General features: G+C 41.3%; 1 long non-coding RNA gene and 1 other non-coding gene across 2 annotated transcripts; one reads left to right on the top strand and one right to left on the bottom strand.

Moving 5' to 3' along the window:
* Nucleotides 1-44,728: 44,728 nt before the first annotated feature.
* Nucleotides 44,729-57,230, bottom strand: LOC138987900 (uncharacterized). Its single transcript, XR_011464165.1, has 3 exons — nt 56,969-57,230; nt 53,521-53,904; nt 44,729-46,004 (listed from the first exon to the last, which is right to left on the bottom strand). It is a non-coding gene; the product is annotated as an uncharacterized lncRNA (long non-coding RNA).
* Nucleotides 57,231-71,634: 14,404 nt separating this feature from the next.
* On the top strand, nt 71,635-71,706 carry TRNAD-GUC (transfer RNA aspartic acid (anticodon GUC)). Its single transcript has one exon. It is a non-coding gene; the product is annotated as a tRNA-Asp (tRNA).
* Nucleotides 71,707-72,089: the final 383 nt, after the last annotated feature.

The raw sequence follows: 72,089 nt of genomic DNA, 5'->3' as shown, positions 1-72,089 counted from the left end.
AAGCTGTCTCCAGAGTTGCCTCTGCCACAATCAGCACCAGCAAACTAGATGCCCCACGACAGCCCTGACTGCTGCTCTCCCACGTGTGCGTACATGCTCAGTTGCTCAGTCGTGTCTGACTCTTTGTGACCCCGTGGACTATAGCCACAAGGGTCCTCTGCCCATGGAATTCTCCAGGAGAGAATACTGGAGTGGGTGGCCATGCTCTCCTCCCGGGATCTTCCCAAACCAGGGATCGAACCATGTCTCTTGCATCTCTTGAAAGGCAGGCAGTCTTTACCACTGTACCCTCAGGGAAGCAATAATACAGCAGGCAATTCTAGGAAGAGTGAGACTTGGCTCTGCATGCTATAGAGGGCCGGAATGCATTTTGAGAGAGCCAATTTGCATAACTAGCACTGCGCCCATGAAGATCACTCTTGTTTTTTCATAGTGAACACAAATCCTTGTTGGATTGAATTGCTTTGTGTCTACTATGTGCTTTCCCATTATTCTTTTCTTTGGTCTAGGAAAACCTCTCAGGTTTCCTCTCAATCTTACCACTTCCATTTTCTACAGTATTAGTTTGGCTCCTTAATTAGGATTTTCAATTTCCTACTAATTTTGGCTTCCCTTGTGGCTCAGACGGTAAAGAATCTGCTGTCCATGCAGTAGACCCAAGTTCGATCCCTGGGTTAGGAAGATCCTCTGGAGAAGGGAATGGCTACCCACTCCAGTATTCTTGCCTGGAGAATTCCATGGACAGAGGAACCTGGCAGGCTACAGTCCATGGGGTCACAGAGTCAGACACAACTGAGCAACAAACACACTAGTAAATATTAGTTTCCTCAGAATTCTGTGATGAAGAGTACAAAACTGGAAGTTACAGAAATGTATAGCTAGGGCCCCCAACCAAGTCCAAGGATGCTGTTCTTTTTTCTTTATCAGCAGCAGTTTTTCCCCCTAGACCCCATGTCATGTTTCATTTTATTGCCTGCTTATCTTTGAAAGAAGAGGGATTAACCCTTAATTGGTATTTGCCAAGTACCTATTATCCCATTCTCTGTCCATTGTCCTCAAACCAAAGGCCAGTCAGTATCACACTGAACAAGTCTGATGTATTACCAATTGAGTTAGAGAGCATTATGCCATGGGGAACTACGAGGCAGTTCAGTGAGAGGATGTAGAAAGAACTTATTTTAGGATCTGGGCTTTGATTGGGTGATTTGGCAGATTAGGCACTGTCATAAAGCAAGGGCAATTTTATAATTGGGTGTCTCGGTAAGTTTTATTCACAGGAGGGCAGAATGGAGCAAGGCAGAAGTTATAATGGCAAGGAAGCAGCTGTCACTCATTTTAGCTGGCAGAGGCTGCTTGGTATTTTGTGACTTGAACAATGTTCTTGTATTGTCTGTGTTCAGACATGATTACTGAGTGGTCTCGTGTTGGTTTTGAAGCATCCTGGTCATGGAATGGCCTTGTCTAATGTTGAAGTCCTGTGAAACTTCCTACGTCCAACCAGAGCACATCAAGATGTAACTGTAAGCACACACCAGCTTATAATGACACCCCGGACTCATTCCTGAATGTTAGGGACTGCTTCTCTCCTTGGCATCACTGGCCGCTAGTATAATTCCACTCTATAATCCATGTTGGGGGAAAAACTGTTGACAGTTCCTTGGCCCAGTTCCCAGGATCAAGCAGAAATTTATCTAGTGCCACTGCATCTCTGTTGTTGGTTCTTTCATTTTCTGAACAGATGCAAAGTGATCTAGCTTTTTTAAAAAATATTTATTTATCCATTTATTTGGCTGCTCCAGGTCTTAGTTGAGGCACATAGGACCCTCCATCTATATTGAGGCATGTGGGATTTTTAGTTGCAGTGTGCAGGGTTTCATTTCCTGACCAAGAAAGGATTGATTCAGGTCGTCTGCACTGGCAGCTCGGAGTTTTAACCACAGGACCACCAGGGAAGCTCCTGTCTAGCTTCTAGGGCTCACCCCAAGGTGAAACGCACCAACCCCCATCCCTTCGTGCTTCCTGCCATTCATCTCTGGAAACTGCAGACAGTGAGAGTTTGAGGAAAGAAAGATACCCATTGGAACAGTGAGGAGAAGCATGCTCCAGGCCCCTCCTCTAGTCACACCCTGCATTTTGAACCCAGGTAGAGATAGTAGAAGACTGATAAAAAGTGCTTTGAGAATTTTTTTTAATTTTTTAAACTGAAATATAGTTGATGTACAGTATTATATAATTACAAGTATACAGTATAGTGATCCACAATTTTAAAGGTTATATTCCATTTATAATTATAAAATATTGTCTATACGCCTCATGTTATACAATATATTATTGTAGCTTATTCTATACATCATAGTTTGTACCTCTTATTATTTTTAGACAAAAATACTTCCTCTATCTCAGGCCACACGTGTTTCTCAATCCATTTCCACTGGCTGTTTAGTAAATGAAAGTTCTCCTAGATCTGCCAATACACTAAACATGTGTGTTCTAGTTTTTGAAAGGTATTGTCTGTCTGTTCTTTTTTGGAGAACAAGTACTGGGAATTTCTAGCCCAGTACCATGATTTTCAGTTGGAAACTTGCTAATCCACATTTGCATTGAAAATGTTATTACCTTGACCAGTTTTCCTTGCCCAAAGTTCCCGAGAATTGTCTGTTATCCACCTATCCCTTGTTTACTTAGTTTATCAAATGGGCTAACCTCACTGATATTCCCCAGATAATATTAATAATTTTATTTTTCTCTAATCACTTCTTCTCAACATGCTGTGACAAATTACCCTTTCTCATCTCTAGGAAATATCTCAAGCCTGCCCTGACAGATTTGTAAAGCTACTTTGAAGAATTCAAACTCATCAGGGAATTCCCAGTGTCTAGGACTCTGTGCTTGCACTGCAGGAGGCATGGGTTCGATCCCAGGTCTGCGAACTAAGATCCCACAGGCTGCTTACTACAGCCAAATAAACCCCACAACTCATTTTAAAAGTCCTATTTAAAACTTCAATCACATACACAAATCGGAGTCCCCTGTCACCATACCTGGAGCCCCACCCCAACCAGAGACACAGTGACTACAACCTTCTTGTTATTGTTGTTCAGTCACTAAATTGTGTCCAACTCTTTGTGACCCCATGGACTGTAGGCCACTAGGCTCTTCTGTCTGTGGGATTTTCCAGGCAAAAATACTGGAGTGGACTTCCATTTCCTCCTCCAGGGGACCTTCCTGACCCAGGAGTTGAACCCGGGTCTCCCGCATCTCCTGGATTGGCAGGCCTAGAACGTGGGAAGGAAGTACTACCTGTCCTTCCTGCATCTCCTTCACTCTCTTTCCCCTCCCGCTGCTTCTGGCTTCTCCAGGGTCAAAGCATAGGGCACAGGGATCAGAGGAAAAGGAGAGAGTTTCTTTCATGGTTGGTACTATTGCAACACAGTAGACCCTGGTCTTGAGGTAGGAGCCCACTTGTTGGCTCTCTCCAGTGGGGTCATTTGTGGGGCTTTCAAAGGCTCCCGGTGGGAACAGCCTGGCTAGAAAGCCCCATTTAACCCTGATGCATTCTCCCACTTCTCCCAGGAGCTTCTTGCAAACAGCTCAACTCCTGCTCAGAAATACACCATAGGGCAGCTTATTGCTGGGTCCCTTCACACCATCAGCAGAGCTCCTGGTTCAAGGTCAGTTATCTTCCTTTGTAATTCCTAGAACACGCAAGTCCTCACCACTGGAAATTCCGGCAGTGCAGACAGGCTCACTACAGCCTTCTTCACTCATTTAGAGATCGGTCATAGTTCTGACCAGCCTCCCACATTCCAGACTCATAAGGCAGGAGGTAAGCCCTAGGTTCTATTTATTCATATGCCTAAGTTTCACAGGACACATATCCATTTCTCCATGAATTCTCTCATCTTGCTCTATTCCAATCCCAGGGTACCACTGGAGCCCCCAGTTCTCTCAAAGGTCTCCCCATAAGAAGAGAAAGGGAAATGCCACAATAGTGTCCACTACCTCCAGAGAGTCTTTAATCAAACCCCTTCTCCTGCATCAGCTGGAGGTGTGTGATGGAAAGTTGATACACAGTCAACTTTTTGCTGTCTTTTTAATTTCTGCATGGATACGTCTAGTACTAACTAGCACCCCATTCAGAAACCTAGGGATACTTATCATTTTTGTTCTCAACTTTGAAGCTTCAGATGAAATATCAAGACACAATGAAAAGTTCCATTTGATATCCTGTCACACTTAAAACACACCGTGACGCCTTCCATATAAGCCCTTAGCCCTCACCAGGGCTATCTGCAGACTACACAATGGTAAACAGAGAAGCTGTGACTATTGGCACAGTCCTGCGTCTGGGCTGCTGAGATAAGACTTTTGGAAAGATTCAAACCACAGCCTTTTGCAAGAGTTACACAATCACTTCCGGCCCACCCTCCTACTGAATTCATTTCAGAAAACTGAACATTCCTTAGGAGGCTATCATACAATTAAAGTAGAAAGGGTTATAACCGATGTGCAGGAATATCCTTTGGGGGATTGAAAATATTCACATGAAAAGATTTAATTAATTAGCACAAAGTAGCTTCATATAGTTAAAGGCCAGTCTGCAGAGAAGGGATTTAAATCCTTCTGAATCATCCCAAGGAAGATGTTACGGAAGCCAGTTTGGGGCCTGATGATATTTGTTCATTCACTCATTCATTTGCTGAGTTCCTGCTTTGTTCCAGGCTCTGAGCTGGCCTGGTGCTGCCATGATAATAAGATTTGGCCCTTGCCTTCAAGGAGCTAAAAAAAAAATCTCCATAATGGAATAAACTGACACAGGAAGTAGGACAACACCCCTGGATCCCACACTTGTATATCCTGGATGACAGTGAGGACTACTTAGTCGCTCAGTTGTGTCCAACTCTTTGTGACCCCATGGACTGTAGCTCACCAGGCTCCTCTGTCCATGGGATTTTCCAAGCAAGAATACTGCAGTGGCTTGCCATTCCCTTCTCCAAGAGATCTTCCCAACCCAGGGACCAAATCCACATCTCTTGTATCTCCTGCCTTGGCAGATGGATTCTTTACCAGTGCTCTACCTAGGAAGCCCCTTGACAGTGAGAAGAGATGATTGAAAATTCAGGAGTGGTAGGAAAGAAGCAAATCAAAGATCTCATCTTTAGATTCCCTTCAACTCATCCAAACCTGAAGTTCCATTTATGTTCTGGAAGCCACAGACCTAAGACATGATATGTCTCTACCAATTTACATAAAATAGAATGAGAGCATGAAGGAGCTGACTTGGTTGCATAAATTTATTTCAGACCAGAAACATAAGCAAAAATGTACAGGCCCCAACACAAGGAATGTGTTTATCAAAATGCATGAGGACACTCAGTAACAGAGTCTCTATTAAGGAGACCAAGTCCAGCAAAGGAATTCAGGCAGCTAGTGAGTAATGGAAATACTTAGAGATGGTTTATATGCACCTGTACTGAAACACAGAACAAGGGACAAAGATTTACAAAACTTGTCCAGAAATGTTAAATGGGACTTTTCCTGCCTCTGCACTGTGACTGAGGGAGTAAGGGTGCTAAAATAATGTACTGGGCACACCAAGACACATTTGCAGAGTCAATATCCAAATATTGATGATTTATCAAACAGGGTACTTTTGTTGGTTCTTCGGGGACACCCTATTGGAGACCTCTGACACTGAAACATCCACCAGGACAATGCACTGGGATCCACCTGGATGATCTACCAGATTACCCTCTCCATCTCAAAGTCCCTAACCTCAATTACATCTGCAAAGTCCAGTTTGTCATGTGAGGTAACATACTAACAGGTTTCTGGGCTTAAGGCATGTACAACAGTGGGGGGCAATTTTCTGCCTACCCCAGAGAATTTGATCCGTGTTCCCTGGAGTCTGGGGAACACAGAGACTTGTGCCTGATTCTCACCTCATAAAGTCCAAGAAGGAGAGCACGGCTGGAGTTATCTGTAATGGAAACCAAAGACAGAATACTGTAATTTTAGGATCCAGAGGGGTAACATGCCAGGTAACCTGTGGGCTAAATGGATGTTGCAGAGGAGAGCCAGGCTAGAGCCTCCTTAAGGAGACCCCATCCAAGAACTCTGCCCACCAGGGTCTAGATGGCCTCAACAGAAAAATTTCAGTTCAGTTCAGTTCAGTTCAGTTCAGTAACTGAGTCATGTCCGATTCTTTGCGACCCCATGGACTGCAGCATGCCAGGCCTCCCTGTCCATCACCAACTCCCGGAGTTTACTCAAGCTCATGTCCATTGAGTCCGTGATGCCATACAACCATCTGGTCCTCTGTTGTCCCCTTCTCCTCCTGCCTTCAATCTTTCCCAGCATCAGGGTCTTTTCAAATGAGTCAGCTCTTCGTGTCAGGTGGCCAAAGTATTGGAGTTTCAGCTTCAGCATCAGTCCTTCCAATGAACACCCAGGACTGATCTCCTTTAGGATGGACTGCTTGGATCTCCTTGCAGTCAAAGGGACTTTCAAGAGTCTTCTCCAACACCACATTTCAAAAGCATCAATTCTTCTGTGTTCAGCTTTCTTCACAGTCCAACTCTCACATCCATACATGACCACTGGAAAAACCATAGCCTTGACTAGACGGACCTTTGTTGGCAAAGTAATATCTCTGCTTTTTAATATGCTGTCTAGGTTGGTCATAACTTTCCTTCCAAGGAGTAAGCGTCTTTTAAGTTCATGGCTGCAGTCACCATCTGCAGTGATTTTGGAGCCCAAAAAAATAAAGTCAGCCACTGTTTCTACTCTTTCCCCATCTATTTGCCATGAAGTGACGGGACCCGATGCCATGATCTTAGTTTTCTGAATGTTCAGCTTTAAGCCAACTTTTTCACTCTTCTCTTTCACTTTCATCACGAGGCTCTTTAGTTCTTCACTTTCTGCCATGAGAGTGGTGTCATCTGCATATCTGAGTGCCGGGAGCCGGCATATTGCATACTGAGTGCATATTGCATATTGCATTTTGAGTGCAGCATCTTCACAGCATGATCTTTCAGGGTCTGGAATAGCTCAACTGGAAGTCTATCACTGCCAGGAGCCAGCGTGAGGAACTCCTCCCATGGCAAAGGTAATGAGGAAGGAGGCTCGGCATATGCAAAGGCGGGATCGAGCCTCAGGAGTCCCCCTGGAAATTCTCAAGCATCTACCCCCAAACCAGAGTCTGCCTACTTTCTGCTTTGTGCTTTCACCTAAACCTCTGACTTTAGTGGGGGCTCCCCCCCTCCTCTCTGAAAAAGAGTTAGCTTACAGTTCCAGTTAATAATTCCTGGGTGTGACAGTGTTTAACCTACAAACTCCTTTGGAAATCCTCTAGCCTGCCTGAATAGGTTTTTCCGCCACATGTGATTGTTCAGAGCCTCCCAACTGTGAGAGGCAGGAGATGTTCTAAACTGTCTAAACACAGATTCTTTTGAGTAGTTAACAACTCTATCCAATGCTTTTTGGAGGCTGGTGCCTGACTTTAGAATAATCACCTTTAGAGAAAAATAAGTTTCTTAAAATGTTAACAGGTCTCCGGGCCAGAAGATGATGCAAATCACCTAAACTTTTGCATATGATAAGTTTGCAGGAAGAAAGCCTGGCTTACTGCATGACTCTACCCCTTCCCCCATTATCCTCTATGCACAACTTAAGGTATAAAAACTACTTTGGAAAATAAAGTGCGGGCCTTGTTCACCGAAACTTGGTCTCCCCATGTCGCTCTCTCTCTCAAATTCTGGCTGAGTCTCCATCTGGAGCGCGGAACCTGCCATGCTTGCTAATTATGCCTGGGCTTCTAAGATCCGACTGGGGAGGCCTCAGTGTCTCCTCTCCTTTGGGAGAACATAAGGATGCCTGTGGCCTACGTAAGTGGTGCAAACTTCTTGTCTTGAAGTTTTATTGCTTTCCCGCGTAAACCAAGCTACTCAGCCTCTTTTCTCCACTGAATTTCCTCACTGAGCTATCCTCATTCTATTACTCTTTATATCCTTAATTAACGTTTAATTAAGCAGTTGTTTCCTGATCCTCACCTACGCCGTCTCTCCTTCGAAAACCCTGGATCAGCCGGGGCTGGACCCCAGCATCTGAGGTGATTGATATTTCTCTCAGCAATCTTGATTCCAGCTTGTGCTTCTTCCAGCCCAGCATTTCTCATGGTGTACTCTGCATATAAGTTAAATAAGCAGGGTGACAATACACAGCCTTGATGTACTCCTTTTCCTATTTGGAACCAGTCTGTTGTTCCATGTCCAGTTCTAAGTGTTGCTTCATGACCTGCATACAGGTTTCTCAAGAGGCAGGTCAGGTGATCTGGTATTCCCATCTCTGTCAGAATTTTCCACAGTTTATTGTGATCTACACAGTCAAAGGCTTTGGCATAGTGAACAAAGCAGAAGTAGATGTTTTTTGGGAACTCTCTTGCCTTTTCAGTGATCCAGCAGATGTTGGCAATTTGATTGCTGGTTCCTCTGCCTTTTCTAAAACCAGATTGAACATCTGGAAGTTCATGGTTCACATACTGTTGAAGACTGGCTTGGAGGATTTTGAGCATTACTTTGCTAGCGTGTGAGATGAGTGCAATTGTGCGGTAATTTGAGCATTCTTTGGCATTGCCCTTCTTTGGGATTGGAATGAAAACTGATCTTTTCCAGTCCTGTGGCCACTGCTGAGTTTTCCAAATTTCCTGGCATACTGAAGTGTAGCACTTTCACAGCATCATCTTTTAGGATTTGAAATAGCTCAATTGGAATTCCATCATCTCCACTAGCTTTGTTCGTAGTGATGCTTCCTAAGGCCCACTTGACTTCACATTCCAGGATGTCTGGCTGTAGGTGAGTGATCACACCATCGTGATTATTGGGGTCGTGAAGCTCTTTTCTGTACAGTTCTTCTGTGTATTCTTGCCACCTCTTCTTAATGTCTTCTGCTTCTGTTAGGTACATACCATTTCTGTCCTTTATCGAGCCCATCTTTGCATGAAATGTCCGCTTGGTATCTCTAATTTTCTTGAAGAGATCTCTAGTCTTTCACATTCTGTTGTTTTCCTCTATTTCTTTGCACTGATCACTGAAGAAGGCTTTCTTATCTCTCCTTGCTATTCTTTGGAACTCTGCATTCAGATGTTTATATCTTTCCTTTTCTCCATTGCTTTTCGCTTCTCTTCTTTTCACAGCTATTTGTAAATCCTGCTCAGACAGCCATTTTGCTTTTTTGCACTTCTTTTTCTTGGGGATGGTCTTGATCCCTGTCTCCTGTGCAATGTCACGAACCTCTGACCATAGTTCATCAGGCACTCTATCAGATCTAGTCCCTTAAATCTATTTCTCAATTCCACTGTGTAATCATTAGGGATTTGATTTAGGTCACACCTGAATGGTCTAATGGTTTTCCCTACTTTCTTCAATTTAAGTCTGAATTTGGCAATAAGAAGTTCAAGATCTGAGCCACAGTCAGCTCCTGGTCCTGTTTTTGCTGACTATATAGAGCATCTCCATCTTTAACTGCAAGGAATATAAGCAATCTGATTTTGGTATTGACCATCTAGTGATGTCCATGTGTAGAGTCTTCTCTTGTGTTGTTGGAAGATGGTGTTTGCTATGACCAATGCATTCTCTTGGCAAAACTCTATTAGCCTTTGCCCTGCTTCATTCCGTATTCCAAGGCCAAATTTGCCTGTTACTCCAGGTGTTTCTTGATTTCCTACTTTTGCATTCCAGTCCCCTGTAATGAAAAGGACATCTTTTTTTGGATGTTAATTCTAGAAGGTCTTGTAGGGCTTCATAGAACCGTTCAACTTCAGCTTCTTCAGCATTACTGGTTGGGGCATAGACTTGGATTACTGTGATATTGAATGGTTTGCCTTGGAAGCAAACAGAGATCATTCTGTCGTTATTGAGACTGCATCCAACTACTGCATTTCAGACTCTTTTGTTGACTATGATAGCTACTCCATTTCTTCTAAGGGATTCTTGCCCACAGTAGTGGATATAATGGTCATCTGAGTTGAATTCACCCATTCCAGTCCATTTTAGTTGCTGATTCTTAAAATGTCGACATTCAGTCTTGCCATCTCCTGTTTGACCACTTCCAGTTTGCCTTGATTCATGGACCTAACATTCCAGCTTCCTATGCAATATTGCTCTTTACAGCATTGGACCTTGCTTCCATCACCAGTCACATCCACAACTTGGTATTGTTTTTGCTTTGGTTCCTTCTCTTCATTCTTTCTAGAGTTATTTCTCCAGTGATCTCAAGTAGCATATTGGGCACCTACCAACCTGGGGAGTTCATCTTTCAGTGTCCTATCTTTTTGCCTTTTCATACTGTTCATGGGGTACTCAAGGCAGAAATACTGAAGTGGTTTGCCATTCCCTTCTCCAGTGGACCACACTCCATCAAAAAGAGGTCACCCAGTATGAACTGCTGGAGGAGGACTGAGGACATGTCACAAGAGAGCAGCAAGAGAGTACCTCTCAGAAATGTTGCAGAGTCAGAGGGGTCCAACAGGGTGTCCCCAAAGAACCAACACAAGCACCTTATTTTAAAAATGGTCAGTATTTGCATATTGACTATGCAGAGGGTTATTTGCAGACTAGACTAATTAAGTTTTTTAAAAATGTCCCTCAACTTCTGGCCCCTCCTCACCCCTAACTGTGCATCTAGCAGGCAGGTTCAGAAGGTGGAAAGAGGAAGAAAGCAAAGGCAGACTTTGCCTCCCCCTTTCCCACATCAAGTCTCTGGGAACACATGGAAGGAGAATCTTTTCATTAGACATGTGATTAAAATCTTGATTTAGATTGGGCTGGAATTTTTAATAACTGAAATTGCTCTAATCCCCCACATCCAGAGAAACAAAAACCTGAGACACCATCAGGAGTTTGGAGTTTAGGTAAAGGTTTGATTTGAAGGCAGCGGTAAGAAGAAATAAAGTGGTTTCCTACTGGCATAACACCCAAAGTCAATTGTTTTTATTGTTGTTCAGTCACTCGGTGGTGTCTGAAATGCTACCCTATGGACTGCAGAATGCCAGGCTTCCCTGTCCTTCACTCTCTTCCAGAGTTTGCTCAAACCCATGTAGATTGAATCCATTGATGCCATCCAACCATCTCATCCTCTGTCATCCCCTTCTCCTCCTGCTTTCAACCTCTCCCAGCATTAGGGTCTTTTCAAATGAGTTGGCTCTTCCCATCATGTGGCCAAAGTATTGGAGCTTCAGCTTCAACAACAGCCCTTCCAATGAATATTCAGGGTTGATTTCTTTTGGGATGGACTGGCTTGATCTCCATGCAATCCAAGGGACTCTCAGAGTCTTCTCTAGCACCACAGTTCAAAGGCATCAATTCTTGGTGCTCTATGGCCCAACTCTACATAACTACCCAAAGCCAGTACATCCAATATACTGATCACATTTGCAAGCAGTATTGGGGGTGGGGGAGGGGTACCTCTCCAGTATCCTTTAAGAACCTGAATACTGCCCAAGAGATGTGCTGCCACTGCTGCTGCTAAGTCTCTTCAGTCGTGTCCAACTCTCTGCGACCCCATAGACGGCAGCCCACCAGGCTCCCCCGTCCCTGGGATTCTCCTGGCAAGAACACTGGAGTGGGTTGCCATTTCCTTCTCCAATGCATGAAAGTGAAAAGTGAAAGTGAAGTCGTCCAGTCGTATCCGACCCTTAGCGACCCCATGGACTGCAGCCTATCAGGCTCCTCCATCCATAGGATTTTCCAGGCAAGAGTACTGGAGTGGGGTGCCATTGCCTTCTCCCCAAGAGATGTGCACTTGTCAAAAAAGACCAGTAGACACATAAAGAGAACATCAATCCATCTCTAAGAGGCTAGAGCAGTGTTTAATGAATCGATTCTGTCCAGAGATTTATCTGTGCAATGGCATCTAAACTTCTCAAGGAGCATGAGTTCTATACTGTCCTTTGCTTTGTTTAATGTCAGACTTGAGTTAGGGCTTGACGAGTGAGTTTCGTTTTAAGTGAGGAAAGGAGGGAAAGTATTCCAGGAGGAAAGCATTAGGCAAAGAAAGCGCTATAGACTAAATGTTTGTGTTCCCCACAAAATTAATATGTTGAAACCTAATCCCATGTATACCTGTGGCGGATTCATTTTGATGTATGGCAAAACCAATACAATATTTTAAAGTTAAAAATAAAATAAAATAAAAATTAAAAAAAAAAAAAAACCTAATCCCAGTGTGAAGTGTGGAGGTGGGGCCCTTGGGAGCCAATTAGGCCATGAGGGTGGAGCTCTCAAGAATGGGATTAGTACCCTTATAAAGTGACCCCAGAAATACTCCTCGTCCTTCCACCACGTGAAGACATGTATGAATCAGGAAGCAAGCTCTCCCCAGATGCCAAATCTGCCTTGACCTTGGACTCACCAGCCTCCAGAATGGTGGCAAATAAATTTTTGTTGTTTATAAGCCACCCAGTCTATTATATTCTATTTTAGCTGCTGGAACAGATTGACAAAAGGAAAACAACAGCATAACAGGTGGAAATGAACAGGTCAACTGCAAGGAAAAGAGATCAGAGGTACTTGACTAGAGCGAAAGAGTGTCCAGGAAACAGGAATAATAAGGTTACCTAAGTGGGGCAGAGTCTTTAAAGATGGGAAAAAGAAGTTTGGGCTTATTGCAATGTATAATAAAGAACCATTAGACTTTCTGAGACTGAGAATTGAACATAAAAGTGTGTTGTTCAGTCCATGAAAATAAGTAAAATGGGTTAGAAGAGAGGAGTTGAGGTGAGAACAGCTCAGAATTTGTTGCCAAATTCCTATGTTGACTCTGCTGTTTTGAACAGAAGCTGGGACCTGTGATCTGGCAAGTAGGCTGCACTGTAGATTAACAAAACAGAGTACCTGAATTGAGGATATCCCAGAAAATCTTTGCTTATTGTAAGTACAGGCATGTGGCAATGAGGAAGTGTAATTTCTTGACCCCTCCATCTTTGGTATAACATGGTGTAAGATGAGATTTCCCTGATCCTTCTGAAACTGGCCGCTCTAGGGACAAGCAGGAAATTATTTAGCAACAGTTGCATCATTGTGAGATTTCATTCTTTCCTGAAGCTATGCTGTTAGTTAGACTTCTATTTACAGCCATTCATCTCAAGCAACCAAAACAAAAAAACAAAATTATCCTGAATGTGGATAAACTAGTTGGCTACCTTCTTGAGGCTAAATTTCTCAGAAAGTGATATGCTCCCTTCTTCATTCTTATTGCACAGTTGGGCATCATAGGTATCAGTCATGCTGATAGTATTAATACTTCTCAGTAGGGACAATACAATTTCTCTATGGGAAAATGTTTCATATGCACACTCTAACAATTGTATAACTTTAGCTCTATCTGTCTTGATTTCCTTACTCAGCTCCCACTACCATTAAATTCCCCCTATGCACTAGGACCTCATGAAATTTGATCTTGAGTTTAACATAATTTTCTAAGTTTTGAAGCAACAGAAGAAACTACAAAAGATAGGACCAATTATTTTATCATTCAAAATTTAAAACATGATAAACCAAAAAAACTGGAAAGCAATACAATGGACAAAATAATATTCATAGTAATTAAGCAAAGGGTTAATACCTACATTAAAATGCACTTGTGAAAATCTGGTAAGAACACTATTAAGGCTCCCAGGACACAAATAAATATATAATATAATCAAAGAGTTTGCATCCCAAAATAGAAATTATAATTAGTAGATACAAATATGGGGAAATGTTCAATCCATCTAATATTGATAGAAATAAGCATTGAAATAACAATAAAGCACCATTTTATGGGCTTTCCAGGTGGCACTAGTGGTAAAGAACCTGCCTGCCAAGGCAGGAGACTTAAGAGACACAGGTTCCTTCTCTGGGTCGGGAAGATCCCCTGGAGGAGGGCATGGCAACTCCAGTATTTTTGCCTGGAGAACCCCATGGACAGAAGAGACTGGTGGACTACAGTCCAGAATCACAAAGAGTTGAACACAACTGAAGCGACTTAGCACACAGCACCATTTTATACCAACTTGATTTCAAATTAAAATATCCAGATGAGGCAGTGTACTTGCATAAAATAAAATGATATGATAATTTTTAGAGTTAACATAATAAAGAACTATTAAAATGGTAATGTCCTTTGATTCAGAAATCTTATTTCTGTGGATTTATTCTAGGAAAACAATGCAAAAGTTTTTCCTAAATTTGCACAAAGATTAGCATTATTACAATACTAAAGCAAAACAAAACATCCCTGGGCTGTCTGCCTTATAGTTTGGAAATGGCCAACAAACAATGTTCCACCTAATTAACAGAACAAAAGAATCCTTAAAAAAAAAAAAGGAGAACAGATTGATTTGGAAGTAGCAGAAATGTAAGTGATTTTTTTTCTTTTATTTAAAGTTCCATTGATGTTACTGTAATCATGTTTGCATAGTTAATTTCTTTCTTAATCAGTGTGCTACTCTGATACCTGTAATAAAGAACTTTCCTTTCTTCTTTCTTCTCTATTTGCTCTTTTCTGTACCACTGGCAATTCAAATAAACCGTTAAGCAATCCTCAGTTTACATTATAAATGCCCCATAGAAAGACATTTCAAAACATGCTATTTATTATTTTGTCCTTGGATTTCAACTTCCCAAATCAGCCAATTCGGAGTTTCCTATTCCAAATAAGAATCATTTTTTTATTATCTGTCAAATTATTTCATCTTGCTCCAGGATATTATCACCCTGAAGTAGCCTGTCTGTGTTTTACTTCTAAATATGAAGAGAAAGTCTTCTTGAAAAGGAAAGATATTTTCCTGAATCATTAACATTTTACTTGGACAATTAATAACCACTTTTTAAGAGTGTAATTGACATTCTGACCTAAGAACTAAGCCCAAAGAACAGGACACAGAGTAAGAAGCTTTTAAATGGGTCTGGTAATATATGTGGCTGCTTTAAAAGGTGTTGGTTTTAAACACCTTTTAAACACCTGGATCAAAAGTACTAAACAACAGTTTGTTTTGTAAATCATGGTCCAAAATTCGCTTAGAATTCCTCCAGGAAACTGCATCATTTAAAACTAAATCATCTTTATCCCAGTGCAATGTATTCAACCAGTCAGGAGAGGTAATGTCCTTGGGAGACTCAGCAGCGTTAAACAAAAATATCATTACAAGTCTCTTTAAATATTTAATACCAAAAAGGAGTACTAAAACTGAGGCTTTTATATGAGAACACAAAACGTTTTGAATTAGATTTTGAAGTAGTCTGTGCATGGGTGCTAAGTCTATTCTGCTAAATACTGTCCAACCCTTTGCGATCCTATTGACCACAGCTTGCCAGGTTCCTCTGTCCATGGGATTCTCCAGGCAAGAATGCTCTCCTCTAGGGATCTTCCCCACCCAGGGATCAAACTCTAATAGAGTATGTTAGGGAAAGAGATGTCTGGTGGGGGGAAGCGGGAGTAAAGAAATACGAAAAGAAAAAGTAAAAAGACACTCAGATCCTTCAGAATCAGCCCTGTTTATGAAGAGAAGGAATGGGATAAATTAAGAAGTTAAGTTTTCAGTGGGGACACTAGATGAGGCCTGAGGAACTGTAAAGGTATTAGACTTGCTTGCCTGCTGGGAGACAAAAGGTGGACAGGAAATCTGTTCTGTTTGCTGGAAGAGGACTTTATTTTAGGATATTGCAACATAAGACTCTTTAGGGAAAAAAGAGTGGCGCTTGCCATTTTCCAGAGGAAGAACTCAAGTCCTATTGTGGAAAAGCAAACTCTTCCTCCTGCTGTGAGCTTCCTGCCGTGTCACAGGACCTCTGGTGAGGATGGAGGTTTGCACATCCGCAGATTACTCCCAGTGCTTGTCTGGCGCCCCTGTGCCAAATATCTACTTATCTTTGGTTTATAATAGAATCAGAACCCTGGATCAGGACAATTCACACAGTTTTGCTGAACCACATATAAAATCAGAAAGGAAGGGCCAGCCAGATCAAAGGTCTGAGTTTTCACTCTTCAGGTCATTTACCCTTCAACTCTAACCCCCAAATTGCCAAGCTTCCCCAAACCAGCATGAATCAGGATATAAAACTCTTCTGTGAAATTTAAATTGAAAGAAAAAAAAAGTTAGGTTTCTGTTGTGTTTTGTTTTCTAAACTTAGCTGAGCCTTCCTGGAAAGGTTATGTGAACCATGGAGGAATATGGACCAGTAGGTCATATTCCATTATTTCAGGCAAAGCTGTAGTGAAGGCAGTGCTTATTCCTCTGAAGTTTCAGAAGTTAGTCAAAATCAGGAAAAAAAAAAAAAGAAAGGCAAAGTCCAAGACAGAACCCACTATAAAAGTGTTGATTTTCACCAGGCTCCTAGGAACACATCAGAGACAGTAACAACAGTTTCAAGTCAGGGATCAGAGCAAAATTTATATGCTTAGGCTATGCTATGCTATACTAAGTCACTTCAGTTGTGCACGACTCTGTGTGACCCCATGGCAGCCCACCAGGCCCTGCTGTCCCTGAGATTCTCCAGGCAAGAACACTGGAGTGGTTTGCCATTTCCTTCTCCAATGCATGAAAGTGAAAAGTGAAAGGGAAGTCGCTCAATCATGTCCGACTCTTAGTGACCCCATGGATTGCAGCCTAACAGGCTCCTCAGTCCATGGGATTTTCCAAGCAAGAGTACTGGAGTGGGGTGCCATTGCCTTCTCCGTTACTTAGGCTAGAAGTCAGCAAACCTTTCCTGTAAAGAGCCAGCTTTAATAAGTATGTTAGCCTTTGTAGGCTATACAATCTGTTGCCACTCTCCAACTAGGTCTCAGGATGTGGAAGAAGCCACACCCCATGCAGGAATGAATGGGCATAGCTGTATTGCAATAAAACTTGACATATGGACATCAAGCTTGGTTTCATATTATTTTTATGTCACGAACTACTATCCTTTTGATTTTTCAACCATTTAAAATGCAAAAATCATTATATTTTTCAATAAATGTGATAAGTTAGTGATATGTTTTATATAAATGTAAATGTAAGTCTGGGCTTCCCTGGTGGCTCAGTGGTAAAGAATTCACCTGACAATGCAGGAGACATGAGTTCAATCCCTGGAGAAGGAAATGGCAACCCACTCTAGTAGTCTTGCCTGGGAAATCCCAAGGACAGAGGAGTCCTGGTAGGCTACAGTCCATATTTATACACATGTATACATAGAGGATTGAATTCTGCCCCCAGGCTGTAAACAGCCTACCCCCTAGTTTCAGTTCAGTTCAGTTGCTCAGTCGTGTCCGACTCTTTGCAACCTCATGAATCGCAGCACGTCAGGCCTCCCTGTCCATCACCAACTCCTGGAGTTCACTCAGACTCACGTCCATCAAGTCAGTGATGCCATCCAGCCATCTCATCCTCTGTCGTCCCCTTCTCCTCCTGCCCCCAATCCCTCCCAGCATCAGAGTCTTTTCCAGTGAGTCAACTCTTCGCATGAGGTGGCCAATGGACAATCACAAAACAGACCATGGTAACAGCCAGTGTAGTAAAGGACTAGAAATGCCTCTCGTGGGAACAAATCAGAAGCAATACCTTACAGGGCTCACATTTAGTTTTACGCTGGTGTGTGTGGCAGAGAAGCAGGCTTCAAAAGGCAGTTGGGAGTAAGGAAGCTTTGAATATGCTGAAGAGGAAAGAAGGGCATCTCAAATAATTGTCAGGGCATGGCACTTCGGCAAATTTCTAAATTTTACAAAAGCTGTTCTCTGGGACAGGAAGCACTATGCGTTGAGGAATTTCCCCCAAGATACAGTAAACACAGGGCCTGATGCCATAGTTATTCCATAATTGATATCTGAAGGAAGATTCTCCTGAGTTTCTGTTTGGTCATCATGGTCTCCAAGCAATTGGCACAGACTGACTGATACCTGGTAAGGCTGAGATTCACAGGACTTTCTCTTTGCATCATGTGTTTCCACTGTTTCTCTCCTTCCTTCAAATACCCCTGAAAGTCTGGTCAGGAACACACCAAGGTAAGGGTTCTAGGAAGGTCACCTTGCTTGTAATAATTACTCAAGAGGCAAAGGATATGACTATTTTTTAAATTTTTTGCTTGATAACTGTATTTATATAGGACCTATTCAGGTTTTAGACTTCTTAAAAAGTGGGGCTTTTGAATGACTGTAGTTTGGATTAATTCAATCTCCGTATTCCTGAGAAGGTGTATCAATCAGGATGATACTGTATAAGACAAGATTCTCCATCTATACTACATGTCTATTGCTAGGGACTTCTACTAATCACAGTAAATCAGGGATCCCATCCACTGGATGTTCCATCTCAAGCCAAAATTTCCACAGGTGCTGGGGCAGAAGGACTAAGCAAAGTGCTCATAAATTTTCCACCAGGAAGTAACACATTGTTTCAACTCACATTCCATTGGTCAATGTGAGTCAAATATTAGGGCTAATTTCAAAGATAGCAAAAAAGTGAAATCCAGCTTGTGTGATGAAAGTGCAAAGCAGAAAATCTTGAGTTCACCATGCTGATGATTCTCACAGAAAACAGTATTATTCCAACAGAAGAAGCCAGAGCTGCCAATGGCAAAGTTTCTACAAAGCAGAAAATCTTGAGTTCACCATGCTGATGATTCTCACAGAAAACAGTATTATTCCAACAGAAGAAGCCAGAGCTGCCAATGGCAGTTTCTATCCAGAGTTTGAGAGTAACCCTTCTGAGATTAAGCAGAGTAAGTCGGTAAGAGCTATAATTTCTTTGCACTTAAATTTATATACAGGAAAAGAATTTAGTTCTTGGACTTTCAATGTGGGGCGGGGGGGTTTACATTTGTGATACTATATTACTTGAAGGATTTTATGTTGTCATTTGGGCTCACTGCCTGATTTCTGATTTACTCTATCAACTAGCAGCTGAGCATAAACTGAAGTGAGAAATAGAATAGGGACTTATTTTCAGCCAAGAATGCAGACCAACCTTGCTGATAGTTTAATTCATGCTCCTCTTCTGTACCATTCTAGAGCTTTCTGGTAACAAAAGATACAGCTCCCACCTGCAGTCACAGGAGGATACTCAGAGGAGTTGGGGTTGGTATGAAGAGTGTGGTTTCAAGAAATAAGAAAGAGGAGAAATTGACCATCTTCTCTGCCAAGGGAAATCATCACACTGGGCATGGAAACTTTAAGAATTAATAAAGAAGAAAAAGCCAGGGATTCTCAGGGAAGGTCATTATCCCCTTGGATGAGCAGTCCTAAGTCAAGGCTTAGAGAAACAATATTAGGATACCTAGTTGTTGCCATGGAACCAGACTGCAATCCCCAGTTGAGTGTTACTCATAATAAAGCTGATTTTTTTAATTTATTCATTTATTTTAATCGGAGGCTAAATACTTTACAATATTATGGGGGTTTTGCCATACATCGACATGAATCAGCCACAGGTGCACATGTGTCCCCCCATCCTGAACCCCTCTCCCACCTCCCTCCACACCCTACCCCTCTGGGTTGTTCCAGAGCACCAGCTTTCCCTGCCCTGCTTCATGCATCAAACTTGTACTGGACATCTATTTTACATATAGTAATATACATGTTTCAATACTACTCTCTCAAATCATCCCACCCTCGCCTTGACCCATTTAGTCCAAAAGTCTGTTCTTTACATCTGTGTCTCTTTTGCTGTCTTGCATATAGGGTTGTCATTTTAAAACTCTCCATCTAACTACTGCATCTACTTCTCAAATAGTTTGAAAGCTGGAAAAGGAAAAGGTGTGACTAAAACCAGAACAGACACACTTAGAAAAGCTTCAAGCAGAACACATCTTTCAAATATAATCTTAGAGCCTGAAAATATAAGACGAATAAAATTGGAATCATTTTAATGAAAGAAGAAAAAGGGAAGTTAGGAAGTCCATCTACTCAGCGTGCCCCTCACCTCCTATGGAGCCTCTGAGTGCTCTTAAGAGCACAGCTTGAAAATCACTGCCTTAAACAATTAGAATCACCAGTCATTTGATGCATATGGTGAACTAGCCAGAAACGGCAACCCACTCCAGTATTCTTGCCTGGGAAATCCCATGGACAGAGGAGCCTGGCAGGCTACAGGCCATTAGGTCACAAGAGTCAGACATGACAACAAAATGACAATAGATTGACCAAGGACCTATGAGCTGTCCTGGCTCAAAACCCTGAGCACAGCTGATCAGATGATTTGTTCAGGGAATCCAAGAAGACCACACACAAAAAAATAAAGCTGTTAATGTAGGTGACCCTGAAGGGTACGAAGAAGGGTCATGAACTTGAAAAGTACCATAAAGCATAAGGAAAATGAAGAGGCAAAAGCTGTTAAGAGGGAAAACCTAATCCAGCAGTTAAGTCAAAAGGAAGCAAAACAAGCAGAATGTGAGTCCCATTAGGGACTCCCCTGGGGTTCAGTGGTTAAGACTTCACGCTTCCACTGCAGGAGGCTTGGATTCCATCTCTGGTTGGAGAACTAAGATCCCACATGCCTCTGGGCACAGTCAAAAGAAAGTGAGCCCCATTAATAGTGAAGCTGCTGCTGCTGCTGCTAAGTCACTTCAGTCGTGTCCGACTCTGTGCGACCCCATAGACGGCAGCCCACCAGGCCCTGTCCCTGGGATTCTCCAGGCAAGAGCACTGGAGTGGGTAGCCATTTCCTTCTCCAATGCGTGAAAGTGAAGTCGCTCAGTCGTGTCCGACTCTTAGTGACACCATGGACTGCAACCTACCAGGCTCCCCTGCCCATGGGATTTTCCAGGCAAGAGTACTGGAGTGGTTTGCCATTGCCTTCTCTGTAATAGTGAAGCACTTAAGTAGAAATCTACCAACGGTTGTAGCTGAGGTCCCTTCACAGGGCATTTGGGATTCCTTCCTCACCTGCACACAGTCAGCACTTAAGAAATAGATACTTTAAGAATTGAAAACAAAGACTGTTGTGTCTTGTCCCATACTCCAGTCCCTAATCTTCTTGAAATCTTGATGCTTCCTTTCCCCAGGTTCCCACATCCTCCTCAGACATACTCCTCATTGCTTGGCAGCTTGAGTGAGAATTTGTTCACACCGAAGCGAAAGAGTGTGCCTGAAGCTGGGACATACCACAGTTAAGAGTACTTTCAGAAAATTGAGATATAGAGGACAGAACCTCTGGCAATATACTGAGAGAACTGGAGCTCAGGAGAGAGTCCAAGGCAAAAGTTGATCTGAAGGTCATGCCCAGAAAAGCTCTACAAAGCAGATCACACAGAGAAAAGGAATAAGCATGTCCTGAGGAAACCCTTCACTTAGGGAAGGAGAAGAGACAGAGGAGGTAAAGGAGACAGAAGTCATATTTTTGGCAGGCCCAACCTGTTTTGCATTAGGGTCCTCTATACTCCTTTGCACTGACCATTCAAACAGGGCTGCTTTTATCTTAAACAAAACACTGTGGTAGGAGACCTCTTTCCCTGGCTTCATATTTTCATGGAGAGGGACTATTGCAGGAGAAACTATCCTGGTTTCTCATCTACCCCCTTATTCACACCTCCCCAAGAGAGGAGAAATGACTTAACTAATTGGTAAACAGGAAATAGAAATAGGCTTAGTGGCAGACTCTGAGTAAATGCAACTGGGAATGACATACGGGTGAACCCATTAGGCTCTCAGCTGTGTTCTCTAGTCTCAGCTCTGCAATAATCAGTCTAAGAGAATCTTTTGAACCCACGTGCCAATCTCTCAGGAGAAGGCAATGGCACCCCACTCCAGTACTCTTGCCTGGAAAATCCCATGGACAGAGGAGCGTGGTAAGCTGCAGGCCATGGGTTCACGAACAGTCGGACACGACTGAGCAACTTCACTTTCACTTTTTACTTTCATGCACCGGAGAAGGAAATGGCAACCCACTCCAGTGTTCTTGCCTGGAGAATCCCAGGGATGGGGGAGCCAGCTATGGGGTCGCACAGAGTTGGACACGACTGAAGCGACTTAGCAGCAGCCAATCTCTCAACTGGTTGTAAAATTCAGGCAGGACAAAGAAAGGTGTTTTAAGTTTCTATTGTAGACTCGTTACTCAGAAGCAGACTCTGCGACAGAGGTCAGCATGCAGGAAGGTGGCTGGGGAATGAGGAAGAGAAGTGGGAAAATAGGAGATGAAGTTAGGCTGTGATGTCTCTTGGGGCTGCCAGGTTTAGCAAATGAACGTGCAGGGTGCACAGTTAAACTCAAATTTCAGAGAAATAGCAAAAAGAATTTTAGCAGCAATATGTTCCATGCAATATGTGGGACACACTGATTTTTAAAAATTATTTATTGTTTATCTAAAATTCAGATTTACCTAGACATGCTGTATTTATTTTATCTGGCAACCCTATAGCCTCAACCAGCTGACAGGGAGCCCTGGAGCTGGGAGAGCCCTTGCAGTCTGTCCTGAGTAGGACAAGGGTGCTGGGATGTTACAGTTGCACTCAGGCTAGTCAGCTGACACAGAGGCTCCTGAGGAGAGGGTGGAAGCTTGAACAAAGTGGTTCTCTTCAGTCACAAGTAATTCCTGGAAAACGACTGGCAGCTGGAGAGCGTCAGCCAACTATGATCCCAACAGCTCGGGGTGGTGGGAGGATGTCCTTCAGTCCTGGAGAGGGTAGTCTAGGTGATGCAATACAGCTTCCACATCCCATGTTTCTTCCCCACAAAAACCTTATAACTATGAAACATTTATTTAGTCCCTTCTGTGTTTTCAGCAATGTGCTAAGTACCATAGACACTTATCTCATTGAAAACTGTCACTTGATGAAAAGAGAGAAGCCAATTTAAGTGTTTGATGAATGAGTTCTCAATTTTTTTATATTGAGATTCTCCTGCTTTTTTCCTTGGTCTTTCCAAATGGGTGGACCCTGTCACAGTTTTCCTTTCAAAAAATTTTTTGAAGACACATTTAATTCTATTCCCATCTTAGATGGTAAAGAATCTGCTTGCGATGCAGAAGACCCAGGTTCTATCACTGGATTGGGAAGATCCCCTGGAGAAGGGAATGGCTACCCACTCCAGTATTCTTGCCTGGTGAATTTCATGGTCGGAGGAGCCTGGTGGGCTACAGTCCATGGGGTCTCAAAGAGTCGGACACGACTGAGAGACTAACATATTCAAATAAAAATTTACAATAAGATAAGGAAAAAAGATACTTGCTTAATTTGGAAAGTAGTTTCTACAAAAAACCTAAAACATCTTGTTCTCCTTTATTTATTTAACTCTTTTAACTCTTTATTATAAAAGTTTTCAAGCATATACAAATATAGGGAAAACAGATTAATGAGCTCCATGTATCTATCACTCATCTTTAACAATTACTAACATTTTGCTAATTTTCAAATGTCATTCTGAAAAAAAATTAAACCACATCTTCATAAAAGTCAGGAACAATATATAATGATACCTACGGTCAATAATTTTGTCCTGGAGTTACTAGTCAACACAAAAAAAGCAGAAAAAAATAAATATGAATATTGGCATGGTAGACAGATACCAGGAAAATTCAAGGCAATCACATAATATCTATATGGACTAATTAAATATTTCTAGAGACACAGAAACAAGATTAACATATAAAAATCTATAGCTTTTCTACAATACAAATTTGAAAACATAATAGAGAAGAAAGCCAAATTCAGTTTCAATGAATTTCTGAATTTATTAGGAAAAACTTAAAATTATGAAACTTATTGAAGATAACCATATAATTTTAATGAAAGCCATAAAAGATATTCCTAATTAAAAGGTTTAATATTATCCAGATATTAATGCTCCCCAATTTAAATTAAAAATGTGATGCAATTTGGGGGTATTTTATAGAACTGGGCTTCCCAGGTGGCTCAGAGGTAAAGAATCTGCCTGTTAATGCCAGAGCCACAGGAGACGCAGGTTCGATCCCTGGGTCAGAAAGATCCCCTGGAGGAGGAAATGGTAACCCACTCCAGTATTCTTGCTGTGATAATCCATGGACAGAGGAGCCTGGGGTTGCAAAGAGTCAGACATGATTGAGCACACATTTTATAGAATTGGCATGCTAGTTTTCAAGTTTATGAGTTGAGCCAAAAAAGCCAAGGGTTTTTTTAAAACAAGAAACAGGACGAACTTCAGCAGGTATTAAAATGTATATTATAAAGTCACAGTAATTGAAATAATGTGGTACTGTGAAAAACAGTCAATGATCTTAGTATGTGATAAATGAGGCATTTAAAAATCAGAAAGGTACTGGCATATTATTAAAAAACTGGTGTTAGGACACAAAGCCTTTCTCACACCATACATAAAAAACATAAATTCCACATGTATTTAAGATGTAAATTTTTTTAAGGATAAAATAAAATATGGAAAAATATATTTATACCTTGGGGAGAGAAAGCAATCTTTTTTTGGCCACAAGGCTTGTGGGACCTTAGTTCCCTGACCAGCAATTGAACCCTGGCCAGAGTCTGAACTACTGGATTACCAGGGAATTGCCCAAGAGAAAGCTATCTTGACAAAACATAAAACTCAACATACATTATGTGTATGACAGAAGACATATAAACAAAGTCGAAAAGCAAGTGAATTATGACAAAATATATTTGCAATTGATATAATAAAATTTTATACTTTATTTTACTTTAAATATATATGTATCACAGTTTATCTGAGTTATCCAAATACAAATATTTTAAATACATATATATTCATACAAAGAATCTATTGATCAGTAAAAAAACAACCCAAGAGTTGATATGTATCCCTATGGGGTTTTTCCTATAGGGAAATGCTCACATTGTTGGAAATGCCTCATGGAGTTAACTGTGTGGTTTTGCTCCATTCACAGAACTACTTGCTAGATCTCTGGAAAGAATTATAAGAACCGTTAAAAGTATTAGAGACCTAGTATTTCATTTTTATACCTTCCCACAGTCTGTAATATTCTTGGGTGTAATAGCTTTGAAGTGTATATGATTTGAACTCATTAGGTTTAGAGGGTGTCTGAAATTGAAAACCCAGGCAAATCCATCTACACTGACCCTACAAGTCACCCTAAAGTAAATTACTTGAAGAATTAGGTCCCAAAGATCCAAGGTGGGGAAATGTTTGATATTATCAGTGTGTGCAAATTCAAGTGGAGATAAAAGAAGTCCAACTAAAAGAATTATGGGCTGACTGACAGGACAACTGTGGATTAAGCATAGATTATTTTTAAAAGAGATATCTTCTTAAGAGATATCTTCTTAAAGTTGCTTCCCAAGTTTCTTTTTAAATTATCATCCCTTTTGAAGACACTAAGACTAAAAGTTAAAAATGATCAATTACAGATTATTTGTTGGAGAATGATTACATGGTGTTCAACATCCAAAGACCTTGGTCCTACATACAAATATTTGTGAGCTATTACACTTATCTGTTTTAAGTTAAACTAATGAAAGTATGTATGTGCATTATTTATTTATGATTCTTTGAGGCTCACAGACAATTTTCCATTAATTACATCTTCATAGAAGGTAAAGGTCTTTTCCAAGTTCACACCATTCATGAATATGGAAATGACACTAAAACTTCATGCTACTCTTGGAACTCTGTACTCAATCCTAGGGTCAGTGCGTGGCATCATTTAGAGATTGAAATAAAGCAAAACTTTGGGGGTGGGAAAAGGGCTGTCTTGAAGATAAACCTTGACTCAAGCTTTCGAGGAACTAAAGTGACTTTGATGGACAGTAGAAGCAATCACATGTAAAATTCTTTAAATAATGTACTGACTTTAAATAATTTTGCCTAATGTTACAAATAAATTTTTAAAACCCTTACATTGTTAAAAAAAATCAACCATCTAATTAAAAATAACTTAATATTAATTAAGAATATAAGCATACAACTTGCAGATGACAAGATACAAATATTCAAAACCATATATGAACTATTGTTCATACGATTAAATTTAGTTAATAAAATAATGAGATATAAAGTTAATGAAAATAAGTTAATAAATCAAGTTAACAATGAGAAATCAATTTTTTAAACGTTTATTTAGCTGAGCCAGGTCTTAGTTGTGGCATATGGTATTTTTAGTTGCTGCATTCAACTCTTAGTTGCAGTATGTGGGACTTAGTTCTCTGACCAGGTCCCCTGGATTGGGAGCACAGAGTCTTAACCACTGGGCCACCAGGAAAGTCCATGAGCTATCAATGTTTTTTTTAATTTATGACATAACAATTTTTGACCATCATTCTAAGCCAGAAACTGTAAAAGGCCTGTGATTTTACCCTACTTGCAAGCTGACAAGTTAGCTTACCACAGTGTTATATACATTCTGACAAAAGAATATAAGCCACCCCCCAACACACACACACACACACACTCACACAAGATGCTCTGATCAGCAAATATATGTATAAAATCTGTTTGGTGCTTATGTTCCTAATTTTAAGTAACTAGCATTCAGGTATATGTATTGGCTGTTAGAAGTTTGGTTCAGTTCAGTTCAGTTGCTCAGTCATGTCCAACTCTTTGTGACCCCATGAATCGCAGCACGCCAGGCCTCCCTGTCCATCACCAACTCCCGGAGTTCACTCAGACTCACGTCCATCAAGTCAGTGATGCCATCCAGCCATCTCATCCTCTGTCATCCCCTTCTCCTCCTGCCCCCAATCCCTCCCAGCATCAGTCTTTTCCAATGAGTCAACTCTTCACATGAGGTGGCCTGGAGTTTCAGCTTTAGCATCATTCCTTCCAAAGAAATCCCAGGGCTGATGTCCTTTAGAATGGACTGGTTGGATCTCTTTGCAGTCCAAGGGACTCTCAAGAGTCTTCTCCAACACCACAGTTCAAAAAGCATCAATTCTTTGGCGCTCAGCTTTCTTCACAGTCCAATTCTCACATCCATACATGACTACTGGAAAAACCATAGCCTTGACTAGACGGACCTTTGTTGGCAAAGTAATGTCTCTGCTTTTCAATATGCTATCTAGATTGGTCATAACTTTCCTTCCAAGGAGTAAGCGTCTTTTAATTTCATGGCTGCAATCACCATCTGCAGTGATTTTGGAGCCCACAAAAATAAAATCTGACACTGTTTCCACTGTTTCTCCATCTATTTGCCATGAAGTGATGGGACCAGATGACATGATCTTAGTTTTCTGAATATTGAGTTTTAAGCCAACTTTTTCATTCTCCTCTTTCACTTTCATCAAGAGGCTCTTTAGTTCTTCTTCACTTTCTGCCATAAGGGTGGTGTCATCTACATATCTGAGGTTATTGGTATTTCTCCCAGCAATCTTGATTCCAGCTTGTGCTTCTTCCAGCTCAGCGTTTCTCATGATGTACTCTGCATATAAGTTAAATAAGCAGGGTGACAATATACAGCCTTGATGCTTCAGTCATGTCCAGTTCTTTGCGACCCAATGGACTGTGATCCGTCAGGCTCCTCTGTCCATGGGATTCTCCAGGCAAGAATGCTGGAATGGGTTGTCATTTCCTCCTCCGAGTCCAGTTTCTTAGTACCTGTTAAAAAAATATATCATCCAAAAAAAAAATCATCCAAACTTCAACACAGCACTCCAGATACAATCTGAACAGCACAGATAACATCTGTACTGGACCCTATTTTTGTCTGAACGTGCCCTAAATACGAACAGGCTTTTTCACTGGTTGCTACACCTGTAGAATCTTCTCAAGCTTGTATTTAATCCCAACTCCCAAGTCCATGGGAAAGGAAGATAGTGAAAGTATTAGATGAGAGCTTGTGCTGTGGAGTCAGACTTCCTAGGTTTAAATTCCAGCTCTGCCATGTGCCAACTAGGTAACACTCGGAAAGTTATTTCATGCCTTTAAATCTTAATTTTCTCATCTGTAAAGTAGGAGTGATAAGAACATCCACTTCAAAGAGTTGTTTGTAAAGATTAAGCAAGTTACCTCAGGAGAAATATTTGGTACAATGCAGGCTATTTTCCATGCATCTCACATTGCACTGAATACATCTTGTTTAAGCCTCATAAGAATGCTATGATGGATATATTATTGCATCCATTTTACATACGGAAAATCTGAGTTGCATCAAGCTCAAGTAGCTTGCCTGAGGTCAAATAACTGCTAAATGGCAGAGCCAGGGTTGCAATAAGATCTTTCTGACTTCAAAGACCAAGTTATTTCTCTTGCACCATTTAAAGGCATTCTCCCCTTTCCTGTATTACTACATTTTTTAAGACTTTCGAGAGCATAACAAAGGGGTTAGGAGGGCAAGCTCTCTCAGAGCAGACTGCCTTGCTTGATGATCTGGGACAAGTTATTTAACTTCTTCATGCCTCAGTTTCCTCACGTGTAAAATAAGAGTTTTAGTATTTTATTACCTACCCCAGAGATTTCAGGGCTGACTAAATAAGATAGCATTAAACACAGTGCCTACCGACTATGTAGGATATAAGAGATGTAAAGTGTGCTATTCACACTTCAGGTCACCTTGCTGATATCAACCAAGTCTGCTTAGGAAACCATTTTTAAGTATTTCCAGGGATCCACTTCAAATTTGTAAAATTTCTCTGAACTTTCTAAAATATGCACTTTACTATATCTAAGATATATCAGACTATGTCTAGAATTCTTTTGCTCACTTTTATGAACTCAAGATGACAGGGTTGAAAAGAGAGAGAAATAAAGGCTATCATAACTCAAAAAAATGCATGAGGCCCAGAAATAATAGATAGTTGGCTTCAGCTATGACTCATCAAGGGTTATTTGCATCAGTTCCTACTGCATTACCACAACTCACTTCTCTTATTACTCAGCCCTGTATATTTATCACCTGCAACTCACATTTGAGGGTACTGATTACAAAACGTTCTTTTGTACATAGCCCAGCTGCCAGGAGATCCCACCCCACACTCAGCAAAAGTGGGTTCAGATAACTAAGCTTTCAGTGTTTCAAGACTGAAGGAAAAGGAACTTATAAATCCCACATAAGTTCTGTGAGATATTTATTACTGGCCCTGTTTTACTGCTGAGGAAGATAGGCTTGTCATGGCCATTATTTGTATTTTATCCAACTCACAGCATTGATTAGGGGTGGAGATAAGAGCTGACTCAAATCTTCCATAATGCCACTCCAGGTGGAAGGAGGAGCCTATGAGTTACAAAGAGCAATGCTTCCCGAACTGGTTCTCCATTCATGTGGCACCCGCATCACTTTTGCAACATCTTCCTACCTCCTATGGGATTATTTACTTAATCTTTTTAAATCAATGCACTTTTTTGCTACCTAAATTAATTAGGGAATTTCTGTCTAAATAATAATTACTGTGAAATAACACATGTATACCTGTGGCGGATTCATTTTGATATTTGGCAAAACTAATACAATTATGTAAAGTTTAAAAATAAAATAAAATTTAAAAGCATTAAAAAAAAAACAAGTTCTATACACCATGCATATTTTATATAATAAATTTTAAAATGTATTCATTTCCTAGGGCTACCATAACAAAATACTGTAAACTGGGTGGGTTAAAACAACAGAAATTTATTCTCTTACTATTTACGAGGCCAGAAATTCAAAATAAAGGGGTCAACAGGGTTGGTTCTTCCTGGAGGAGAAACTATTCCACACACCTCTCCTGCACTCATGCTCAGTCATGTCCGACTCTGCAACCCCATGGACTCCAGCCTACCATGCTTCTCTGTCCATGAAATTTTCCAGGCAAGAATACTGGATCTTGCCATTGGGTTGCCATTTCCTTCTCCAGGGGATCTTCCGAACCCCAGGAATGAACTCATGTCTCCTGAACTGCAGGCAGATTTTTTACCACTGAGCCCCCTGGGAAGCCCTACACCCCCTCTTCTAGCTTCCTGATGTTGTTTGGCTTGTACGCACATCATTCCAATCTCTATCTACATATTTGCATGAGCTTGTCCTCTAATGTCTCTGTCCAAATTTCCCTCTCCTTTCTCTTATAAAAACACCAGTCATTGTATTCAAAGCCTATTGTAAGTCTAACATTATTTCATCTCAAGATCCTTAACTAATTACATCCACAAAGACCCTGCAACCATTTAAGGTCACATTGTGTGGTTCGTGAGGCTCTGGAATTTTGAGAGGGACACAAATTCAACCCACTACAAGTGAATAATGACCACAGGTTTTTTAACAATTTTATACCACCGAAAATCATCTTGCATTCTGATAGTGGATTGCCACACCAGGGAGACACTGATATACTCGGTATTTGGAGGTCCTTGGGCATCTCCCCTACTTTTAAAAGCAGCAAGCTTTATAGCCTAGGTGATTGCGATTCCTTCTCTCATTTAAACCAATGCACGTTTTGGTAAATCAAGAAATTTGTCCCCTAGAGACTTCCCTGGTGGTCTAGCAGTTAAGACTTCACACAGTGGGGTGTGGGTTCAATCTCTAGTTGGGGAACTAAGATCCCACATGCTTTGCTCACAGCCAAAAAAAAAAAAACAAGGAGTTGGGTCCTCTAGATAGAGCTGATTCTCTGGTTTTGAGAACTCAGGAAACATTGTTAATAATAGATTGTTTCAAGTGCTATTTCAAGAAGGTAGATGAACACTAGCTTATTACATGATTCATTATTTTCAGAAATCAACAGCTGTACATGTACAGGTCTCTGTGGGGTTGTATGTGGGGATTTATTACGTCTTCTCTCCATAGAGATGACCAAAGGATCTTAAGGCAGATTTGAAATATAAAAGAAGCCATTAGGCAACACTGGACATCGTGAAATTCCATCCTGTGCAGAAAGGCAGGATGCCTGAGAGCACTGTAATCAGGAACTGAGAGGAAGTCCAAATTTTCAGTCTGGAGAAGGATGGAAAGAGGAATTTTACTCTCAGCAGCCTTTATGTGAACTTCCAGGTGAATCACAGGTTGAATAAACTTTGGTTTTTCCATTTGAGATACTATTCAGAAGACCTGACATTTCTAAATGCACAGACTTCAGTTCTCCCTAAAAACTATGCATTGGACAAAGGAAATTAAAGATCTCAGGAAAGACATTTTTTCTAACTATTCTTCTTTTTAACTTAGATGCTTTTTTGCTCCCAAATATTAAAAACATAAGAGGGAAAACTGTCTTAAATTAAAAATTATGAGGTGGTAGAGATCAATTGTTATATGGGTTTGAGGCAAAATATAATAAAAGATGCATAAGAGCAGATGCTGTGCTTGGAAGCATGTCAACAAGCACATTTCCACATTTCCATAACCACATACGGTGCAAGCTTTCACTTACGTTCTACCTTAGTGTTTACACTGAGCTAAATAATTCAAGATGGTGTAACCAGGAAGCCCCAGAAACGTGATAAGACACTTTAAATAAATTGGATTGTTGCCATAACAAATAACCTAAGCAAAAGAAACAACCAAAAAACAACCCACTTAGATAAGAGGAGGTGGAGAAGGTCCCAAAATGAAAGGTTCAGTATTTGTTGGCGAAACCTCAACGTACAAGATCATATTTTGTGGATCGACCCACAAACATATCTTAAAGAAGCCACTCAATTGAATGAAGTAAGAATGACTGCTGGTCTTCAGTGTTTGTCACTATATGACTCAGTACTACCCAGTGCCACTGCCAAGAGAGAGCTTCAGTAAAACTCTCTGCAGAATTTCCTCAAGCTGTCCGCTCACCTCATAAGAAAATGTGTCCCCTTACTTTTTAATCATGCCTAGGTTCTCATGATATGCATTGCCCAAATGAACAGGAAGGTGTTGAAGGGTTGAGGATGAGCAATTCCAAATGAAACTGTATTGCTTTGCCAGAAACACACTTTTTTAACAAGGGACAGGCAGCATTCTGATATGTTTTTAGAGGGAAGGAACTAGGGGTGAGGGAGGGCAGAAGGGCCCACTGGAGTAAAAGCTGGAGAATGAGAAAGAAATTGTGGTTGACTTCTACCCCTCTTCAGGAATTCAAAGTAGGTATCAATGTACTAAAAGCTCTATGGAAACACTCCAGGAAAGACACCTGTTTAACTTGGTTTAACATAACCTTTCTCAAACTGACTTGACAGCAAATCCCCTTCCTCACGTAACAACTTTTAACATCCCAAGCCTTCAGGAGGTGTTTTAAGGAAAGTGCTAGCCTAAGTTAGCTACAAGATGGCCCCTCTGATTCTCACCTCCTAGGAATCACACCCCTGTACAGCCCCCTCCCTCATTTAGTAGAGCTGACCAATACACAGAAAGTGATACTGCATAAATGAGACAGTGTGACTTCTAAGGCTGAGCCATTAAAGACACTATGGCTTTCACCTTGCACCCTCTTGGATTGCTCATCCTGGGAAAAGCCAGCCACCATGTCATAAGGACACTCAAGCTGCCTGTGGACAGAACCACATGTAAAGGGACTCAGCACCATGGGAGTGAGCTGTCATGGAATTGAATTGTGCAACCTCAGTCAAGCTTTCAGATGATTTCAGCTCCAGCTGACATCAAATTTCAAACCACAAAAACTATGTGAAATCATAAATATTTATTGTGGTTTTAAACCACTAGTTTAGAGGTAACTTATGCAGTAGATAACTCATACAGGGGATATTGGGCTTCCCAGATTGCTCAGTGGTAAAGAATTCACCTGCCAATGCAAGAGACACAGGAGACATGGGTTCAATCTCTGAGTCAGGAAGATCCCCTGGAGGAGAAAACAGCAATCCACTTCAGTATTCTTGCCTGGAAAATCACATGGATGGAGGAACCTGGCAGGCTACAGTTCATGGGGTCGCAAAAGAGTCAGACATGACTTAATGACTATTAACCTAAAGCACTGAGCATTAATCATTTTGGTTTGTCATGTAACCACCATGAAGCTGTAGTGTGGAATATGCTTTTACACTACTCTACCTCTCTAGACACAGTTAATTGGTTAAAGGATGGATTCATACCTGAAGTCAAGCCAATCAGGATCATTCTGTAGGATTTCTGTAACTGCCACTGGACAAAAAGATTTAATCTCTGGTGGTGAGGCCAAGTATATGGGACTAAGGAGCTGCCAGTGGCAATATTTCAAATTTCAAATGTTTATTTCTAAGGAAAAGAAGTTGACAACACAGAGAGAAGCAGGGTTGAGAGATTAAGGAAAAAATATCTCATAGGATTCAAGTTCTTAATTCCAGAGACCCCTGATAGCACCTGCCCCTCACCCTTCTCAATGTGAGCCTTCGAGCAACTTCCCCTTTTTGCCTAAGTTGGTTTCAGCTGGGTTTCTAAACCTTGCCTCCAAAAGAATCTTGACTGGTACACCCCGACACAACTTTATGCTTTCCCTAGCACAGCACTGCTGACACTGAGCTGTAACTGCTGTTGCTTATCTAATTCCCTGTCCACAGAGAGTGCCTTCAGGTTCACAGCATCTGCCCTTCCCTGAAAACTGCAGGGGAGGCCTCTGACCACCATGTCTGTATTTCATCACTTTGGGCCCTGCACCCTAGTTGATTCACTCAAGGTGGACCAATCAGATTCTCCTTCTAGGAGTTTGGAACTGAGACCCACAGTCTCTGGACACAGAAACCCCTTCACACCAACAACAGCACTCTCAGAGAAGACTGTAACTCTAGCCAGTAAGGTGCCCCAACCTGCTCCTTCTGTCTTGTGCCTGGGTCACTTCTGCTCCCCAGAGCCAAAAGAAACTTGACTAGTGCATGCTCCCATTACTGAATTCTCCATGCAATCAGGAGAGCTCACAAGTTCATCATTACATCTCCAAGGCCAGCACAGCCCCTCGGATACAGTCAGAACTCGATAAATATTTCATGAAAGACTGAATCTCACTGCCCTCAGCGGTATATCCTCTTCCTCACACCTAGATGGGAACATCTCAATTCTCTTATTCTCTTGCCTTCCAGTCTTCTGTCCTGGCCTTAGTTCTCCCTTGTGCTATCAGCTACAGGGACCAGTAAGTCCTTTGTAGGCAGCACATCACATCCTTGATCAAGGAAATACATTAGAACTGGAAGTTCCAGACCTCCCACCATCCAAGAAACTTGACCTGTGACTGCACACCCAGGGGCACAAGTCCACCACTTGCTTTTACTGCGTACCTTGTCCATGCTGACCACATGCTTTCCATGGCCATTGCTGGCGCTATCCTGCATGCCATGATTACAGGTGGCTCTCACCTTCAGATGTTGTTACTCTTCTGGTCCTTGTTCCCAGCACTGTTGCTGTAGCTGTTTTGCAGCCCCATGGACTGGAGCCTGCCAGGCTCTCTGTCCATGGAATTTTCCAGGCAAGAATACTGAAGTGGGTTGCCATTTCCTTCTTCATCCCAACACTGCAGAAGAGGCTTTTTATCATGACCTCACTGCTTTGGGTTGGAAAAAATGAGTTCCAAGGAAACTTCCACCTTTTTTTAAAACCATCCTTCTAAAAACAGACTTTGTGTATGGTATAGAATGAGAAGAATTGGTGGGGAATGGGACAGAGCAGAAGGATTATTAATCAAGTTCAAGAACTTCCAACTGCAAGAAGAGGCGTTAAGAAATCACGACTATGGGACTTTCCTGGTGGTCTAAGTGGTTAGGACTCTTGAGTTTCCACTGCCCGGGGCACAGGTTTGATCCCCAGTCAGGGAAATTCTGCATGCCATGTGGTGTGGCTAGCAGAGGATAAAGAAGCAAGTGTAGTGGGCAATTGTTGAGCTGACTACCTAAAACTTCCCCTTTCTAAAAGTATTCAGAGTTTCCTTTGGGGAGCTACTTCTCCTCTATGCTTAGTGACGGGGAATTGATACCCCTTCAGCTCCAGACCTAATTAGCCTGAGCCAGTCACCTTTTACCTCAGTGATCTATCATCATGTAGCATTTCTCTGGTCACAGCAACTATTGACATGACCCAAAGTGGTTTAATCAGAATGAAGCCCAGCATTTTATTTGATATTTGGAGGAGAAAGTCTATCTTTCTCTGACACAAAAGTACATAGGTCCAGGAGCTATTGACAGTCATCTTGCAACTATACGGGCAGGAAAACTTTGGATAAAGCTGGCACTTGAAAGGTGAACTTGAAAAGTGAACTAAGTCCCAAGTGACATAATTGAGCTCCCAGATCAAACTAACCCTGAAGGCCATTATACCTCAACTTTGCAATGCCATTGAAAAGCAGAGATATTACTTTGCCAACAAAGGTCCGTCTAGTCAAGGCTATGGTTTTTCCTGTGGTCATGTATGGATGTGAGAGTTGGACTGTGAAGAAAGCGGAGTGCCAAAGAATTGATGCTTTTGAACTGTGGTGTTGGAAAAGACTCTTGAGAGTCCCTTGGACTGCAAGGAGATCCAACCAGTCCATCCTAAAGGAGATCAGTCCTGGGTGTTCATTGGAAGGACTGATGCTGAAGCTGAAACTCCAATACTTTGGCCACCTCATGCAAAGAGTTGACTCATTGGAAAAGACCTTGATGCTGGGAGGAATTGGGGGCAGGAGGAGAAGGGGACGACAGAGGATGAGATGGCTGGATGGCATCACTGACTCGATGGACATGAGTGTGAGTGAACTCTGGGAGTTGGTGATGGACAGGGAGGCCTGGCATGCTGTGATTCATGGGGTCGCAAAGAGTTGGACACGACTGAGCGACTGAACTGAACTGAAGATAATAAACATCTAACATGTTAGATGAGTTTGAGTTCAGCTTTCTGTTGCTTAAGACCTAAAAGGTATGAACCAGTTCACAAGGGCTAACTAGCAGGAGCCACATGCTAGACTCTGCACAGAACTATGGGGATGGTTTTCTATACTCTCTCAGCCCTGCCCCTGAGTGGGTAAAAACCTACTGGTTTTAAAAGGGTGGACTTATAGCTACTCTCTGAGAGTTGTGTTTTGTATAGCCTCTTTTAGCAAAGCTAAAAAATGTTTCATTCCACTGCATCATCTATATTCAATTTTTAAAAAAGATGTGGTATGTACATATATACAATGTAATTTTATTCAGCCATTAAAAAAAGAAGAACTGCCATTTGCAAAAACATAGATGGTCCTTTAGGGCATATGTTAAGTTAAATAAGTCAGATAGAGAAAGACAAAGAACTGTATGATCTTTCTTACGTGAAAGTGAAAGTTGCTCAGTTGTGTCCAACTCTTTGAGAATTCTCCAGGCCAGAGTACTGGAGTGGGTAGCCTTTCCCTTCTCCAGGGGATCTTCCCAACCCAGGGATCAAACCCAGGTCTCTCACACTGCAGACGGATTCTTTACCAGCTGAGCCACAAGGGAAGACTCTCTTACGTGGAGAATCTATAAACAACAGCAGCAAATAACCAAGCTCACAGATACAGAGAACAGATTGGTGGTTGTCAGAGGAAGGGGGTGGAGGGTGGAAGAACTGGGTGACGGGGGTCAAAAGGTACGTACTTCTAGTTATAAAATAATTAAGTCCCAGGGATGTGATGCACAGCATGGTGACTACAGTTAATGACCCTGTATTGCATATTTTAAAGTTGCTAAGAGTAGGTCTTAAAAGGTCTCATCGCAAGAGAAAACAATTTTTTTAACTATGTAACAGATGTTAACAACTTATTGTGATTATTTCACAATATATTCAAATATCAAATCATTATGTTATACATCTGAAACTAATATAATGATAATATATGTCAACTATACCTCAATAGAAAAAAATTTTTAATTAAAAAAAAAGAGCTACCCCACTGCTACAACACAATGTAAAAAAGATAGTCTGTTCCCTCATAGAAAACAGTGAGGCTCTTTTGCAGTTAACAGTACAAAGAATTTCAGTGAAATTTCCCCTTTAGGTCCTATAGAATAAACATGACACTGGACACTTGTCTCACTAAATTCTACGTTTCCATAATGCTGTCCATTTAAAAAATGCACGAGTGCAAAACTACTAGATTTATTTTACTCTTAGACCATTTTATATACTGTCCTATCAAAACTTGAGAACTCTGTATAAATTCAGCAGATTTATTTAGAACACTATTTCTTTATTATTGAGACAATAAAAATTGGATTGTGTTTCCACATTTTCAAGGATTTGAGATGGAGGAAAATATTAGCAAACAGTAAGGAAATTAGTGTAATATAATTTCTTGCAATCAATTTTTCTTGCAAATGGTATTTATGATAATAAATATGTTTCTACCCTGCTCATTATTGAAACTTTAAAAACAATCAATGAACATAAACCTTTGGAAATCAAAATGCTACTTAGGTTTTGTTTTGATACATAGGTCTTAAGATCCTACAAAAAAGTGTATATGTATGTATATATACATACATATACATATATGTGTGTTCATATGTTCATGTATATATGTTCATATGTATATGTGTGCATGTGTTCATATGTTCATATATATGCATACGTTCATATGTATATATGTGTTTATGTTCATGTGTAAATATGTGTGTATGTATATATGTATATGTGTGTGTATGTATATGGGCTTCCCTGGTGGCTCAGCTGGTAAAGAATCTGCCTGCAATCCGGGAGACCTGGGTTTGATCCCTGGGTTGGGAGCATCCCCTGGAGAAGGGAAAGGCTATGCATTCCAGTATTCTGGCCTGGAGAATTCCATGGACTGTATAGTCCATGGGGTCTCAAAGAGTCAGACACAACTGAGCAACTTTCACTTCACTTAAATCAACAGTTTACTTAAGAAACACATATCTGTTTTTCCTCTCTAAAAGGTTCCCTTCTGGATGACTTCCATGACTTAATCCTGGTATTGTACTGATTTCAGCAACCTGGGAGCTTCCTCTGACTCTCCCTTTATTTACACTTTCCAAGTTTTAAAACTTGGTTTAAAACACAAAATCAAAACCACACATTCTCCTTTCCCAGAGCTCTCCTAAAAAAATCTCATTTATCCTCAAGAAGCCTGGCATCTCCAAGGGAACCTCCGTTTTCCTCTGTGCTGGGTTGTCCAGGAATGCCAAGCTCTCCCTCATAGATGATGTTGGACAATCATGTCAGCCTGGCAGCAAGAACTTGCTCTGGGCTGAAGAAATTGCCATGAGGCTGCCAAGAAAAACAGCACTGCCATCTCACTTCCTCGGGGCCTCTGTGGGCCTGAACCAGAACTGTAATCTGGGCTAGGATCTAAACTTCTAGCCGAGGGCAAACCAAATGCCCCAGGCCAAGCATCTAGGATCCGTCCCACCTACAAGTGACTCAGGAGCAGGCAAGTTAAAAATCCACCAACCTAAAAGCTAACCTAAACCAAGGGCTGCCTCTGAAACCAAACCAGCACTTACTCTTCCTCCAGTGATTTCATTAGCCTTTGAAATGAGTTATAACTCTATTCTTTTTAAATATACACCCTGAATATCCTATTGGCAATATATACCAATGTTTGATTCAGTGCAATTGTATCACACTAATTGCAGTTGCATCCTGCTGCTGCTGCTAAGTCACTTCAGTCGTGTCCAACTCTGTGCGATCCCATGGACTGCAGCCTTCCAGGCTCCTCCGTCCATGGGATTTTCCAGGCAAGAGTACTGGAGTGGGGTGCCATTGCCTTCTCCGCAGTTACATCCTAGGATTGATTATTTGATTTAAAATTGTGATTTGCTACACCTGAATTACATGGATCAGAAATTTTAATCCTAGAAGTACATTTTACTTCTTCAGAGTATAAAGCTTAGAAATACAAACCAAAAGAAATGGAATGTCAAAGGGGAAACAGGTAGGGTGGAAGGAATTGGGAGATTGGGATGGACATATTTACACTACTGGTACTATGTATAAAATGGATAACTAATGATGACCTACCATATAGCACAGGGAACTCTACTTAATGCGCTGTGGTGACCTGAATGGGAGGCAAGTCCAAAGAGGAAGGGATATATGTAGATGTATGGCTGATTCATTTTGCCATGCAGTAGAAGCTAACATACATTGTAAAGCAACTATACTGCAATTAAAATTAATAAAAATTTTTTAAAGAACTGGGAAAAAAAAAAACAAGATTTTCTCATCATCCAAATGTACATCATTCTCTTTCCTAAGCATATATAGCAGGATGATATATAAAATATTAACTGCTTTGCTTTCAAAGACTGTGTTTGTTGCTCCTTCCCCCAGCTAGATGGGTGGGCACCCATTACTTTAGAGATTTTTAAGAGAGGTATTAAAAAGAACATACCACATTTTTTTAAAGACCAAAGCCACATTGCAGTGTAAAACAAAGGATTGGAAAGGATATGTAAACAGCTGAGAACAGTATTTCCTGGGCACTCCCCCTACTCTCCCTCCCACTCCCCACCCGGGGAAGGACCTTGGAGCTTGGAAATGGGCAGTGGCAGGGCGGGGGAATTCAGACTTAAATTGAAGAAAGTAGGGAAAACCACTAGGTCATTCAGGTATGACCCAAATCAAAGCCCTTATGATTATACAGTGGAAGTGATAAATAGATTCAAGAGATTAGATCTGATAGAGTGCCTGAAGAACTATGGACAGAGGTTCGTGACACTGTACAGGAGGCAGTGATCAAAATGATCCCTAAGAAAAAGAAATGCAAAAAGGCAAAATGGTTGTCTGAAGAGGCTTATAAAAAGCTGAAAAAAGAAGGAAGCTAAAGGCAAAGGAGAAAAGGAAAGATATGCCCATCTGAATGCAGAATTCCAAAAAATAGCAAGGAGACATAAGAAAGCCTTCCTAAGTGAACAATACAAAGAACTAGAGGAAAACAATAGAATGGGAAAGACTAGAGATCTCTTCAAGAAAATTAGAGATACCAAGGGAACATGTCATGCAAAGATGGGCATAATAAAGGACAGAAATGGTATGGACCTAACAGAAGCAGAAATATTAAGAAGAGGTGGCAAGAATACACAGAAGAACTATACAAAAAAAGATCTTAATGGCCTGGATAACCACAATGGTATGATCACGCACCTAGAGCCAGATATCCTGGAGTGTGAAGTCAAGTGGGTCTTAGGAAGCATCACTATGAACAAAGCTAGTGGAGGTCATGGAATTCCAGCTGAGCTATTTCAAATCCTAAAAGATGATGCTATCAGAGTGCTACACTCAATATGCTAGCAAATTTGGAAAACTCAGTAGTGGCCACAGGACTGAAAAAGGTCAGTTTTCATTCCAATCCCAAAGAAGGGCAATGTTCAATAAAAAATGTTCAAACTACCACACAAATGCACTCATTTCACATGCCAGCAAGGTCATGCTCAAAATCCTCCAAGCTAGGCTTTAACAGTTTGATCACAGAAAAAGCAAGAGAATTCCAGAAAAACATCTACTTCTGCTTCACTAACTATTCTAAAACCTTTGACCGTGTGGATCACAACAAACTGTGGAAAATATTTAAAGAGATGGGAATACCAGACCACCTTACCTGCCTCCTGAGAAACCTGTATGCAGGTCAAGAAGCAACGACCCGGACATGGAACAACAGATTGGTTCCAAATTGGAAAAGGAGTACTTCAAGGCTGTATGTTGTCAGCCTGCTTATTTAACTTATATGCAAAGTACATCATTTGAAATGCTGGGCTGCATCAAGCACAAGCTGGAATCAAGATTGCCAGAAGAAATATCAGGGGGGGAGGCGCCAAGATGGCGGAGGAGTAGGACGGGGAAAACACTTTCTCCCCCACAAATTCATCAAAAGAGCATTTAAACGTCGAGTAAATTCCACAAAACAACTTCTGAATGCCGGCAGGGGACATCAGGCACCCAGAAAAGCAACCCAACTCTTTGAAAGGAGGTAGGAAAAAATATTAAAGACAATAAAAGAGACAAAAGAGGGAGGGACGGAGTTCCGTCCCGGGAAGGGAGTCTTAAAAAGAGAGAAGTTTCCAAACACCAGGAAACCTTCTCACTGCCGAATCCGTGCCGAGCTTTGGAAGCACAGAGGGTAACATAACAGGGTAACATAACATAACAGCTCGCAGATTGCGAGCTCTACGGTAACTCCCCCAGCGGAGAAGCAGCGCAGACGCTTGCATCCGCCATTAGCAAGCGGGGGCTGGGCAGGGAGGCGCGGCGTGGGCTGCATCGCTGAGAGTGGGAGTCTGGCCTGAATACCCTGAGCACTATCTGAGTGAAATAATTTGGGCTAGCAAACCAGACTGTGGGATATCTACCATGCGAAAAGCCGGCCCTAACCTTGGACACCGCCAGCCCGCACACGGAGCAAAGAACTGAACAGAGATAGCCGGCTGCAGACCTTCCCCCTCCGGTGACAGGCAGCCAGAGCCGGAGGGGGGCAATCGCAGCCCCAGAGAGACATTATCTATAAAACTGGCTTCTTTGCTAACTAAAATTTATTGGGGGTCTGGACGGTCAACATCTGCCTGAGAAGGTGCGCTGGTTTTACACCCAGATAACCGAGTGGCGGGGAGGCGATAAGTCGCAGCATTGGCGCTCGCCAAACACCTCATCACCTGAGCTGCTCGGACCTGGGAAGAGCACAAAACGCAGGCCCAACTGAGTCTGCGCCTCTGAGGACTACCTGAGTGCCTGAACCTGAGCACTATACATATATATATATATATATATATATATATATATATATATACACCAATATATATGCTTGGACCTGGGAGGTGCATGCAACCCAGGGCCAGCCTCGGATTGTTCCCGGCGGAACAACCTAGAGCCCGAGCAGTGTGGGCAGGGAGGCTACACGCGCCGTGAGCGGGGGCAGACCCAGTGTGGCTGAGGCACTGCGGGCGCACGCCAGTGTCATTTGTTTGCAGCATCCCTCCCTCCCTCCCCACAGCGCGACTGAACAAAGAGAAGAAACACAGCTCCACCCACCAGAACACCAACACAAGCTTCCCTAACCAGGAAACCTTGACAAGCCACCTGTACAAACCCACACACAGTGAGGAAACGCCACAATAAAGAGAACTCCACAAACTGCCAGAATACAGAAAGGACTCCCAAACTCAGCAATTTAAACAAGATGAAGAGACAGAGGAATACCCAGCAGATAAAGGAACAGGATAAATGCCCACCAAACCAAACAAAAGAGGAAGAGATAGGGAATCTACCTGATAAAGAATTCCAAATAATGATAGTGAAATTGATCCAAAATCTTGAAATTAAAATGGAATCACAGATAAATAGCCTGGAGACAAGGATTGAGAAGATGCAAGAAAGGTTTAACAAGGACCTAGAAGAAATAAAAAAGAGTCAATATATAATGAATAATGCAATAAATGAAATTAAAAACACTCTGGAGGCAACAAATAGTAGAATAACAGAGGTAGAAGATAGGATTAGTGAATTAGAAGATAGAATGGTAGAAATAAATGAATCAGAGAGGGTAAAAGAAAAACGAATTAAAAGAAATGAGGACAATCTCAGAGACCTCCAGGACAATATTAAACGCTACAACATTCAATCATAGGGTTCCAGAAGAAGAAGACAAAAAGAAAGACCATGAGAAAATACTTGAGGAGATAATAGTTGAAAACTTCCTAAAATGGGGAAGGAAATAATCACCCAAGTCCAAGAAACCCAGAGAGTCCCAAACAGGATAAACCCAAGGAGAAACACCCCAAGACACATATTAATCAAATTAACAAAGATCAAACACAAAGAACAAATATTAAAAGCAGCAAGGGAAAAACAACAAATAACACACAAGGGAATTCCCATAAGGATAACAGCTGATCTTTCAATAGAAACTCTTCAAGCCAGGAGGGAATGGCAAGACATACTTAAAATGATGAAAGAAAATAACCTACAGCCCAGATTATTGTACCCAGCAAGGATCTCATTTAAGTATGAAGGAGAAATCAAAAGCTTTTCAGACAAGCAAAAGCTGAGAGAATTCTGCACCACCAAACCAGTTCTCCAACAAATACTAAAGGATATTCTCTAGACAGGAAACACAAAAATGGTGTATAAACTCGAACCCAAAACAATAAAGTAAATGGCAACGGGATCATACTTATCAGTAATTACCTTAAATGTAAATGGGTTGAATGCCCCAACCAAAAGACAAAGACTGGCTGAATGGATACAAAAACAAGACCCCTACATATGTTGTCTACAAGAGACCCACCTCAAAACAGGGGACACATACAGACTGAAAGTGAAGGGCTGGAAAAAGATTTTCCATGCAAATAGGGACCAAAAGAAAGCAGGAGTCACAATACTCGTATCAGATAAATTAGACTTTAAAACAAAGGCTGTGAAAAGAGACAAAGAAGGTCACTACATAATGATCAAAGGATCAATCCAAGAAGAAGATAAAACAATTATAAATATATATGCACCCAACACGGGAGCACCGCAATATGTAAGACAAATGCTAACAAGTATGAAAGGAGAAATTAACAATAACACAATAATAGTGGGAGACTTTAATACCCCACTCACACCTATGGATAGATCAACTAAACAGAAAATTAACAAGGAAACACAAACTTTAAATGATACAATAGACCAGTTAGACCTAATTGATAGCTATAGGACATTTCATCCCAAAACAATGAATTTCACCTTTTTCTCAAGCGCACATGGAACCTTCTCCAGGATAGATCACATCCTGGGCCATAAAGCTAGTCTTGGTAAATTCAAAAAAACAGAAATCATTTCAAGCATCTTTTCTGACCACAATGCAGTAAGATTAGATCTCAATTACAGGAGAAAAACTATTAAAAATTCCAACATATGGAGGCTGAACAACACGCTGCTGAATAACCAACAAATCACAGACGAAATCAAAAAAGAAATTAAAATTTGCATAGAAACGAATGAAAATGAAAACACAACAACCCAAAACCTGTGGGACACAGTAAAAGCAGTCCTAAGGGGAAAGTTCATAGCAATACAGGCACACCTCAAGAAACAAAAAAAATAAATAAAATAAAATAAAACACAAAACACACATATATAAAAAAAAAAAAAAAATATCAATAACCTCATATATGCAGATGATACCACCCTTGTGGCAGAAAGCGAAGAGGAACTAAAGAGCCTCTTGATGAAGGTGAAAGAGAAGTGTGAAAAAGCTGGTTTAAAACTCAAAATTCAAAAACCAAAGATCATGGCATCCAGTCCCATCACTTCATGGGAAATAAAAGGGGAAACAATGCAAATGGTGAAAGACTTTATTTTCTTGGGCTCCAAAATCACTGCAGATGGTGACTGCAGCCATGAAATTAAAAGATGCTTGCTCCTTAAGAAAAGCTATAAACAACCTAGACAGCATATTAAAAAGCAGAGATATTACTTTGCCAACAAAGATCCATCTAGTCAAAGCTATGGTTTTTCCAGTAGTCATGTATGCATATGAGAGATGGACCATAAAGAAGGCGGAGTGCCAAAGAATTGATGCTTTCAAATTGTGGTGTTGGAGAAGACTCTTGAGTCCCTTGGACTAAAAGGAGATCAAACCAGTCAATCCTAAAGGAAATCAACCCTGAATATTCATTGGAAGGACTGATACTGAAGCTGAAGCTCCAATATTTTGGCCATCTGATGCGAAGAGCTGACTCATTAGTAAAGATCCTGACACTGAGAAAGATTGAAGGCAGGAGAAGGGGATGACAGCGGATGAGATGGTTAGATGGCATCAGCGACTCAATGGACATGAGTTTGAACAAGTTCCAGGAGATGGTGAAGGACAGGGAAGCCTGACATGCTGCAGTCCATGGGTTTGCAAAGAGTTGGACATAACTGAGCGACTGAACAACAACAGGAGAGGAAGCAAGAGGCTCAAGCACAGAGTGTGTGTAGTGGGGGAGAGCAACTGGGCCCTGCAACAGACTCTGCTGACTGTGCCCTAATATCCACCCTCCTCTTTCTTACTCTCAGAAGCCCAATTCTGTCTGAGTGCCATTTCCCCAAACTTCTTTGCAGTAAAGCATGCCCAGGTGACAGAGTACTAGCCAATCAGATATAAGCAAAAGTCTGCTAGAGATTTCTAGGAAATGTTTTACTTCTGTGATATAGACTTCATCTTCTCCTTCTTCCTTCCTTAAGTGCAGACTTGATACCTAGCATGCAGCAGCCAGTTTGTAACCATGAAGCAACAAGCTAACAGGCTAAGCTAGGTTATCAAACAAAAAGATAAAAGCCCAAGATGTACACCATCCAATAAATAGCCACTTGTTACATGAGGCTATCAAAGAATTGAAATGCAGGAGTTCACATAACATGTGCTATAATTGTAAAATACACAGTGAATTTTGAAGAATTGACACCCCGAAAATGTAAAACTGTCTCCTTTATATTGATTGCATAGTAAAATGAAAGCTTGAGGATATGTGGATTAAATTATATTATTAAAATCAATTTTAACCTGTTTCTTTTGCTCTTTTTAATGTTACTACTAGAAATACTAGAAATTTTAAAATTACATATGCAGCTCTCACTATATTTCTGTTGGACTGTGCTGCCCTGGAACATGGACATCATGGAGTCATTGCACAATTCTTGCTTCTAAGAAAAATAAAGCCTTATTGATTTAAGTTGCGGTAAGTCAGGTTCTCTGTTTCTTGCAACCAAAAGCATTCCTGGAAGATATAAGAATCCTTTAAGGTAGAATTTTAGAATGGGTGGCAGTTTTTAAAAAACATTTAAAATTTGGGGAACCCAGAGTACAGAAGATGTGTAAGTTAACTGCAAGCTGGTGAGGTACAGAGGAGCAGCAATCAAAAAGAAGAAGGGACAGAAGGGCATGTCCATGTATTAAAGGAGCCAGTCAGCACCCTGGATCTCCATGGTTCACAGGTTGTCAAACAAGAGCATCCAAACTCTCACCAGGGCCTGAATGGTGCTTGGAAATAAGCTGAAAGAGGAAAAGAACAGCCCAGAAGAAAAGATCATCTTTCAGCCCAGACAAGAGATCACTACAGTGGAAGGATATGAGAGACTTGCTGCTTTGGGTGCGTGTTGAAGATGAGGCCCCATCTCCAGAGAGATCCAGCATTAGGAAACCAGGTGGAGCCAAGCCAGTGTCTTCAGGCTGATAGGTGGGCAGAGAAACATCTGATGCAGGATGTCGTGGGCAAGATGAAAAAGTAGGCACCCCCTTCCTGTTGCTGGTAAAGTGGCATTCACACAAACTCTGTTAAATCAATTAAACAAAGAGGCCATTAGACTGATGTGGCTCTGAAGTCCTGGTGGCCAATGTAAGCAAACTAAAATCTAAGCCTGTAAATGCCTCATGGTTACAAAATCAAAACGCTATGGACAAGCAATCACAAACAGCCATCTGGGCTTTAAGCTGTAATCAAATAACTTCCTTCCTTTGCTTCTGCACCTTCTCTGTACATCTATCCCCTGGCTCCTGTCCACAGAGAACTCCTAACCACTTTCTGTTTGGCACTGCCCATTCGAATCAGTTTTTGCTCAAATAAACTCTTAAAAATGTTTAACATGTCTCAGTTTTTCTTTTAACATTCCCCAAGGGTTAGCATCAACTCCAGGGCTGGCAAGAGGAATACAAAGAGGAAACAATCCTCAATCTGAAAGAACTTTAAAGCTGAAGTGACTGAGAAACCACTAAAGTCAATTGGGTTCATCTGGAAGCAACTAAGAACCATTTTCTGTATCAGGCAGAATGGGCAGAGATGGACTCTGGGGGTGGGAATATGGAGCTAATAGTCAAAAATTGAGTTTTAGAAAATAATTAAGTCATATTTCTAGCACACCCAATTTCTGTGGCCTTGGTATATGAGACCTACTACAGACGCATGTATTCACACACACATATATTGAGTTTTACATATTTTAAACAAAAATAGAACTGTACTGTACATGCTGTTTTATAATCTGCTTTTCTGGTTTAATAACACCTGGAACATTTTTACAGGGACCAAATTTTCATGCCAGATTGAAATATACTCAATCTCTGGGAGATACCATTTTCTAAACAGGCCTAAATAACATCTCCCATCCCATAAGCTCTTCGGAAACATGAGCCAGCCACTCCACCATCAAGAATTGGAGACTAATTCCCCTTCCTCTTGATTCTGGGCTAGCCTTATTGACAAAAAGTCCTTAAGCTTGCTGACAAAGGTCCGTCTAGTCAAAACTATGGTTTTTCCAGTAGTCACGTATGGATGTGAGAGTTGGACTATAAAAAAAGCTGAGCGCTAAAGAACTGATGCTTTTGAACTGTGGTGTTGAAGAAGATTCTTGAGAGTCCCTTGGACTGGCAGGAGATCAAACCAGTCCATCCTAAAGGAAATCAGTCCTGAATATTCACTGGAAGGACTGATACTGAAGCTGAAACTCCAATACTTTGGCCACCTGATGGGAAGAACTGACTCATTGGAAAAGACTCTGATGCTGAGAAAGATCGAAGGCAGGAGGAGAAGGGAACAACAGAGGATGAGATGGTTGGATGGCATCACCAACTCAGTGGACATGAGTTTGAGCAAGCTCCGGGAGTTGGTGATGGACAGGGAAGCCTGGCATGCTGCAGTACATGGAGTCACAAAGAATCAGACATGACTGAGTGACTGAACTGACTGTCTTAGTGACTTGTTTATACCAATAGGATATGGCAAAAATGACTGTTTTGTGACTTCTGAGACTATGTCAGAAAAACCATGCAGGGCTTCCCTGGTGGTCGAGTGGTTAAGAATCCACCTTGCAATGCAAGGGACATAGTTTGAACCCTGGTCTGAGAAGATTCCACATGCCACAGAGCAACTAAGCCCCTGTGCCACAACTACTGAGCCTGCATTCTAGAGCCCGGGAGCCACAACTACTGAGCCTGTGTGCAGCAACTACTGAAGTCCGAGCGCCCTAGAGCCTGTGTTCTGCAATGGGAGAAGGCACTGCAATGAGAAACCCGCACACCTCAGTGAAAAATAGCCCCTACTCACTGCAACTAGAGAAAGCCCACATGCAGCAAGGAAGACCCACTACAGACCAAAAAATTAAATAAATAATAAAATTTAAAAAAAAGAAAAGCCACACAGCTTCGCCCTGGCATGCATGTTCGCCATCTGGATGCTCTGTCTTGGCACCCACTCATTCTGCTGCAACAAGCCTAAGTCTCATGCGGAGGCCAAGTGTAGATGCTCCAGGTGACAACCTCAATTAAGTCCAGGTCAGGTACCAGATGTGTAAGTAAAAAGTCTCCAGCCCCTCACCAATTGAGTCATCCTTAGCTATTCAAGTCTTCCCACCTGAAGCCCCAGACACTGTAGAGCAGAGGCAAGCGATCTCTACAGTCTCACTGGATTCCTGACCCACAGAATCTGGGAGCATAATAAGATTTTTATTTTATACCACTAAGTTTACAAGGGTTTGTTCTGCAGCAATAGAAAACCAGGCCACAGATCCAACAGTATCCAGTGGGGCTATGGACAAAATGCTTATGTTCCCCCCAGAATTCATATGTTAAATCCTAACCCCCAATGTAATTGAATGAAGAGGTGGACACTTTGGGAGGTGATTAGATGATGAGGGTAGTGCTTTTATAAAAGAAACCCCAGGGTTTTCCCTGGTGGTCCAGTGGTTACGACTCTGTGCTTCCACTGCAGGGGGGATGGGTTCAACCCCCAGTTGGAGAATTAAGATGTCTTAACCCTAACCAAGACCCTGCATGTCTTATGATGCGGCAAAAAAAAAAAAAAAAAAGATAAGACCACAGAGAGCTCCCTTGCCCCTTCCACCATGTAAAGACACAGGGAGACCACAGCCATCTATGCACCAGGAAGAGAGTTCTCACCATACACCGGATCTGCCACAATCTTGATCTTGGACTTCCCAGCCTCCAGAACTCTGAGACTTAAATCTATATTGTTTATAAGCCACCCAGTCTATGATACTGTTATAGCAGCCCAAACTGACTAAGACATAGGGAAAACCTAATGTTATCAGCCTAAAATTAATTAACAAAACAAATTCTTTATAAACAGCTAAAGCAGAACAGTGAAAGCCAAGTCTCAATTTAATGTTTTAAATTTCTCCTACCTTTCCCTTTTGTCAGTGTATAGCTTCATCATGTGTGGCTAATGCACATTACATGTCAGACACTTTACTAAAGCACCAAACACACTTAAACCTTTCATTTAATTCACAAGAACCCTACTTCATTTCCATGTACAGATGACAAATCTGAGGCTCAAAACAGTTACTCAGTTAATACATGGCAGAGATTTACATGCCAAACTTTGGCCCCAAAACAATGTACTCTGCCCACTATCCTCTAAGAGAGTTAGTGAAAGTGAAGTCGCTCAGTTGTGTCTGACTCTTTGCAACCCCATGGGCTGTAGCCTGCCAGGCTCCTCCATCCATGGGATCTGGAGTGGGTTGCCATTTCCTTCTCTAAGTGATCTTCCCAACCCAGGGATCGAACCCAGGTCTCCCAAATTGTAGGCAGATGCTTTTACTATCTGAGCCACCAGGGAAGTCCCCTGAGAGTTGGCTGCCCATAGATGGCAGCCCACCAGGCTCCCCCATCCCTGGGATTCTAAAGGCAAGAACACTGGACTGGGTTGCCATTTCCTTCTCCAATGCATGAAAGTGAAAAGTGAAAATGAAGTCGCTCATTCGTGTCTGACTTTTAGCAACCCCATGGACTGCAGCCCACCAAGCTCCTCCATCCATGGGATTTTCCAGACAAGAGTACTGAAGTGGGGTGCCATTGCCTTCTCTGAGCTATTCTTCTACTTTGATTTTTAAGAGGGCATATGCTAATTTATGGGGCCTCCCTGGTGGCTCAGAGCATAAAGAATTTGCCTGTAGTGCAGGAGACGGGGGTTTGATCCCTGGGTTGGGAAGATCCCCTGGAGAAGGGAATGGCTACCCACTCCAGTATTCTTGCCTGGAGAATTCCACATACAGAGGAGCCTGGCAGGCTACAAGTCCATGGGGTCCCAAACAGTTGGTATGGCTGAGTGACTAACACTTTGACTTTCACATGCTGACTTATAACTGGCATTTTGTGAGAAGTATAGTGGTGGAGGAGATATAAGAAAATAGAATAATAAGCATTTCTACTTTAGCGGGACATTGGTTGTTTTTTTATAAACTGGGAAAGGGGGATCTGAATCAAACACTGAAACCAATGCCTGGGACAGAAACTATCAAAAGGTTTCTCTAAAGATTCACTCTTATATTCTCAGCTTTGATTTCTTTATATCAACAATTATATGAACCTGCAATTAGCAAGTGTTCACTCTGCACCAGCATTATGTTAAATGCTTTAAGTTTCTCTTCATTTAACCTTAATAGCACCATTATGATGTCATCATTATTATTATCTGTATTTTATACATGAGGGAACATCCGTGAGTAGCTGACCCAGAGTGAACTTAGGGGAAGCTGTGCAACTCCACTTGGACTAAGGTCCATCTGATTCCAAAGTCCACGGCTCTTAGCCCTGTCTGTCCTCTTTCCACTTGGCATATGCCCTCTTCAGGGCAGCCCAGCATCTATTTTACATTTTTCGCAGGTTTGGCTTTTTATCCACATTATGAGCACCACTCTCAAAGGCAGAAATCAGAAACTCACTTTCTTGGCCCTCTCTTGCAGCTAGGCTTGCCGACGTGTGACATAGGCTTTGCTGATCAGATACACCCATATGTAAATTCAACTTGCAGAACAATAGGAGGCAACAGGTAGTGTACAGGATTATTCTGGGAGAGGGGGAGGTGGCCAGCGTGAAGGCTGCAGATGTCCCAGTGCGGCTGCTCCAGCAGGGTCTTCAGTGGCTGATGCTGTGAAGCAGTCTTCCGTGTAGTCTTTTGTTTCTGGCTGTGAGGCTACCACTGGTGGCTTAGAGGGTAAAGCGTCCACCTGCAATTTGGCCTGGGTTCAATCCCTGAGTCAGGAAGATCCCCTGGAAAAGAAAATGGCAACCCACTCCAGTACTCTTGCCTGGAAAATCCCATGGACGGAGGAGCCTGGGAGCCTGCAGTCCATGGGGCCGCAAAGAGTCGGACACGACTGAGCGACTTCACTTTGACTTTGACCTTTGTGAGGCTACCAAGTCTAACTCTGACCCCCTCAGAGTTTCTCTGAGCTATCAATCAGACTTTAATAAGTTATGTTCCTATTGAAACTGGCTAGAGTAAGTTCAGTTACACGGGACTAAAAACCCAACTTGGCACAATTCCTTCAGAACTTCAGAACAAATATTTCAAAAGGAACTGCCATACCTGTTTGTTTGGTTTTTCACAAGCTCCAATCAATTTTATCATTAATGATTTATTTTAAATGCACACAGATTTTTTTCTAAGTGGATGAGTCTTCAAATAATTCATCAAAAGCAGCAGGACTGGCTACCCTCCTCAGCTATGTAGAGAGGTCTACTGACTTTTTCACCAACTGAGAACCATTTCTTTCAAAAGTAGAAATTCCCCCCAAAACTTCAAATGTCCTACTTTCCCCTTTGGAAGTATTTTCTTTCCTGACTTTTTTGCTATTAATATTAATGTGATATACCTGATTCCAGCTGTGAATTTAATCAAACTCTTACTCCATTGTCTTAACTTTATTTCTAAAGCCAAACTCTGAAACTTTTGCTGATTCTGGTCAGATATTTCATTCTTATAAAATATAATCCTTATCTTCTACCCCTGTTTTACTGATGGATTGATCACTGCACCTTAAATGATGTTACATAATTTTGAGACATTCAAAACACTTTTAATCTGATTTGCCTACTCACTGTCAACTAATCAAGTCTTCAATGGTGTATGTGGTGTGCTTATATCAGAAACATGGCCAACAATGTTGATTGTCTACTTGACAGCCCTCTTTCCTTATTACTTGCAAAACAACTGTATCAGAGTTTGGGCAAGAAAACAGAAGCCACTCTAAGGCACACAAATAGAAACATTTTAATAGAGGGAATCAGAGGTTTATACAACCAGAGTTTTGGGTGTGAAGATCAGGGGAGAAGCCCCTGGAAGCAGTGCTTCACAGGACTCCATCTGCAAGCCATGGCTTTAATCCCAACTGGTGAAGGACCTGAGGGCCACCTCTAAGAGCTGAGAGCAGTCCCCAGTGACAGCCAGCAAGCCAATGGGGATTTTAGTTCTACAGCTGCAAGGAAATGAATTCTGCTAACAATCTGATGCTGGGAGGGATTGGGGGCAGGAGGAAAAGGGGATGACGGAGGATGAGATGGATGGATGGCATCACCGACTCGATGGACATGAGTTTGAATGAACTCAGAGTTGGTGATGGACAGGGAGGCCTGGCGTGCTGCGATTCACGGGGTCACAAAGAGTCAGACACAACTGAGCGACTAAACTGAACTGAACTGAACAATCTGAGGGTGTGTGAAAACAGAGCTTTCCCCAACCAAGCCTCTAGATAAGGATACAATCAATCCACACCTCGATTTCAGCCTTACCATATCCGAGCAGAGGAGCCAGCTAAAACATGTTAAATTCCTTGCCTGTGGAAACCACGAGATGATAAATGTGTGCTGTTTCAGGCTGTTACATTTATGGGAATTTGTTACATGACAGTAGAAGATGAACACACCAACCATGGCCTGATGTTTGGATGAGCTGAGGAGATTCCCTTCACCTTACAGAAGGGGTCAGTTTTGATATCCTCCAGAGCAGGGGTCCCCAACCCCCCAGCCATGGACTGCTACCAGCCGGTGGCCTGTTAGGAACCAGGCTGCAGGGTGGGCTAAGCATCATCTGTATTTACAGCCGCTCCCCATCACTAGCATTACCACCTGAGCTCCACCTCCTGTCAGATCAATGGCTCCCACTGATCCTTTATTATGATGAGTTGTATAATTATTTCATTACATATCACACTGTATTAACAACAGAAATAAAGTGCACAATAAATGTAATGTGTTTAAATCATCATGAAACCATACCCACCCCTCCTACAAAACTGGTCATGAGACCCAAAAAAGGTTGGGGACCATTGCTCTAGAGAGCAGGAGAGGGGCCATACAGGTAGGAAAGTATGAGAAGATGCCCACCACCTGACTATGTTCCTGCAGACGTCTGTTACCTAAACTACTTACAACTCCACCAGATGGTCCAACTGTGGCATATCCTGTGGTTCCCAGAACTCACTCTTGACCTGACCCCTGACTTTCCAGGAGCACTTGGGTTCTCTCAGTTGCTGAAACCAAACTTGACCTGGGGATCTGTTCAGTTTATCTTCTGAGACCCTGCCACAATGACTGCACTTGCCACTCAGCTGTCAAAAATCTAAACAATATATTACCTAACGATACATACAGGTGGTAAACATATAAAGCAAATCAAGGGGAAATTACCCCCAAAAAATCAGACTAATGGTTATCTGCTGAGGAGGAGGATGGACAATATGATTAAAGAAGAACACACACAGGGAATTTCAAGTCACTGCAATGTTTCATTTCTTAACTCAGGTAATGCAAGTATCATTTTGTCATTATTCTTTAAACTCTGCATATATGTTTTATACAACCTTCTGTGTATATTATACTTGCTACATAAGTGCTTAACAAAAGTAGCATTATTATAAAATGAACAGGTGTAAAGACATGAAGTTAAAGATTAAATTTTCATCCTGACTGCTTTAAGTGCCTTTTCCTAAAATTTACTAAAATGTTAGAAGTATTGGTTGTGGGAAATTGTTGTGGTTGTTCAGTCACTCACCCGTGTCTGACTCATTGCAACCCCATGGACTGCAGCACACCAGGCTTCCCTGTCCTCCGCTATCTCCCGGAGTTTACTCAAACTCATGTCCATTGAATCAGTGATGCCATCCAATCATCTCATCCTCTATCATCCCCTTCCACTCCCGTCCTCAATCTTTCCCAGCATCAGGGTCTTTTCCAACGAGTCGGCTCTTTGCATCAGGTGGCCAAAGTACTGGCAGGTTCAGCATGAGTCTTTCCAGTGAAGATTCAGGGTTGATTTCCTTTAGGATTGAATGGTTTGATCTCTTTCTGTCGAAGGGACTTTCAAGGGTCTTCTCCAGCACCACAGCTCAAAAGCATCAATTCCTTTAGGAAATGGAAACCCTAAAATCCAGGAACACTTCAGAGTTTCCATTTTGAGAAAAAGGGAGAATATTCAATAAACAGGATTAGATTGGATTCATACCTGTGATGTTATGATTTGTACATTTCTCATATTTATATATATACTCATATATTTATATATATAAATATATATATACTCATATATATTTATACATTTCTCATACATGATTTATACTTTTCTCAAGTATACTTCCCAAATACATTTGGTCTTCATCCACAATTCCTGGCTCACAGCTTCCCAAACCCTTGGAATTTTCTGAGCAGTAAGAGCACTGGGATATTTGATCTCTTGTCCTCAGTTCTCAAAAAGGGGTCAGGGAAGGTGGTTTCTGGATTCCATCCAAGAATGGGGGCCGGTTGTCAGGAGATCCAACCATGTGATTAAAGGGTTGGAGCTTTCAGTCCCACCCCTCAACCTCCAGGGAAGAGCTACTGGCTGGAGACTGAATCAATCAACAATGGTCAATGATCTAATCAGTAGTGTCTATGTAATGAAGCCTCCATAAAAACACAGAAAGCCAGGGTTCAAAGAACTTCAGGGTTGATGAACAGGTGGAGATTATGGAGAAAGGCACCCCTGGAGAGGGCATAGAAGCTACAGGCCCTTTCCCCATACCTAGCTCTACGGATCTCTTCATCTGGCTGTTGATTTGTATCATTTAATATTCCTTATGCTGCTGCTGCTGCTAAGTCACTCAGTCGTGTCCGACTCTGTGTGACCCCCTGGACTGCAGCCTACCAGGCTCCTCCATCCATGGGATTTTCCAGGCAAGAGTACTGGAGTGGGGTGCCATTGCCTTCTCCAATATTCCTCATACTAAACTGGTAATCTAGTAAGTAAATGGATTTTCCTGAGTTCTGTGAGCCACTCTAGCAAATTAATTAAACCTGAGGAGGGAGTCACAGGAACGTCCAATTTATAATAGGTTGGTCAGAAGCACAGGTAACAACTTGGGCTTGCACCTTATGGGCCTGAGCCCTTTACCCGTGGAATCTGGTTCCATCTGCAGGTAGATAGTGTCAGAATCGAGTTGAATTCTCAGACACCCAGCTGGCATCCAAGTATTGCTTGTTGATGTGGGGAAGTCTCTACACACACACATACACACACACACACGCACACGCACACTGAAATTGGATCTGGGAACTCTTTTGGAATACCTCAAATCTCACATCAAAATAAACTCCAGGTGGATCAAGATTTACATATTAAAAAAAATGAAAACCTTAAAGTACAAGATGAAAATACAGGAGCATTATTTTCCAATCTGGAAGTAGGGAAAGCCTTAATGAACATGATGTAAAACACAGAAGCTATAAAAGACAAGCTAAGTCTAAAATACATTTTTTCAATTCTGCCCAAGAAAACAAAAAGCACCAAAAACAAACTCAAAAGACATGAAAAACTGGGGACAACTATTTGCCTTCCTACAAATCGATAAGAAAAAAGACCACTGACGCAATTGAAAATGGGCAAAGGATACGAACAGACACTTCCCAGGAAAGAAATTCCAAATGGCTTTTAAATATATGAAAATAAACTCAACCTTCTCCATAATAAGGGAAATACAAATTAAAACTACCAGATTGGCAGATACAGATTTTGATACCACCATGAGGATGGAGGTTAGAGAAACAGATGCTCTCACATATTGCTGGTGGGAGTGTAAACTGGCTCAGTCCCTGTAGAGAACAATTTAACAATATCTATCAAAATCTAAAATGCATGTTTTGGCAGGCACCATGAGTTTACACCCCAAAATCATTCCTTCATGTTCCCTGCTAACAGAGCCCAGGTGCTCAGGTGGCAATGGGCCAAGCTCCAAGCACTAAGTTTATTTATTGATTCATTCATAATTATTAAGCACTTACTCTGTGTTAGGCACTGTTCTGGGGATACAATATTGAATGAAGTCGACCAAACTTCAGCCTTCATGATAACCCTGCACCTACTGACTGAAATTCTGGAGAAGAATGGCAGCGGTGGCATTTTGATGTATATTTCAAGTAATAGACAACCGTATAATTTTTCACCCAAATCAAGACATTTTTGAAAGCAAATGACACACTATTAATAAAATGCACTGGGACAAATGGGAACAAACAAGGAAAGTTCCAAGCAAACTGGGAAATATGGTCACTATTAGTAATCGTGAGATAATGAGGGTTCACCATCATCTCAGCCGCTGTTCTAAACTGACTCCACCAGGAAACTCTGTAAGAAAAGTAGGATCCAAACTAGTTCTGGAGAAAGTATGAATGAAAAGACACTCAACCTCTTTAATTATGAGGAAAACTGGAATTAAGTCAGTAAAGAGATGCCTTGAAAGAACTTGAAATAAAGGATGTAGTCACAAGGCTTCCAAAACATATGCACCTTTGTGTGATTTGAAGTTTCAATGCAGTATGTAATTTTCCAAGCATAAATCTCCAGACATAAAACAGATTAAATAAAACATACTGCTAAATTAAGGAAAAGCAGTAATAAACTAACAGATTTCAGTTAGTAAAAACAGCTCAGAACACTAGAATACTAAAAACCAATATCGTATATGTATGGCTGAGTCCCTTTGTGGTCCACCTTTTCTTATATCACATTTTTAATCAGCTACACTCAAATACAAAATTTAAAGTTTAAAAAAAAAATCAATACTGTAATCACTAACCATTTTTCCCAGATAATTTTCCAGAATGTAACCCAACAGGGATGAGAAACACTGGGAAACAATGGCGAGTGCTTCTGGAGAGGCTTTCTCAAGGGAAAACTTCAAAGGGGGAGTTTGCTGGACTTGCCTCTCCTCAGGCTCCAACCCTGAAAGTGGCCATAATGCCCAGAGCTGCAACCATGAGGTGACGATCATGAAAATGTTACATTAAAAGTTGACCAAGGCCACCTGCCTTGGCCAGGCTCGGTAATAACCTCTTGCTTGAGTTGTCTCACAATGGTAGGTCCCAATAAGAAATAGGGTGCTGCTGCTGAAAACTAATGGGGAGAATTCAGGAGGACCAAAAGCAGGGAGGAGACGCCAGCCCATAATATGTCTTGAAGCAAAACTAACCTGGAAGAATTCAGGAAGGACCAAAACGAGGGAGGACTCAGGTTCAACCTCTGAGTCAGGAAGATCCTCTGGAGTAGGAAGTGGCAACCTGCTCTCCATATTCTCGCCTGGAAAATTCCCATGGACAGAGGAGCCTGGTGGGCTACAGTACATGGTGTCACAGAGAGTCAGAAATGACTGAGCGACTAAGCACACACATAGAAACTTATTGATCCTTACACACTTAAAAATATTGTCTATATTGGTTGGTTGGTTGATTTTTGGTGGCTTTTTTAATGGTTGGTCGCTTTTTAGTGGAAATATACTTTGAAAAAAACATGTAATTTGAAGAAAATGCCATACAAAGAACTAAATTATAGACAAAAGGACCTTCAATATCAACTTTCACATTACACTGACAAAGCTTAAAGTGGCAGAAATCATTATCAGCAGTCAAGCCCAAGTATTCAGACCCCTTTCATTGAATTTATTTGCACTCAATTCAAAGTACTGATTTATGTTTTAATTGTAGACAAAATGTGACTTTCTTAATGTGGGAGACCAGTATTCCATCCCTGGGTCGGGAAGATCCCCTGGAGAAAGGAATGGCTACCCACTCCAGCATTCTTGCCTGGAGAATCCCGTGGACAGAGAAGCCTGGTGGGCTACAGTCCATGGGGTCGCAAAAAGTCGGACACGACTGAGCATCTAACACAACAAAATGGGACTTTCTTCGTTTTAGACCCCAAACACCTGTGCGGAATGCTTTGAGAATGTACGTTATCGGTTTTTTTTAAATACCAGATGCCGACTTTGTTTTTCAAAAATCACTTTCCACACCTATGGTTTCAAAGAGTAAGCCTGCCAAGCTTGTTGGCCTGCGAGTCCTTCCTCTAAGATCCCACACATCTCGTCTGCCGCACCGTCTCTGGGGAGAGCGCCGCGTGAAATGGCCGTGATCTTCCCAGGCTACTGTCTGGCTATACCTCACTGGGACACCAGAGGGCGCGCGGAGGGCTGGCACTTGTTTTTCTTTAAATTCTGAATCAAAGACCGTGCAGAAAACAACAAAAGGCTAGGAACACAGCGGCCAGGAGACAAAGGGACGAAGAAAAAAAGCCTCATGCCCTGTTTTACTGGCGTGGAAATCTGCTTCCTCATCCACCCACCTCCCTCAAGGAACTACATATAAACAACTAACGCTGCAAAATAATGAAATCTTGGACTGACAAGGACAATCAGAGAAGGGATTACTCACCCTAGTTCTAAGAAAGACTATCACCAGGTGTGTGTTTGAGCCTTCTCCTTTGCCTCATCTTAGTGACTACCGGCCCACTCCCCGCCCAAAATATTTCTTGTTTTTCTGCGTTCATGAATAATACACGCACATAGTAGAAAATTCAGGAAATACAGAAAAGAGAAAAAGAGATCAACAACATACTCTAACTTGGATACAATTACTTTGAACATTTTCACATATTCTTTTCCAAACTTTTTTCAATATTTGAAATGCATAGAAAAATAGTGCTCCATGTAATTTTGTGCTGGCTTTCTTCTCTTTTATTATATCATCAACTTCATTTCTATCAATAAATTCTGATAACATAACCTTACTAATCTCATGAGTGAATCACAGAAGAATAAGGAATGTAAGAAGGGCTACAGCTTTTTCTCCAAGATAGCACCTTGAATGTCAAACCCAAGTCGTGCATATGAGGCAAGAATTTTTCTGTTGCTTTGCATTTAGAAGAGGAAACAGGTAAAGACTAAAGCAAAGAAACAGAAACTATTTCATTCCACCCCAAATAATGAACTTGTCCTTCCCAGTTGTCTGAGGATGAGTCCAAAGGGCCAGGGGAGAAAGTGGGTCACCAAGACCCATGGTCCTGCCGGTGGAGCCATTACATGCCTTAAGATCAGACAGATCAATCTGCACAGCTACTAACCAGCAGGTCAGCAGGTGCCCAGTCGACCCGGGGAAAAGTCGGAAACAGCAAGCTCAGTGACCTTGAGTCTTGGGGCCAGGGCTAGCAGGTGTCTTCCTCAGAGATGGGAAAGGAAGCAGAGACCCGTCTGGGCAGATAACCACCAGGGAGGTGATGAAGATCCAATGCCCTGGAACAACCACCCCCCGCTCCTTTTTACACCTAATCACTCAGTCCTCAGATTCCCTAGCAGTAGTACAGCAAGGGGAAAAAAGGGGGGTGGGAGCAGGGGGCAAGAGTGGTATTCTCAGTCCTGGAGCTCTCTGGACCTCTGTCTCCACGTCTGTAGAAGTGAAAGGGAAGAAAAGATCTAAGGTTCCTGCCAGTCCCTCAGAGTCTGTGACTTCTTACCATCCCCAACTGTGCACAAAAATGACAGATGAAGATGGTCCCTGCCTCCTGCAACCCAAAAGCAGCAGCCCTTCTCAGGTGCCACAAGTGGTAAAGAATCTGCCTGCGAATGCAGGAGATACAAGACACACAGGTTCAATCCCTTGTTTAAGAAGATCCCCTGGAGTAGGAAATGGCAACCCACTCCAGTGTTCTTGCCTGAAAAATTCCAAGGACAGTGGAGCCTGGAGGGCTACAGTCCATGAGGTTGCAAAAGAGTCGGACACGACTGAGCATGCATGTATATGTATATACGTATAAATCCCCAAACTCCTTCACAAGTTCTGTGCTTTAGCATTTAGTGTTTCTGCCTTGAAGAAGTGCTGGAAAACATTTCTCCTTTTCTTTCAAAGTTCACCATCCTTTGCACACCCAGCTAGGTTTTTTCCAGGTACCTGAGGCAGAGGTACTCCTTCTTCTGCTGTGATTCCGTACTATTTTGCACATACTTCCATCACTTTCTACCTATGTAACCATAGCCTTCCTATATCTGTTTCCTTATCTGTAAAAGGGAAGAGTTATTGTACCAAACTCAAAGAATTATAATAGGATTAAATGGTTAACAGATGTAAAGCACTTAAAGCAGAGCCTACACTTATCAAGCCTTAAGAAGCATCGTTACAAACAAAGCTAGTGGAGGTGATGGAATTCCAATTGAGCTATTTCAAATCCTAAAAGATGATGCTGTGAAAGTGCTGCACTGATTATGCCAGCAAATTTAGAAAACTCAGCAGTGGCCACAGGACTGGAAAAGGTCAGTTTTCATTCCAATCCCAAAGAAAGGCAATGCCAAAGAATGCTCAAACTACTGCACAATTGCATTCATCTCACACGCTAGCAAAGTAATGCTCAAAATCCTCAAAGCCAGGCTTCAATAGTACGTGAACCGAGAACTTCCAGATGTTCAAGCTGGTTTTAGAAAAGGCAGAGGAACCAGAGATCAAATTGCCAACATCCGTTGGATCATCGAAAAAAGCAAGAGAGTTCCAGAAAAACATCTATTTCTGCTTTTTTGACTATGCCAAAGCCTTTGACTGTGTGGATCACAATAAACTGTGGAAAATTCTCAAAGAGATGGGAATACCAGACCACCTGACCTGCCTCTTGAGAAATCTGTATGCAGGTTAGGAAGCAACAGTTAGAACTAGACATGGAACAACAGACTGGTTCCAAATAGGAAAAGGAGTACATCAAGGCTGTATATTGTCACCCTGCTTATTTAACTTATATGCAAAGTACATCATGAGAAATGCTGGGCTGGCTGAAGCACAAGCTGGAATCAAGATTGCTGGGAGAAATATCAATAACCTCAGATATGCAGATGACACCACCCTTATGGCAGAAAGTGAAGAAGAAGTAAAGAGCCTCTTGATGAAAGTGAAAGAGGAGAATGAAAAAGTTGACTTAAAACTCAGTATTCAGAAAACTAAGATCATGGCATCTGGTCCCATCACTTAATGGCAAATAGATGGAGAAACAGTGGCAAACTTTATTTTTGGGGGCTCCTAAATCACTGCAGATGGTGACTGCAGCCATGAAATAAAAAGACACTTACTCCTTGGAAGGAAAGTTATGACCAACCTAGACAGCATATTAAAAGCAGAGACATTACTTTGCCAACAAAGGTCATCTAGTCAAGGCTATCATTTTTCCAGTGGTCATGTATGAATGTGACCGTTGGACTATAAAGAAAGCTGAGTGCCGAAGAATTGATGCTTTTGAACTGTGGTGTTGGAGAAACTCTTGAGAGTCCCTTGGACTGCAAGGAGACCCAACCAGTCCATCCTAAAGGAAATCAGTCCTGAATGTTCATTGGAAGGACTGATGCTGAAGCTGAAACTCCAGTACTCTGCCCACCTGATGCAAAGAGCTCACTCATTTGAAAAGACCCTGATGCTGGGAAAGATTGAAGGTGAAGAGAAGAAGGGGAGGACAGAGGATGAGATGGTTGGATGGCATCACCGACTCAATGGACATGAGTTTGAGTAAACTCCGAGAGTTGGTGATGGACAGGGAGGCTTGGCGTGCTGCAGTCCATGGGGTCGCAGAGTCGGACACGACTGAGTGACTGAGTGACTGAACTGAACACTTACCAGGTTCTCAATGAGCCTTGCCTATGCCTCCACCAGAGCACTTAACAAACTGTATTATAACTGTATCAGTCAAAGGGTCTACCTCCCACATGATCTTAGTTCCTCAAGGTAGGATATGAGTCTTATCCATATGGTTGTCCCCAATGCCTAGCTCCATGCCTGGCACAAAGAATAAAGCAATAAGGGTTGGTTGTGCCTTTTAATATATATTTTTACTTATTTCCCTGCATCTTAGTTGCAGCATGCAAACTCATGTTGAGACCTATGGGATCTTAGTTCCCCAACCAGGGATCTAAGGGTCACCATCCCCATGGGTGTGTTTTTAATGAGAAGGAAAAGGCTGATTGAACTACAGGGGCCACACTTTTGTCTCTCAGTTTTAACTTTGGATTATTGGTTAAATAAATCAGGCCAGGAAAAAGTGAAGTATGCTTTTTTTTCCCCTTAATAATCTAAACATGTACCCATCTAGGTCTGTCTTCCAGACCCAAACCATAAACATTTAACTTTGAATTTTAATGTTTAGGGAGGGTTAATTCTCATATTTGCATGGGAATCTCGGTGATTTAATGTATAAAAATAATGTTTCTGTGAATGAACGATTATAGAATCCAGAAGCTACTCAGAAGCAATTTAGACTCTTCTTTAATTGTGGGAAGGAGGGTAGGGGAAGAAGGAAGGTTGAGCAGTGAGTTAGCCCAAGTTCTTATTTACATTACGCCCAAAAAAGTTGGGTTGAGAAAGTGAGCATAATAGAGAAAAAGGGAAGAGACATGAGAAACCAGGTCATGCATGCTATGAAACAAAAAAGTTATTAAAGAGAATAAAAATACAAGACACTGACACCCATATATATCACACATATATGTTGCTATTTCCCAAGACATATTTCAGATATGATATATCTGATAAAAAGACTAGTAATCAAAATGTACAAAAAACTTTCAACAATTCTATAATAAAACAACCCAATTCTCAAATGGCCAAAGACTTGGATACACAAATAAATCCATGAAAATATGCTCAGCACCATTAATTATGAGGGAAAGGCACATTAAAACTATAGTGAACAGAGGGTCAGGGAGGGTTGCATTAGGAACTTGAGTCTAGCAAATGCAAACTATTATATATAGAATGGATAAACAACAAGGTCTTATTGTATAGCACAAAGAACAATATTCAATATCCTGTATTAACATAATGGAAAAGAATGTGAAAAAGAGAATAGATATATGTGTATATATAACTGAATTCCTTTGCTGGATACCAGAAACTAATACAACATTGCAAATCAACTATACTTCAATTTAAAAAAAAATTAACATCAGCATCACAAAAAAATTAACTACAGTGAGATCCCACTACACGTCTATTGTTGTTGGTGTTAGTCACTCAGTTGTGTCCGACTCTTTGTGACCCCCATGGGCTGTAGCCTGGCAGGTTCCTCTGTCCGTGGGATTCTCCAGGCAAGAATACTGGAGTGGGTTGCCATTTCCTTCTCCAGAAACACGTCTATTAGAAAGGCTCAAATAAAAATATAATAGCAAGTGCTGGCAAAGATATGAGACAATAAGAACTCTCAGATATTGTTGATAGAAATGCAAAATGTTACACCCACTTAGGAAAACAGTTTGGTAGTTTCTTGTGAAGGTAAAACCCTAAGACTCAGCAGTCCCATCTAGGTATTGACCCAAGAGAAATGAATATGCATGTCCACACAAAAACCTGTACACTAATGTCTGTAATAGCTATTTTAATACTAGTTAAAAACTAGAAAAAATGCAAACGTCCACTAACTAGTGAGTGTATAAACAAACATCCATACAATAGAACACTAATCATCAATTTTAAAAACTACTGATACACACAACATAGATGACTCTCAAAGCACAATGCTAAGTGAAAGAAGCTATATTCAAAAGGCTACAAACTGCACAGTTCCATTAATATGACATTCTATAGAAATGAAAATCTGATCAGTGGTGCCTGGGACTGGAGGCAGAGGACTGACTGTAAAGGGCCATAAGGTGACTTTCTGATGAAAGTGATAGAAATTGCCCATAATTTGATTGTAGTGACAATTCATAGAATTGTATGCCTAAAAAATGAATTGTTCTGTTTGTAAATTATACCTCAATAAATTCTAAAAATAATAAATAAATAGTAATGAATCAGAAAAACATCTACATTTGCTTTATTGACTACCCAAGGCCTTTGACTCTGTGGATCACAATAAACTGTGGAAAACTCTTCAAGAGATGGAATACCAGACCACCTGACCTGCCTCCTGAAAAATCTGTATGCAGGTCAAGAAGCAACAGTTAGAACTAGATATGGAACAACAGACTGGTTCCAAATAGGAAAAGGAGTACATCAAGGTTGTATATTGTCATGCTGCTTATTTAACTTATATGCAGAGTACATCATGTGAAATGCTAGGCTGGATGAAGCACAAGCTGGAATCAAGATTGCTGGGAGAAATATCAATAACCTCAGATATGCAGATGACACCACCCTGATGGCAGAAAGTGAAGAAGAACTAAAGAGCCTCTTGATGAAAGTGAAAGAGGAGAGTGAAAAGTTGACTTAAAACTCAGTATTCAGAAAACTAAGATCATGGCATCTGGTCCCATCACTTAATGGCAAATAGATGGAGAAACAGTGGCAAACTTTATTTTTGGGGGCTCCTAAATCACTGCAGATGGTGACTGCAGCCATGAAATAAAAAGACACTTACTCCTTGGAAGGAAAGTTATGACCAACCTAGACAGCATATTAAAAGCAGAGACATTACTTTGCCAACAAAGGTCATCTAGTCAAGGCTATCATTTTTCCAGTGGTCATGTATGAATGTGACCGTTGGACTATAAAGAAAGCTGAGTGCCGAAGAATTGATGCTTTTGAACTGTGGTGTTGGAGAAACTCTTGAGAGTCCCTTGGACTGCAAGGAGACCCAACCAGTCCATCCTAAAGGAAATCAGTCCTGAATGTTCATTGGAAGGACTGATGCTGAAGCTGAAACTCCAGTACTCTGCCCACCTGATGCAAAGAGCTCACTCATTTGAAAAGACCCTGATGCTGGGAAAGATTGAAGGTGAAGAGAAGAAGGGGAGGACAGAGGATGAGATGGTTGGATGGCATCACCGACTCAATGGACATGAGTTTGAGTAAACTCCGAGAGTTGGTGATGGACAGGGAGGCTTGGCGTGCTGCAGTCCATGGGGTCGCAGAGTCGGACACGACTGAGTGACTGAGTGACTGAACTGAACACTTACCAGGTTCTCAATGAGCCTTGCCTATGCCTCCACCAGAGCACTTAACAAACTGTATTATAACTGTATCAGTCAAAGGGTCTACCTCCCACATGATCTTAGTTCCTCAAGGTAGGATATGAGTCTTATCCATATGGTTGTCCCCAATGCCTAGCTCCATGCCTGGCACAAAGAATAAAGCAATAAGGGTTGGTTGTGCCTTTTAATATATATTTTTACTTATTTCCCTGCATCTTAGTTGCAGCATGCAAACTCATGTTGAGACCTATGGGATCTTAGTTCCCAACCAGGGATCTAAGGGTCACCATCCCCATGGGTGTGTTTTTAATGAGAAGGAAAAGGCTGATTGAACTACAGGGGCCACACTTTTGTCTCTCAGTTTTAACTTTGGATTATTGGTTAAATAAATCAGGCCAGGAAAAAGTGAAGTATGCTTTTTTTTCCCCTTAATAATCTAAACATGTACCCATCTAGGTCTGTCTTCCAGACCCAAACCATAAACATTTAACTTTGAATTTTAATGTTTAGGGAGGGTTAATTCTCATATTTGCATGGGAATCTCGGTGATTTAATGTATAAAAATAATGTTTCTGTGAATGAACGATTATAGAATCCAGAAGCTACTCAGAAGCAATTTAGACTCTTCTTTAATTGTGGGAAGGAGGGTAGGGAAGAAGGAAGGTTGAGCAGTGAGTTAGCCCAAGTTCTTATTTACATTACGCCCAAAAGTTGGGTTGAGAAAGTGAGCATAATAGAGAAAAAAGGGAAGAGACATGAGAAACCAGGTCATGCATGCTATGAAACAAAAAAGTTATTAAAGAGAATAAAAATACAAGACACTGACACCCATATATATCACACATATATGTTGCTATTTCCCAAGACATATTTCAGATATGATATATCTGATAAAAAGACTAGTAATCAAAATGTACAAAAAACTTTCAACAATTCTATAATAAAACAACCCAATTCTCAAATGGCCAAAGACTTGGATACACAAATAAATCCATGAAAATATGCTCAGCACCATTAATTATGAGGGAAAGGCACATTAAAACTATAGTGAACAGAGGGTCAGGGAGGGTTGCATTAGGAACTTGAGTCTAGCAAATGCAAACTATTATATATAGAATGGATAAACAACAAGGTCTTATTGTATAGCACAAAGAACAATATTCAATATCCTGTATTAACATAATGGAAAAGAATGTGAAAAAGAGAATAGATATATGTGTATATATAACTGAATTCCTTTGCTGGATACCAGAAACTAATACAACATTGCAAATCAACTATACTTCAATTTAAAAAAAAATTAACATCAGCATCACAAAAAAATTAACTACAGTGAGATCCCACTACACGTCTATTGTTGTTGGTGTTAGTCACTCAGTTGTGTCCGACTCTTTGTGACCCCCATGGGCTGTAGCCTGGCAGGTTCCTCTGTCCGTGGGATTCTCCAGGCAAGAATACTGGAGTGGGTTGCCATTTCCTTCTCCAGAAACACGTCTATTAGAAAGGCTCAAATAAAAAATATAATAGCAAGTGCTGGCAAAGATATGAGACAATAAGAACTCTCGTATATTGTTGATAGAAATGCAAAATGTTACACCCACTTAGGAAAACAGTTTGGTAGTTTCTTGTGAAGGTAAAACCCTAAGACTCAGCAGTCCCATCTAGGTATTGACCCAAGAGAAATGAATATGCATGTCCACACAAAAACCTGTACACTAATGTCTGTAATAGCTATTTTAATACTAGTTAAAAACTAGAAAAAATGCAAACGTCCACTAACTAGTGAGTGTATAAACAAACATCCATACAATAGAACACTAATCATCAATTTTAAAAAAACTACTGATACACACAACATAGATGACTCTCCAAAGCACAATGCTAAGTGAAAGAAGCTATATTCAAAAGGCTACAAACTGCACAGTTCCATTAATATGACATTCTATAGAAATGAAAATCTGATCAGTGGTGCCTGGGACTGGAGGCAGAGGACTGACTGTAAAGGGCCATAAGGTGACTTTCTGATGAAAGTGATAGAAATTGCCCATAATTTGATTGTAGTGACAATTCATAGAATTGTATGCCTAAAAAATGAATTGTTCTGTTTGTAAATTATACCTCAATAAATTCTAAAAATAATAAATAAATAGTAATGAATCAGAAAAACATCTACATTTGCTTTATTGACTACCCAAGGCCTTTGACTCTGTGGATCACAATAAACTGTGGAAAACTCTTCAAGAGATGGAATACCAGACCACCTGACCTGCCTCCTGAAAAATCTGTATGCAGGTCAAGAAGCAACAGTTAGAACTAGATATGGAACAACAGACTGGTTCCAAATAGGAAAAGGAGTACATCAAGGTTGTATATTGTCATGCTGCTTATTTAACTTATATGCAGAGTACATCATGTGAAATGCTAGGCTGGATGAAGCACAAGCTGGAATCAAGATTGCTGGGAGAAATATCAATAACCTCAGATATGCAGATGACACCACCCTGATGGCAGAAAGTGAAGAAGAACTAAAGAGCCTCTTGATGAAAGTGAAAGAGGAGAGTGAAAAGTTGACTTAAAACTCAACATTCAGAAAACTAAGATCATGGCATCTGGTCCCATCACTTCATGGCAAGTAGACGGGGAAACAGTGGAAACAGTGTCAGACTTTATTTTTTTGGGCTCCAAAATCACTGCAGATGGTGACTGCAGCCATGAAATTAAAAGACGCTTTCTCTTTGGAAGGAAAGTTATGACCAACCTAGACAGCATATTAAAAATCAGAGACATCACTTTGCCAACAAAGGTCCGTCTAGTCAGAGCTATGGTTTTTCCAGTAGTCATGTATGGATGTAAGAGTTGGACTATAAAGAAAGCTGAGCACCGAAGGTTTGATGCTTTTGAACTGTGGTGTTTCAGAAGACTCTTGAGAGTTCCTTGGACTGCAAGGAGATCCAACCAGTCCATCCTAAGGGAAATCATTCCTGAATATTCATTGGAAGGACTGATGCTGAAGCTGAAACTCCAATACTTTGGCCACCTGATGGGAAGAACTGACTCATTTGAAAAGACCCTGATGCTGGGAAAGATTGAAGGCAGGAGGAGAAGGGGAGGACAGAGGGTGAGATGGTTGGATGGCATCACCGACGTAATGGACATGAGTTTGAGTAAACTCCGGCAGTTAGTGATGGACAGGGAGGCCTGGAGTCCATGGGGTTGCAAAGAGTTGGACATGACTGAGCAACTGAACTGAACTGAACTGAATGAATCAGAGGGCAAAGTTCTTATCACAGCCTAAGAGACTTTGTCTCACTCCCACTGGCCTTTCAGCCTTGTCTCTCCTGTGACCTTCCTCATGCTCCCTGGTCACGTCAGCCTTCTTTCAGCCCCTATGCTCACCACATTTCCTCAGTTCCTATAATCTCTGCACATCCAGTTCCACCTACCAAGAAAGCTCTTTCTGCATCTTCTTCTTAAAAACTGTTACATTTGTAATTTTACATTTTTGTTGTTGTTGTTGTTGTAGTTATTCTCTGTCTCAACTATTAAAATGGAAGCTCAGTGAGGTCAGGGTCTGTCTTTGTTCATCACCATATCTCCTGCCCTCCACACTGTGCTGGTACAATGACCGGTACAACGAATATTCAACTATTACATTCAACTGCCTTCTGTATGTCTCAGTCTTAACACATCCCAAACTAAAATGCTTCTTATCCCCCAAAATACTGCTCTACTGGCAGAGTTGCCATGTTGCAGAATTCAAGGAACGATGGCCACAGAGTGTCCAAGGTGGCAAGAATATACAGAAGAACTGTACAGAAAAATCTTCATGACCAAGATAATCACGATGGTGTGATCACTCACCTAGAGCCAGACATCCTGGAATGTGAAGTCAAGTGGGCCTTAGAGAGCATCACTATGAACAAAACTAGTGGAGGTGATGAAATTCCAGTTGAGCTATTTCAATTCCTGAAAGGGGATGATGGCCTGCCTTATTACCAGCTGTGCTCCTGACATTGGACTCTCCATATGGATAGCGTGCTCTGAAGTTGAGTGTTATTCTTCTTGACTTCAATTGACGGTAACTCTATTCTTTCATCAGGCCAAAAATTTTAGAAGTGTCTTTGATTTCTCTTTCACTCTCACACCTCACAGTAACTTTACCAGAAGATTGTATTGGCTCTACCTTCAGATTATATCAGCTCTTTTCACATTCCCGACCACTCCCACCCCAGCCTGAACCACTATCATTACTGCAATAGACCTCTTTGGGCTCCTTGCTGCTTCTCTTGTCCACGATTGGGCTAAGAACCCTTTAAAACATAAACTAGAAATTTCCCTGGTGGTCCAGTGGCTAAGATTCTGTGCTCCCAGTGCAGGGAGCCAGGTTCAGTCCCTGATCAGGGAACTCGATCCTGCATGCTGCAAGTAAATATCCCATATGCCACAACTAAGACCTGGTGCAACCAAGTAAATATTAATTTTTTTAATTAAATAAGTTAAAAAAAAAAAACATAAACCAGACCATGTCATTTCTCTGTTCAAAGCCCCATAATAGCTCCTTATTTCTCCTCAGAATAAAAGCCAAAGTCTACAATGAACTTTAAGGTCCCAAAGGCTTCCCAGATAGTTATGTAACTACACCTCTTACTTCCCTCAGGTCTGTTCAAATGTTACCTTCTTAAAAAGAGGCTTGCTTTGACCATTCTATTTAACTGGCCACTCTCCAAACCCATTTACAGTGCCATTTTTTTATATTTGCACTCTTGTCACCATCTAATGGGGTCACAAAGAGTCGGACACGACTGAGCGACTGAACTGAACTGAACATTTATTTATGATCATCATCATTTCTGGTCTGTCCTCCTTCTGTTAGAATATAAGCTCTACAAGAACAAACCTGTTTTTATTAATTAAAACCTTGTGCATCTAAAGCAATGTCAGGGATACTGGAGGCTCAATACTGAATGAATAACTGCAGTGTCTGCTAAGAGAGATTAGTAAATATTAGCATAGGAATAAGTGTGACATACAAAGTGATAGAAGCTTTTCTCTCCATGACTCATATTTCTTTGTTAATACTCATATATGTGGAACTGTGCAGCAGGGTAAAAACTGCACAAGATTTGCAGTCAAGGTTTGAGTGATTCCTGGCCTCTCACCACTTCCTACCTGTATAACTACACAAGATTCTCTTATTGGAATAAAGCACTCGCCGTGTGACCTCATGGGGCTTGTTGGGAAGATAAAATAAATGTGAATAGTTTTGCAAGCTATCCAAACAGTTTAGGAAAGCAATATTCAAAACTTTCAGTAACATCAATTGCCATCACACTGTTAACCTCCAGAGAGTTCTGTGCCGTCTGTACTGCCGGTCCAATTTTGACCTTTACTTTCTTCCAGTGCTGACACTGAGAAACTTCTGAGCTCCCTTACCCTGTTCAGGTTAGTTACCCTCGCTCTTCCTTTCCATTTTAGGAAGATGGACAGCAGGTGTTGAGTTCCCTGCTCCAGGACCTCTGCTGACTCAGGCTGCTTCTTCCTGTCCCTAGGGAGGACAAGAGAGGCGCAGTACAACACATGGGTGGCTCCTGGCATAGCGTTAGCTGAGATGGAAAGGATGGTGTCTTTTCTGAAGGTACAAAGATTAAGGCTCTTCTTCCACAGGGTGGAACCCCACGCAAACAGTTCTGGAGACTTGGTTTCCCATTGCCCTGCAGCCCTCCAAGTGAGAGATCTGAGGCAAGTCCCTTCAATCTTAACCGGAAAAGGACATCATCATAGTTATCAAAGTGCCCTTTGGACTTCGCAAGAGTTATTGGAGGGTCAGAAGTGGGAGAAGGCCCGGGGACACTGAGTTTTATTGAAGCTCTGGGTGTATTTAAGAGTGAAAGAAAGAAAAAGGTACCAAAACAGGTTTCAGAAATTGCCATTTTTTTTTTAATGTGTTTAATCCAAAATCACTTTCATCAGATGGAAAACACCATGCAACTTGTGCTCTATAAAAATATACTAATTCACAGTACAAGGAATGTGTCTTAAGAGATATAAATTAAAGTTCTATAATAAAAACTTTAAATCATGTCAGTTTGTAACTATATATTCGCTTATTTAGAGTTACCATCGTAAGTTTGTAGGTGAAGCCCTCTTGATTGTCCTGAGAACGGGGTTGGTCCTGTTTAAGAAAAGGCTCAGGATAATACAAATTAATGTTAGTGTTCTTTCCTAACCCTATGTTTAATCAATGGCACATCCTTGGTTTTGAATTATTTAAATGTATTATTATTTAACCATGTAAGTATTTGTCATTTCCGATTAAATTGTAAATGCCTCAGGAAAAAGACCTAAATACAAGAAAAATCAGCGAATGCAATTTCCTTTGGCCTACGTGAGTCCTTTTGTGTCTCAAAAGCTTACAAACTGTTTGAAGAGACACTGGACCATAGAACAACTCTGACTGCCCAGGACATCTGGCAACCATATGATATTCTTGAACTTCGACTAAAAAAAGAAAATATAAATTTGTGGAAGTAAAGCTCTGCTTCCTAAAACATTATAAATCAACTATACGCCAATAAAGTTAAAATTAAAAAAAAAAAAAAAAAACGCTGCTTCAACTCACGTATTCTTGGTGACTAAAAAACTAAATTATCAAAACAAAAACCTCCCACCAGAAACCTAAATCATCTGGAAAGCATGAAAAATTCCAGCAAACTATGTTCAGCAATTCACCATCACTAAAACTTGAGGCTCATTTTGTTTCATTTATTCTAAATCATTTACTCTTCTCACTGAGAAAAGAGTCCAAGGCGCCTAGAACAGATGTGAGCAGCAATAGAGCGACTGTTGGGGGTTTTCACATTTGCAGGTGGTGGCAGAAGAGAGAGAAATATTACTTTAAAGCAACATTTGTGAGTCACTTCAGAAGCAGCTCCTCGTTAGTATAGTGGTTAGTATCCCCGCCTGTCACGCGGGAGACCGGGGTTCAATTCCCCGACGGGGAGGTTGGTACTTCTTTTTTACTAACCATCACAAATATTTCCCATATTTCAACTGGCCGATACAGCTAACAAATACAACATGCTGTTATTTTCTGTAAGTGCGTCTTTTCAAAATGATAACTTTTAAGCTCACCGTGAAGTAAAAGCCAACACTGAAGGTAAACGCTTTATACTGTTTTCAGAAGGATTAAGTAAATGTTTGGAGAACGCCCGCTGCTCGCTTCCAGCAACAAGCTATCACTGGGTGGCAAACGCCTGCGCAGTAGCGCCCCGCCAAATTCCAAATGGAGGTCACGAACTCGGCCTACGGAAACAGGAGAGGGTAGGGAGAGAGGGCCGAGGCTCCGCCCTTAACCAGGCGGGTTGGAACGGAAACCGCTTACAGA

Source organism: Bos mutus, chromosome 5 (genome assembly GCF_027580195.1).
Source record: "Bos mutus isolate GX-2022 chromosome 5, NWIPB_WYAK_1.1, whole genome shotgun sequence".
Lineage (NCBI taxonomy): Eukaryota > Metazoa > Chordata > Mammalia > Artiodactyla > Bovidae > Bos > Bos mutus.
The sequence above is the reverse complement of the archived record's forward strand: the minus strand, read 5'-3'. Positions and strand labels throughout refer to the sequence as shown.